Source organism: Gossypium arboreum, chromosome 1 (assembly GCF_025698485.1).
Source record: "Gossypium arboreum isolate Shixiya-1 chromosome 1, ASM2569848v2, whole genome shotgun sequence".
Lineage (NCBI taxonomy): Eukaryota > Viridiplantae > Streptophyta > Magnoliopsida > Malvales > Malvaceae > Gossypium > Gossypium arboreum.
This window is the reverse complement of record NC_069070.1, coordinates 103,320,254-103,383,573: the sequence shown is the minus strand read 5'-3', so window position 1 is coordinate 103,383,573 and position 63,320 is coordinate 103,320,254. Positions and strand designations below refer to the sequence as shown.

Sequence of the window (63,320 nt, the reverse complement as noted above, 5' to 3'; positions counted from 1 at the left end):
ATATCCTCAAACAATGTAACACCCATATGAGCAGTGTGCTTATGAAAGACCTTGGGTGGTAAATTTTTAAGAGCGGATCCGTTATCATGGAGTTTGTCCCAATGTGCTTTATGGATATTTGACCATTTTACACTCTTTCTTTTACAACTAGGAAATTTATGTCAATATTCTTTGACTTAGATGAACTCCTAGATGGACTCCTGTTGTTATTGGAATATAGCACTGCTGACTTATTGTAACAAAATAATTTGAGTGGTCTTTCTACATTCTCCAAAATGCGCAGCCCTGTGGCAAAGTTTCGTAACCATATTCTATAGTTTGATGCCTCATAGCATGCTACAAACTCTGCTACTATAGTGGACGAAGCTACAAGTGTCTGTTTGACACTTTTCCAAGATATAGCTCCTCCAGCTAACAGGTAAATATAGCCTGATGTACATTTCCTGCTATCTTGGCATTCAGCAAAATCAGAATCAGAATATCCTATGACCTCCAAATGATCTGGTCTCTTATAAGTAAGCATGTAATATTTTGTTCTCTAAAGATATCTCATAACCCTTTTGGTTCCTATCCAATGGTCTATACCAGAGTTGCTTAAATATCTGCCTAACATCCTAACAATGTACGTAATGTCCAGACGTGTACAAACTTGAGCATACATTAAACTCCCAACAGCTGATGCATAGGGAATCTTTTGCATTTCCTGAATTTCAAGGTTACTTTTAGAGCATTGAGTAAGACTAAATTTGTCTCCTTTAGCGTCAGGGGTGTCACCTGGTCTACAACTCTGCATGCCAAACCTTTTGAGTACTTTATTGGTATAGCTTTTTTATGATAATCAAAGAATACCTCGAGATCAATCTCAAAGTATCTGAATTCCTAAAACAAAAAAGGCATCCCCAAGATCTTTCATCTCAAAATACTTAGATAAAAATCTCTTGGTTTCGTGTAATAAGCCTATATCATTAGCTGCAAGCAAAATGTCATCAACATATACAATCAGAAATATGTACTTACTCCCATTGAATTTGTGATACACACAATTATCAACAATATTCATCTCAAAACTGAACGAAACAATTATTTGATGAAACTTATGACACCATTGATTGAAAGCTTGTTTGAGTCCATAGATGAATTTTGTCAATTAGCAAACCATATTCTTTGAGCCTTCCGACTCAAAATTTTCTAGTTGCACCATATAAATTATTTCTTTAATATCGCCATTAAGAAACACAGTCTTAACATCCATCTGATGTAACTCAAGATTAAAAAGAGCAACAAGCGTCATGAATATCCTGAAGGAGTCTTTCGATGAAATTGGAGAGAAAGTCTTTGTAAAATCAATACATTCTTTTTAAGTATATCCTTGAGCTACAAGACACGTCTTATATCTCTCTACATTACCATTTTTATCGCTCTTGGTTTTAAATATCCATTTACAATAAATTGGTTTTGCACCTTCAGGTAATGGGACAAGTTCCCAAACTTTATTGTCTTGCATAGATTTATACTCATCTTTCATGGCATCAATCCACTTTTGAGAATTAGAACTTTTTATGGCTTGATGAAAGTTGATTGGATCATCTTCTATCATTCCATTATCATCCTCATGTTCTTGGAGAAATACAATATAATTATCTAGAATAGCATTTCTCCTTTCTCTTATGGACCTCCTTGATGGCACTTATTCTTGAGGTTGTTGAGTTTGTTCTTCTGGAATAATTACCTCATTTTGAATTGGGAGTTGTTCAACATTGTCTTGTAGAGGTTCTGGATTCACTTCTTGATTAATGATAGGTATAAAAACCTAAACATCATCAAAAGTGATAGTAGGAATTGAGTTAGAATCCAATTCCTCCTCAAAAGCAATGTCTCTAACCTTATTTCTCCCCCTAAACTCAACATCCTCAAAAAATGTTGCAGTTTTCTTATTATGGGATCATAAAATTTATAGCCTCTAGATCGCTCAGAATAACCAATAAAGTAGATGCTTACTGTTTTGGAGTCCAATTTCTTTTCATGTGGCCTATAAGGCCTTACCTTAGCTGGACATCCCCAAATGTGAAAGTGCTTTAGACTAGGCTTTTGACTTGTCCAAAGCTCATAATGTGTTTTTGTAACTATTTTATTGGGTACTCTATTCAGAATGTAAGCTGCTGTCTTTAATGCTTCTCACTAGAAGGACTCAGGTAAGGTAGAATGAGCAATCATGCTCCTTACCATATTCTTAAGAATTTTGTTTCGTTTTTCAACTACACAATTCATACTAGGTGATCCTGGCATAGTGTATTGTGGGACAATATTGCATTCCTCTAGGAATTTTGCAAATGGTCCTGGATATTGTTCACCTGAGCCATCATATCTACTGTAGTACTCACCATCACAATTGGATTTGACTTTTTTAATCCTTTTATTGTGTTGATTCTCAACTTCAGCTTTATAAGCTTTGAACATGTCCAAAGACTGAGATTTCTCATAAATGAGATATAGGTACCCATAACACGAGTAATCATCTATGAATGTTATGAAATATTGTTGACCATTCCAAGATGCCGTAGGGGCTGGCCTACAAATATCTGATCAACTCTAACTTTTAAGATATGACCTAAGTGCCTATGCCATAATGATGCTGAATTTTCCTTATTTAATTTGCGTTTAATACCACGTGGTTCCACATGCAAGGTTTCGTTATAGGATGCAACTATTTCTAACAAATAAATGTTGTTATAAGTATTTAAATAACCAGTTCCAATAACATTTGAATTTAAAGACAAATTAAATTGATTGTTTCTGAATGAACAATAATATCCAAATTTGTCCAAAGAAGAAACAGAAACTAAATTTCGTCTAAATGACGGTACAATAAAAGTGTCTTTTAAATCCAAATAAAAACCAGTTTCTAATAACAACCTGAAATGCCCAATCACTTCCACTTCTACCGATTTTCCATCGCTCACAAACATGTGTCTTTCACCATCACTTGGCTTTCAGTAACTCAGGCAACCCTGCATAGAAACACTTATATAAGTGTTTCTAGGTACTGAAACTAAATTAATCTCAGAACAGACCAAATTAAGAATTATACCTTTCTTTGCATGCCAAGCATGATATTTGGTACAATATTTCTTTACGTGTCCAAACTTGTTACAAAAGAAACAACTCTCTGTAGCTTGTTATTGTTTCTTTTGAGCTGGACCCTTAGCAGTTTCATTCTAATATTTTCTTTTCTTGCCATTGTCTTTAGGGGCATTGGCCAAATAAGCACTTTCACACTTATCACGCTTCAACCTTTCTTCCTGTAATACCCTTACCCGTATTCATTGCCGAAATAGGGTACGAGGCATTACCGGAGTTTACGAATTAATTTTTTTTATATTCAATATAGCCCTTTTATAAATATCTAACCTTCCCTGTAATATTAAATCGAGACCAATCCACATCAACCAAATCAATTCAACATATTTTCATGATAGATTCATGCATTTATATAAGATAACGTCATCACATATCTATAACCAAGTTTGTTAACCATACTAATGGCTAACTTTACATTCATTTCACGTTAATATTTACTTTGTTAGCTTATACATGCCATTGATTTCCAAAATAAAGTTTCTTTATATACCGAAATCACGAGGTTGACGATGTGATGTGTCTCCACCAAATCCGACCTCCGAGCTCTTAACACTACAAAGCAGGGAAAAAGGAAGCGGGTAAGCACTTTGTGCTTAGTAAGCTCATGTAACAAGAATTATACTTACCTAATATTTTCAATACAATATAATAAACATTCATTTATCCATTCAATGCATTATTACCCTAACATGCACAAACTCAACATTCAAGTTAGTACAATAATTTCCATGTATCAATAATATATATATACCATGATTGATGTACTCATCAATACCATGATTTTCATTCCTTATTATTTTCATATTTATCCCGTTGAATTTATCGAATTTCGATGGATTTTCGAGGTACACTTTTAGTGTACAATTCGGGTCCGTCAATTCATATTCATGTGCGCACATTTCCATTTCGAGAGCACACTCCAATGAACCTCAACCTTGCGGCGGGATTACCGGTCGAGCTAAATCCTCGCAATATAAACTTATAGAGTATTGTCGGGATTACGGTCGAGCTAAATCCTCACAACGACAATTACTCTAATGAGCTTGGATCCGAATTACAGTCCGAGCTAAATTGAGACCCTAATTCGGATTACCGTCCGGCTATATCCATTTTACACATATTCTTGGAGGGCTATATCGAGATAGGATCACCCGTCAAGCTAGATCCTTTTTACCGTCGATTCCTTTTCAGAGATCCATCAAATTTTCCTTTCATTCAAACGGGATTTCTTCCCATTTTATCAAATATAACAATGTTTCATTAATTTTCATACAATGAACATTCAAATCATATTCACATCAATAACATACAATCTCAAGCAATTTATGAATATAATTCAAGTTACACGAACTTACCTTGATACTTGTTTGTAAACAGTAAAAATCTATTAATCCCGAACTTTTTCCTTTCCTCGATCTAGCTTCGTATTTGAATCTTTTGGATCTAAATAAATAAATTTAATTATCAATTTAATACATTTCATGTTCATATGCAACATTCTCTATAATTCAACTATTATTTATAGTTCATTCAAAGCTGTCTACTTGAGTCATAGTCACTATATTATTTATAACTTGAGCTACGGAACTCCAAATTAAGATCCGTTAATTTTCCCTGAAAATATACTCATATATATTTTTACCATAAAATTTTCAGAATTTTTGGTTTAGCCAATCAGTACAGTTTATTCTTCAAAGTCACCCTGTTCTGTTGTCTAACAGTTCTGACCCTTCTTCACTGAAAATAAATTATCTCTTTATACAGAATTCAAATGATGTTCTTGTTTGTTTCTATTAAAATAGACTCATTCAGAATTATAGACATATAAATTTAAGTCCCTAATTATTTTTATTCAATTTTTATAATTTTTCAAAGTCAGAACAGGGAACCCGAATTCATTCTGACCTTGTCTCACAAAATTCATTATATCTCAAAATTTATAAATCCATTGCTTACAATATTTCTTCTATGAGAAACTAGACTCAATAAGATTTAATTCCATATTTTTTTCATCTTCTAATTCGATTCCTACAATTTTTGGTGATTTTTCAAAGTTAGTCTACTGCTGCTGTCCAAACTGTTTTAGTGCAAGCTGTTTATTACCATTTTTCCCCTAAGCTTTTAATAAATGATAATTTCGTCCCTACTCAATTAGCCTCTCAATTGAGATGATTTTTCTCAATTAACATTTTATTCTATCACCTTAAACTAGTTTACAACCTTTAGGAATCAGAATTTCAGCAATAGACTTTAATTCTAAATATTTTCACAATTAGGTCCCAAAAATCAATTTCCATTGAAATTGCCTAATAAAATCATCTCATAAACAAATTAAAGCTTTAATTTCATTCTATTTCATCATAAACTTACAGCACTCAACCATGGTGACTTTAAATTTCATCCATGAAATCAAAAACTAATGAATTTAATAGTAGGATCTAGTTGTAAAAGTCTTAGAAACACAAAAATTACAAGAAAAAGGCAAGGATTAACTCACTTGGTGCAAAAATTATGAAATACCAGCTTAGAGAACCCTCCTATGGCGTTTTTAGCTGCTGGAATTGAAGAGAAATGAAGAAAAATCTAGATATTTCCTATTTAGTCCTAGTTTTATTTAGTTAATTTTGCAATATTCCAATTTTACCCTTAATTTATCAATTTTTCTGCTGATTTCGTACCCTTGCCGTCCAGCCCAAATAACTTTTGGGTCTAATTGCCTTTTAAATCCTTTCTCATTAGACTAATAAGCTATTTAATCACTCTAGCAACTTTTACACCTATTGCAATTCAGTCCTTTTCATTTAATTGACTACCCAAACATTAAAAATTCCTAACGAAATTTTAATACCACATTAATAACATTTCATAAATATTTATAAAATTATTTTTGACTTGGTTTTACGAGATAGAGGTCCCGATACCTTATTTTACCCAATTTTTTCAATAATTTCTTTTTCTAACTAATCATTAAATTGATAAAATTTTCCTATCAATATTTTCATACGATTTTCCTATCATATAAATTTTCAAGCAAAAATATTGAAATAAATTTCTCTTTAAATCGGATTTGTGGTTACGAAACCACTGTTCCGATAACATTGAATTTACGCCATTACACTTCCTCTTGCACATAATGAGAAATAAGCTCATTTAGGGTCTATTTCTCCTTTTGATAGTTATAACTAATTTTAAATTGATTAAACTTTGCGGGAAGAGATACCAAAACCATAAGAATATGCAATTCCTCAGAAAGCTCGATCTTAAGTGCCTTAAGTCTTGAAGCAATATGGAACATCTCCATAATGTACTCACTTACGTTTCCTTGACCTTTATACTTCATAGACATCAAAGAAGTCAGAAGTGATGTCATCTCAACCTTAACATTTTTAGTAAAATATTTTTCAATTTCATCAAGGAGACCCTTGGCCTGAGTAAACTCTTCAGATTCAGTGCCCCTAAAGGCTTCTACAATGCTGTGTTTCATGATCATTAGACTCATGCGATTTAAACGATCCCACTTCTCAAAATCCCTTTTAACATCAGGGGTACTTTCCGTAGTGAGAGGTGCAGGTTGTTCTTCCTTTAGTGCAAGGTCTATGTCTATACAACCCAGCACTATAAGTAAGTGTCTTTTCCATTCCTTAAAATTATTCCCATTAAGCATGGGTATAGAATTTATATTAGCAGATATTGTGGTAGCAGAAGATGAATTAGCTGAATATAGAACAAAAAGAAGCTTAAATTAATATTCATAAGTTAATAATAAATTCAAGATAATGGCTAATCCCATATCAAGATACCAAACACAACATTAATATCAAGTCTTTGGACAGTAATATTAACCGTAAGCAGTACTCTTGTTGTAGCAATCAAACATTGACAATAGATTATGTCAAACAATGAATTAATCTTTGGACTAACTTATTGCTCACATAAAATACCTTATAATTGTCACACATTTATCACCACAGATGTTGTTGAAATTCTGCCAAATATTAACTTACCTTTGGGTCAATTAATAAACGCATGAATCACAAAAACATATAATCATCTTAATATTTCAAACAAACTAATTTACACAAAAGAGGTCACTTTGACGGCATTTTGTTTCAACTAATTTATTTAAAATATTAGATATCCTTAATTAAAAGCCAAAATCTGAATTTATTTGTTTCAAAATATTTACCTTGATTTCATCTTTCAAGCAAATTAAAAGATAATTATATATATTTATATAAATTTCCAAAACAACATGCATTTATTATATATGTATATAATCAAAATATATATATGAATTAAGTTATGCCTATTTACTATTAACTTTTTTAATCCATTGAAAAAATAAAAGAAAAGGAAAACCTTAAATTTTTTTTATAAATTCAAAAAAAGTACTTTCATATAAGCCTTCAAAGATCAATATATATCTGAAATATAAAACCCATAAAATTTTATGAATCAATCGTTTAAATAAGAAACTTTAATCAATTTCCAATGATTTAACATGACGAGACTCAAATGCCACTTGTTAGATTTGTAAAATAAATTTGAAATAAAACTTAATAAACCAGGATCTATCATGTCAAATCAGCAAGAATACATTAAGAACAAATCAAGAATAAAACTAGATGCGGAAGCGTACCTGAATCCATTAATTTCTTGAAGTTTTACAGGATCTTAGGGATTTGATCTTCCAAATTAGCACACAAGAAATTCAGAGAATATCTGCTCTCTCTTTCCTAATGATGGGATATTAGAAAAGATATATTGTGTATAATTTGAGGACCATAACCCTAATATTTATAACCTTGGCACATTAGTTCTAATCAAATTCTAATTAGCTCATCATTAATCAGAATTTGATTAGAATTCAAGTACTAGAGTATCTACACATATTTGACCCATACTTTATTTAATAATTAAAGCCCAATAAAATTTTAACCAAATGAGATCACTTTTAATTTGGGCTAACCTATTATGATAGTAAATAATAACATGTAATTACCCTTATTATATATGTGATGTCCATATTTTCCAACAGGTGCAACTATCAATGGTGCGGTCGTCAATGCAAGTTCTTGCATAGGTGCTGATGATGGACTCGCCTCGCCAGTCTTTAGATGTATAGGGTCCCGTTGTGGCCTCCTCATTGTGGTTGTCGATCCCTTGCCTCTTCCCGTACAAGTATGGCTTGCCATGAATCCTAAACCATGGCATGTATTCCAGAACGCAGGCTAACTCTGGAACAACAATAGCTTCGTGAGTAGGTAAGAAATCATACCTATTATTCCATATGTTGATATATTAGGTGTGGAACACTGGCCAATTCTCATCCGTCCGATCCCGCAAATCGATATGATGCAGATTATCAAGGTCTTGAGGTGCCACGGGAATCAATTGTCAGAACCCAAACTGCTGCAACACTCTATCTGACTTGTGCATCTCGACAGTAGCGTACACTACCAATGACACCTTCACATGCTAGATGTTCGGATTAACAAATAATTCCTCAATGATACATTCTCAAATTGTCGGATCCTCATATGGTGTCCATTCAAACTATATTAAAATAATCAAAACTTTAGTTATACATATATATTACAAAACCTCTAATCGACTACGTTAATTAATATGATATAATTCAAATTTAAATAAATTCATACCTTTGTTTTCGATCATTGGTCTAATAGAAGCCGTATATCTCGTAGCTCATACGGTAATCCCGCGTAACTCGGTCCATGGTTCCATCTATTGAAATAATTTTTTAGCATAATAATATTTAAATTAATTTTATTATGGACACAACATTATCTAATGAATTTTACCTTATTATGACTGGAAATGTATACGAGTAGTTCACTCGAGGACGTAAAAATGGCAACCGATATTGCGCTCATGATTGCAATAGTAGAATGCAACCACTAATTTTAATTTTCTGTGGTTGCGTCGCTTGACGCATCTCCAATGTAATGTCGCCAACATGGCAAACCCCCAATTCAGTTTCCTTACTTCTCTAAAGTTGACGAGTTTAAGCAGCCACCTTAGATGGACAAGATTTCGTGACTTGTCTAGCATTAGGATACCTCCAATGATCTGAAGGATGTATGCTCAAGCGTGTCGTTCTCTTTCAACTTTAATCGAATCCTCATCTTGCCCCCCGAAATTTCTTCTAAACCAATTGGTTTTGATTCGGCCTCCATATATCGTCTTCGGGACCAAACCCAAAAGTTTACTGCATGCGCCTCTTCAATTAGCTGCCTGAACAGACCCAATGACTACCAACCTATTCGCTAGTAACCACAACCGTAATTGCATGTCCTTTTGAGTGATAGTACACTCCCCACATGGAAGATAGAATTTGCATGTATCGGGTCTTCACCTTTCCACTAACGCTTTACAAGTGCCGAGTCCAACTTACACCCCCGACCTACAACAATCACGTGCGAAAAATCTGCTTCTCTCAAGTACGGTTCGATCAATGGTGATGAAGGAGCGGGTAGATTATGAATATAGCACTCCAAAATTCTATCTTCCTCCTATTTATGAAACAAAATTAAATTTAAATACAACATTGAAATATAATAAAATATATTCTTACCATTTGCAATTGATTGACGTAAATGTGCTTGTCATCAAAACGGATTAGAAACTCGACCATTTCTAATTTCGAAAAACACGAATTAATTTTTAATAAAAAAATAACTTGCGAAAACGCTTTAATTAGTCATGGGGAGGTTACTGTTGAGGAAAACACTTTCAGTTGGAAGCGTTTTTTTGAGTGAGTTAGCAAAAACGCATCCAGCTGGAAGTGTTTTATTGACAACACACTAAAAACACTTCCAGCAAGAAGCATTTTTCTGCATTCCACTTGAAACCGCTTCAAGCTAGAAGCGTTTTCGTTAAAGCGACTTATTCGTGTAAACTTCCCAAAAATCAATCTAATAAGATAATTTTTTAAAAAAATCGACATTTATGAGTATTTTAATCTACTTAAGATAATGTAAAACAACACTAAATATTTTTTAGAGAATTAAATTTTACTTTTTAAACTTAAAATTTTTTAATTAAAAAAAATAAAAGTTAGCCCCGCAAAGCGGGGTTCTATTCCTAGTTATGAAAGTAAAATAAGGATAAAAATAATCCAAGAGAAAGAATTAAATCAGTTCTTACTTTTGGGTGGGCAAAAGAGCCGATGCGATTTCAGATTTGAGAAAAACAAAAAAAGAACCTTTGTTGGGAAGCGGATTAAGGAAGGAAAAAAAGGGAAGGCATTGAATTCACTAGATCTATGATTGGGGAAAGAAAAAAAGAAGATGACGCTGATGACGATGCTTGGGGCAGTGCAGTTGGGAGCGGCGGCGGCCTGCGTGGTGGTGGTGTTGATCCCAATGGTAATGGCTGGTTGGCATTTAAGCCGAAACAGGATATTGCTTTACTGCGGTGTACTTTTCATTACTCTGGCTGTCTGCCTTCATTTGACTCCCTATTTCCCTTCCGTTTCTGATTTCGTTACCTCCGTTTCTTCCGTTGTTGTTTTTGATCACCGTAGTACGTGCATCAATTTGGTTAACGACATTGCATGGAAGGTCAAACCCAATGTCTCTCTCCAGCATTTCAACCCCACTCACAATGTCTCATCGTCTCTCAATTTGTATGAGAAACGTTGGGATTGGTCCAAATCCCTCAAGCATGACGCCTGCGACTTTCAAAAGTTGTCCAAATCAGATGCTTCCGACTTGTTAAATGGTTCCTGGGTGGTGGTCACAGGTGATTCCCAAGCTCGATTCTTCACCCTCTCTTTGTTAAATTTGATTTTGGGTCCCCAAACCAAACGCATGGGCTCGGTTAGAGCTGATTTGTTTAAGAGGCATAGTGATTACAGCATTTTAGTTCATGAAATTGGTATGAAATTGGATTTTGTTTGGGCGCCTTATGTTGTGAATTTGACCAATTCAATGGTGGGTTTAAAGACCAAAAAGAGTTACCCTGATGTAATGGTCATGGGGGCTGGTCTTTGGCATATGCTTCATGTCAACAATGCATCAAATTATGATTTCGCCTTGCGGATGTTGAAAAGTTCCGTGGTTTCTTTGTTGCCACTCACTGCTTCCGCCTCCATTAAGTCACCCCATTTGTTTTGGCTGGGGATGCCCATGCTGATCAATGGGATGTTGAATACGCAGGAGAAAAGGGAGAAGATGAGTGATAGAATATGGCATGCCTATGATAGAGCTCTTGGTGACAGTAGGCTTTTACGCCAAACTGGTGGCCCTCTGGTATTGCTGGACATCCAGTCCTTGACTTGGAATTGCGGACCGCGATGTACATCTGATGGTATGCATTACGATTTAGTCATTTATGAGGCTGCCGTTCAGGTCATGCTAAATGCATTGCTTATTGAATCTCATCAAAGCCTTTGAAGTCGCCCCAATGATTTTACAGCAAGCTTAGCAAGCGTTTGACCCTTGAGAGACACACACACGGGGACTCGATGTCGATTCCCTTTGTCTTTGGATTAACAGACAAGTAAACATTTGTGTTTGTTTGCTGTTTTATTTTCGTATGATTGAAAGCCGAGTATTCACTCACTTGTATACTATAGTCATAGTCTGATGACACTGTATGATTCACATCCAATTTTGTTCTTGGTAATATATAGCAGCAGCATTGATCTTGCTGATTCCCCCTAGTGTGATTCAATTTCATAGCTTTTCCGAATTGCATTTTGTAGTTTTCATGACAACTTCATATAAGAAATGTTCATAGATATAGATGATATTTTCTGGTTGTGTTTCTTCTGATGCTACTTGAATAGCCTTTCTTAAGTAAACCAAGAGAATCCTACGTTAACACCCACAGAGTTCTCTGAAATTAGTACTTCTACTCTTTTAAGCAGTTTTTTCATTTTAATATAACATGATAGTGAGGTTTGCATCAATTTGACAAACAACCCAACATCTTCGAAGCCTTTTTGTCAAGACCTGTAAGTCTACAAGCTGTATATAATGAAGTTATAGAGGTTATCATGTCATCACTAGGTGCTTAAAGACACCTCAATTTAACTGATGTTGCTTGATAATGCCAAAATTCTAAAACAGGAAACAACAATCTTTCATTCAGTTGTTCAAGCCCTTCATGCCAATTGATAATTCAATTTGTCTTGTATCAGAAGTGCAGGTCCGAACATTTGTAGGCATCGCTTCTATTGCATAGCTAAGTTGTTTGTGGTTTTGGAATTTCCACTTTATCATTATTATTATTATTATTATTATTATTATTATTAGACATATCGATAGACTGCTAAGATTATTAGTTGGGTTTTAAATATGATGGGTGAGTATTGGTTACGGTTAGTGTAAGATTTTTAAATTCCATCTACGGTGTTCCCTTTTTTAAGGATTCAACTCTTTAATATAAAATAAATTTAACCAAAGAAAAGCTACAAAATCTAATACATTTAGATCATCAGCTTTCCAAAAATAAGTGATTTTCAAATGATTAAATTTGAAATCTAAAAACTGCACCCAAAACATCAAATACAAAACCAAACAAAAGAAAAGAAAATCAAAGCACAATGTCATAAGAAAGAATCATCAAAATCAAGAGCTGGGGAACCGAAGTTCTAAACGAAAAGCACCCCCAAGCCAAAATATAAACGGATCTAGAATCGCCAAAAGGCTAAAATCTCAGCCTCCCAAATCTTGAATCCTTCCACTATGGACTTTACCTCATCCAAATGATGCAGCACCACATCATAGTTTTGGCAAACTCAAAAGTCATCAGTTTGAAAAAATAGAATACACATCCCTGTATTTGTAACGTATGACACCATTTGAACAACTCCCCCGCTGTCACCTTCATTTTTCTAACCCTCCTTAACACCACCTCTTAAAAGCACCATCACCATTAAAACTTCAAAAACAACCCATATTTGTAATTTCGATTTCTTCCAATAGAAAATCTAAATTTCCATTTTCTAAAATCAGGAATCTCTAATGAGATCAAACAAAACCCATCTGATATTTATTGACAATAAAAAAAATTCAATTCGCACTAAGACACCCAAAAAACTCAAATAAAATAAAAAAGCATTTCGAACCAACATAATCAACGTTAAGAACTATAACTATATTTCGTGGAAAAACACACTTGGTCGTTTTGCCTGAACTCTAATATTGACTCCTTTTGCACAACTTCAATGAGCTTCAATTCTCGTAGAAGAATCTTAACTACATTTCTAATACTCAACAATTTCGTTAGGATATTCACCTAACTACTTTTCCCTCGAAATCTTTTCATTTTAATATATACCGGACACAGCTAATCAAACACTTGCCACTATACCTTCCACTATCGTATACCGAATTACAAAACAGTGTTTCAATGGTTCAACTCAATCTCAACTAGCTCATCAATTATAGTATTCAAACCAGAAGCTTAAAGTCCAAGATTCTTACGAATACTCCACGCTTCTTTCCCCTCCTTACAAGTCATCTTTATCTTGTTATCGAGATATGAGTCTGCACATTTGCCGTCAGCTCCAAATCAACAACACTTTTTTTTTTCCTAGTATAGGCAAGTCCATCAATTCCCCCTTGCTGATGAAATTATTGATTTCGTCCATTTCCTTTCTTTCGCTTTAGCACTCATCTTTTCATCCTCATTTTTTCCGCATTTAGATCCCCCACACCATTTATCATGTTGGATCATCAAGAACAAAAACTAGATGTGTTTATCATGTTGGATCATCAAGAACAAAAACTAGATATGGAAGTGTACCTAAATCTATTGATTTCTTGAAAACTTCAAATGAGGTAACTCTCTCTTTTCTGAAGATTGATCAGAAAAGTTATGTGTGTGCAATTTATATCATAACTCTAATGTATAACTTTTGCACATTAACATTAATTTTAATTAGTCTATCATCATTTAAAAATTAGTTACTAGTATCTACATATATTTGGCTCATATTTTATTTAATAATTGAAGTCAATGAGCCTTAACTAAATTAAATCACTTTTAATTTGGGCTAAAGTTTTATTATAATAACTAATACCATATAATTAATCTTATTATATATATGTGATGTCCATATTATCGAACAATCTTCTACTTGGACCACATGTATATACTAATTATCTTATAATTACATTTTATTATATAATCTTATGAGCTCAAAACCTTATAATCATATTCAAAAGGTAGTCAAAACAATTTTGTCCATTAATTATGTTAATAAAGAACCAAAGCAACTTTCGTTACATATATGGTAACTAAATTCATGCCTGATCATGTATATTAACACAATCAAATGATATAGATCAAGTATGGATGTATAGCATGAAAATTATATGCAGTGTAATCTAAACATGTCTATTTCCAAATGGTCTTTCTTAGCTTTAGTGAGATCAAACTTTACCAAATCAAAGTGTGAAAAAATAAAATAAACTTTATTTCTGCAAAAAATAACCTTAAAATATGATTAAACTGAAATAACCAAAATGTGTTTATAACAGAAAAACATTTAAAATCACAAACTCCAACTAAAATTAAATATCCTCAAATGGCATTACACCTATATGAGTAGTGTGCTCATGAAAAACCTTGGGTGGTAGTTCCTTAGCAAGCGGATCCACAATCATAAAGTCTGTACCAATATGCTCGTTAGACACCTGACCACTTTGACAACTAGGAACTTAATGTCTATATGCTTCAACTTTGATGTGCTCTTTTTGTCACAAAAACAACTTAAGTGGTTTTTTTATTCTATCCATAATTTGCAGTTTAGTGACAAAATTTCACATCTATATTCTATGGTTATATGCCTCATAACATGTTATGAATTCAACTTCCATTGGAAGGAGGTGTGAGTGTTTGCTTAACACGCTTCCAAGAGACAACTCCTTCGACAAGCAGATAGACATGATGTAAATTTCATGCTATCTTGACATCCTATAAAATCGGAGGTTGTATACCTGTCAATCTTTAGCTTATTTGATCTCCGATATGTGAGCAAGTGATATTTGGTTTTCTAAAGATACCACATAACTCATTTGGTTTCTTTCCAATGATCCATACCTGAATTGCTCAAATATCGACCCAACATAGGGAATCTTTTTTATTTCCTTAGTCTCAAAATCATTTTTGGGGGAATTGATAAAGCCTGAACTTGTCTCATTTAACAATAGAGGTATCACCTGGTTTACAATCCTGCATACCAAATCTTTTTAATATATTTTCAATATAAACCTTTTGTGACAATCCAAGAATACCTTGAGAATGATCTCGATGTATCTGAATTCCTAATACAAAATTTGCATCACCAAGATCTTTCATCTCAAAATTCTTTGCTAGAAATCTCTTGGTTTCATGTAACATGCTTATTTCGTTACTGGTAAGCAGTATGTTGTTGACATATAAAACTATAAAAAATATACTTACTCCCATTGATCATATACAATCATCAACTAAATTTATCTTGAAACCGAATGAGATAATCACTTAGTGAAATTTGTAATGCCATTGACGAGAGGTCTGCTTAAGCCCATAGATGAATTTCTTTAATTTGCAAACCATTTGACTTTGCACCACTAAACACGAAGTTTTCTAGTTGCCCCATATAAATCGTCTCATCAATGTCGCTATTGAAAAACTGTAATGAACCGAAAGTTACGGTATCGGAAATTGAGTCTTGAGTACTGTTTCCGTAAAATTAATTCATGAATATTTATTAGAAATATTTATGAATTATAGTTGAATGGTTATTTAGTGTTTAATTAAGTGAAGTAGCTTAAATTTAGTTTAAAGGACTAAATTGCATACGGTATAAAAGTTTAATTATAGATTAAAGATTAGTAAAGGGACTAATCTAGCAATTAGACCCTAAGTGCCATGTGTGTGAATGTATGATATAACATGTGTAATAGTTGGTAAAGATATTAAATGTGTTAAAGTAGTTTTTCTTATAGATTAAGTTATTTTATTAGAATAATATTATATTATTAATATTATTATATTGAATATAGATTTATGAGTAAGTTAAAAGAAAGAAAGAAAGAAAGAAAGATAGAAAGAGTTACAGAGAGCAAACGTGAGAAAGAAAGAAAGAAAGAAAGAAAGAAAGAAATAGAAAAGGGAAATTTGAGGATTAAAGCCCTAAAGCTTGATTGGTAAGATGTTTTAGCTTATTTTCTTATAATTTTTATGTTTATGGATGCCTAATTCAAAGTTCTACATGTACGAGGTTAAAATGAAGAAAAATAGAAAATTTTTAGATATTGATTTAGTTGAATAAATTGAGGTTTTATGGGTTAAATTGATAGAAATTGAAGTTAGAAGTGAAAATTGAGTGATTTATTAAAAGAATTCTAAGTTAGGTTTAAATAGGGATTAAGTTGAATAGAGCTCAAAATTTATGTTTTATAATGAATTTTATGAGTTAGAAATTGTTAATGAGTTGATTAAAGAGAATATGAAGCTTAAGTTAAAGAAAAAGATTAGTAATGGAAAAAGGACGAAATTGGAATTTTTGTAAAAGTTTGATAGAAAGTGAAAATGTGTTTTATGAATTAGTATATTGATGATTTTTAATTGTATGATTGTTAGTAGCAAACGTAGCACCGGATCGTCATCAAAGAAGGAAAAGAGAAAGTGAACGAAGATATCGATTAAATTCGATAAATAGTGGTTTGTATTTCTATAAACCGAGCTTAATCGTTATTGCTATATTTGATATTGATATTGTATGAAAATGTGAATGAGGTAAGTATTTTTACCATATTGAAATGAATGTGATTTTGAATACCCTATTAACGATTAATCGGGCTAGTGGGATATAGTTGACATGTCATAGGAATTGGAAGTATTGGGATATTCGACATTGAGTCGATGAGACACTATGTGTCGACTACTGTTAAAGTTCCGGATTTGTTCCGATGAAGCACTATGTGCTTATCCCGGAGTGTGGGTTGGATCCGTGTATCCGTTAGTGTCCGAGTTATGTTAATAAGGGTAAATAAAGTAAAGATTATTAAAATCTTGATTGATATTGAATAATAGCAATAATGTGTTCAATTACCATGTTTTAAAGTTGATTAAGCTATTGTTTATAGAAAAACCACTAAGAGTATTCTCAGCGTACGGTTTGTTTCGTGCAGCTAGGTAAATCTGAAAGTATAAGGACTCAACATACAAGCCGATCCCGAACTCAAATTGGTGAAGTTTCTATCTTTTGGAAAATGGCATTGTACCTAGGATGTCTTTTGGTCATTTTGAAAGTATCTAAGTTGTTAAGTGATATTTTGGTATGTTTTGTAAATGTTACCAAAACCTTAAGTATGGTATGTTTTGATATGTTAGTGAAGAGTAATAAGAGGAAGTATTGGTAAATATTGTAGAGAGAAGAAATGAAGATGTTATAAACTTAGTTATCAACATTTTATACTAAAACAGATTTAGATAATAATGATAGTCCAACTTTGAAAATATACCAAAAATAGTATAAAGTGAATTAGATGATTACTAAAATATGTAATTTAAGCTTAATGAATATATTTTTATATGGAAGAAATAAAATAGGTAAAAGAGTTATATTTTATGAGATATTTACGTTTTGGTGAAACAGGGTTAGAGCAATTTCTGGATTCCCTATTTTGACTTTAGAAATTCACCATAAATTGTGTATTAAGAATTAGGACTCAAACTTTATATGTATGGATTCCTTATTGAGTCTATTTTTAATTGAAACAAATGGAATAGTCATTGAATTTCTGTACAGGAAGAAATTTAATTCGTAGTGCACAAGGGTCAGAGTAGCCGAACCCTAAAACAGGGTAGACTTTTTCTAATAAACTATACTAATTGGCCTGACCAAAAATTCTAGAAAAAAATTAGTAAGTAGATATATGAGTCTAGTTTCAGGTGAAATTTACGGAATTGGATTTCGAGTTTTGTAACTCGAGATATGATTTTTTTAGCGACCGTGACGCAGATGGATAGTTTACTACGAAAACTGTTTAAGTGCTAAGATAAGTTTTGTAATGTCTCCTGCTTGACTCCGGCAACGGTCTCAGGTAGGGGGATGTTTCAATATTGATTGGTATCAGATCTAATTAGGTTTATTCTGTTCTAGGACTAAATCGAATGTCAACGTGAATCTAGAGGTACATGCCATTACTGAGTCAAATTTGAGTTGGGATTGGATGCTGATATGTTTGTTGAATATTTTTGTTTTATAGCATTAAGAATGTCTGATAAAAGCATTGAGGATACTGATCAAGAGATGTATAGTGAAGATGATGAACCGTATAATGTGAATGAATCGGAGTCTGCAACTCCAAGTGTGAATCCAATAGGAAATCAACCGAATGTTGGAAGTGATAATACTAAAGTCTTTAGAATAATCGCCGATGCCCTTCAAAAGCGGTAGGAACTATGCTTTTCGTCCTCTATCCCTACTACCCAAGAGCTCCAATTAAAGAATTGAGAAAATATGGAGCTACAAAATTTTTGGGTGCAAAGGAATTGATTCGACTCTTCTGAAAATTGGTTAAAGACTACAAAGAGAGTTACGAAGCAACTTGAATGTACACCACAAGAAAGCTTAGTGTGTGTTGTCTCATTCTTGTAAGAGGAAGCTTTAGTATGGTGGGAATCGGTGATTCGAAATGTACTTGAGGAACAGATAAGTTGGGACTTCTTTCAAAAAGAGTTTCAAAATAAGTATTTGGGAGAAATGTACATAGAGGACAAAAGACAAGAGTTCTTAACACTAAAACAAGGTGAGATGCTTATAGTGGATTATGAACGAGAATTTCTAAGATTGAGCAGATATGCCACTGAGTTTGTACCGACTGAAGCCGACCGATGTAAAAGATTTTTAAGAGGATTACGTGATGAATTTAGACTACAGTTGATGCCTCTTAGAATCACTGAGTTTGCAGATTTAATGGAAAGAGCTAAGATGATTGAACAAATTCTCGAAAGGGATAAAAAGTCTGAAGTTGCTCGTTTGACTGAAAAACGTCCCGAAATGGTTAGTTCAAGTCCGCAGCCTAAGCGGTCAAAGGAATCACGAGGTAATTGGAGATTTAGTTCTCGATCGGAAAGAAGTGATCGAGGTCGGAAAAGACAGACTAATGTGTCTCTGGCGATGTCCAAGTCCGATTCGAATCTGAAATTCCAATGTGTGAGCATTGTGGAAACTGGCATAAAGAGGAATGTAGAAAGTTGACTGGAGGTTGTTTCCGTTGTGGAGCTACCGATCACTTTATTAAAGATTGGCCAAAGATATCTAGAACAACACCGACAGTAGTGCAAAGATCTGAATTTGTTTCCAAAGGTCGGGATCGGCCAAGTAGTTCGTTGCTAGAGGTGGTACTAGAAGAACTCTCGAGAGTGCTACACAACAATGTGAAGCTAGAGCTCCATTTCGGCGTATGTTGTAAGACTCGAGAAGAGAAAGATGCTCACAATGTGGTAACAGGTATATTCTTATTGAATTCACACCGTTTATGCTTTAATAGACCTCAGGTCATCACATTCATATGTTAATCTGAAAGTAGTTGAGACAAAAAATTAGAGTCCGAATTGTCTAAAGTTATGATAGAAGTGTCTAGTCCATTGAGACAAACTACTTTAGTGAACCATATATGTCAAAGATGTTCGTTAATGATTCAAGATAGAATATTCCCTGTTGATCTGTTGATTATGCCATTTGGCGACTTTGATGTTATTTTGGGAATGGACCGTTATCGAACATGGAGTGATTTTAGATATTATAAGAAGAAGTTTATTTTTCGAATGAAAGTGAAGATACGATTGAAGTAAATGGTATTCGGACTAGTGGATCAATTCGTATTGTTTGACCATTAAAGCTAGCAAGCTTCTTCATCGAGGTTGTAATGCTTTCTTAGCATATGTGATTAATTCGGATTCAGTTGAAAGTCGATGTAGTAAAATTGATTTGTATGTGAAATTTTGATGTATTCCCGAGGAATTACCGGATTACCCCCGATCGAAAGGTAGAATTTGTGATTGAAGTCTACCAGTCTGATCCGTGATCGATACCTCCGTCACTGTATGGCACCTCTTGAGCTAAAGGAATTAAAAGTACAGTTGCAAGACTTATTGGACAGAGGTTTTATACGACCTAGTACATCACTATGGGGAGCTCCAATGTTATTTGTTAAGAAGAAAGATGGGTCGATGCGGTTGTGTATTGATTATCGACAACTCAACAAATTGACTATCAAGAACAAGTATCCACTTCCCCGAATAGATGATTTGTTTGATCAACTGAAAGGAGCTTTCGTATTTTCAAAGATTGATCTGAGGTCGGGATACTATCAGTTGAAAGTAAAAGAGTGCGACATATTGAAGACGGTATTCCGTACGAGGTATGGGCATTATGAATTCTTAGTAATGCCATTTGGACTGACAAATGCCCCTGCTGCTTTTATGGATCTTATGAATCGAATTTTTCAGCCATACTTGGATCAGTTTGTAATAGTTTTTATCGACGATATTTTGGTGTATTCCAAGTCAGAAAAAGACCATGAGCAACATATCCGAATTATTTTGCAAATACTACGAGAAAAGCAATTGTATGGAAAATTGAGCAAGTGTGAATTCTGGTTATCAGAAGTTGTGTTTCTTGGTCATGTCGTATCAGCGAATGGAATTAGAGTGGATCCAAAGAAGATTGAAGCAGTTATTCTGTGGAAAGTTCCTAAGAATGTATCAGAGGTACGAAGTTTTCTCGGATTGGCTAGTTACTATCGAAGATTCGTCAACGGATTTTCAAAGATAGCCTTACCGATGACCAAGCTACTATAGAAGAATATTCCATTTGTTTGGAATTAGCAATGTTAGAAAAGTTTTGAAGCATTAAAATGAATGTTAATAGAGGCACCGGTGTTGACTTTACCAGAATCAGAAAGAGATTTTGTAGTGTACAGTGATGCTTCATTGAGTGGATGGATGTGTCTTGATGCGAGCGGAAAAGTCATTGCTTATGCTTCACTAAGCTGAAACCGCATAAACGCAACTATCCAACTCATGATTTAGAATTAGAAGTGTAATTTTGCCTTGAAGATTTGGAGGCACTATCTTTATGGTGAAAAGTGCTATGTTTATCTGGATCATAAAAGTTTGAAGTATCTGCTTTAAAAAAAGAATTGAATCGAGACAAAGGCGTTGGATAGAGCTTCGAAAGACTATGATTTTGTCATAGACTATCATCCAGGGAATGCTAATGTAGTAGCCGACGCACTGAGTAGAAAAACTGCGATTGAATTACGAGCAATGTTTGCACAACTTAGTATCACTGAAGATGGAAGTCTTTTGACTGAATTAAGAATAAAGCCAGTAATGTTTGATCGAATCAGATCAGCATAGTTAGAAGATGATAAGTTGTTAAGGAAAAGAGAGATGATTCAGAATGGTACAACATAAAATTTTAGAATTGATGGAAATGGTTGTCTAAGATTTGAATCGACTTTGCATTAGGATAATTACGAGTTGAAAAGTTAATTCTTGAGAAGCTCATAATAGTCCATTTGCATTTTATCACGGAGGTATAAAATGTATTGTGATTTCGTGAATTATATTGGTGGTAGGGAATGAAAAGGATATAACGAATATGTGGCAAAGTGTTTGACTTGTCAACGAGTGAAGGCGAGAACATCAAGTTCCATCAAGATTACTTCAACCTATCAATATTCACGAATGGAAATAGGACCGAATAACGATGGACTTTGTGGCGGGATTCTTGGCGTCTACAAGTAAAAATAATGCTATTTGGGTAATAGTTGATCGACTTACGAAGTCACTCATTTCTTAGTTGTGAGAACCGATTGGTCGTTAAAGAAACTTCTTTGAGGTTTATGTTAGAAACCATTAGATTACATGGTATTCCAAAATCAATAATTTCGAGAGAGATCCAAGGTTTACGTCAAGGTTTTGGAAGCAATTACATGAATCTTTCGGTTTTCGACTTCACTTTAGTACGACTTTTCATCCACGTGATGGTCAATCTGAGCGGGTAATACAAATTTTAGAAGATATGCTTGAGCTGTATGATTGATTTTGAGTCTAACTGGAATATTATTTGTCATTAGCCAATTTGTATATAATAATAGTTTTCAATCAAGTATCTGAGATGGCACCGTATGAGGCTTTGTATGGGCGAAGATGCCGATCACCCGTATGTTGGATGAATCGAATGAGAAGAAGATGATTGGACCTGAATTGGTTCAAGAAACGGAAAGTATAATTAAGAAAATTCGGGAAAGATTGAAAACTGCTTTTGATAGACAGAAATCGTATGCAGATTTGAAACGACGGGATATTGAATACTCAGTCGGGGATAAAGTATTTTTAAAGGTTTCACCTTGGAAGAAAATTCTAAGATTTGGTCAAAAAGGAAAATTAGGTCCTCGTTTTATTGGGCCTTACGAAGTTATTGAGAGAATTGGACCTGTAGCGTATCGATTGGCCTTACCTCCTGAACTACAGAAAATGCATGATGTCTTCCATGTTTCTATGCTAAGAAGATATCGATCGGATCCTTCACATGTTATTACGACCGAGAATGTAGAGATTCAACCTGACTTATCGTATGAAGAAGAACCAGTTGAGATTCTAGCACGAGAGGTAAAAGAATTACGTAATAAACGTATTCCTTTAGTAAAAGAGCTATGGCGAAGTCACAGTGTTGAAGAAGCTACATGGGAACCAGAAGAAACGATGAGATCTCAATACCCCCATCTCTTTTCAGGTAAATTTCGAGGACGAAATTTATTAAAGGGGAGAGAATTGTAATGAATCGAAAGTTACGGTATCGAAAATTGAGTCTTGAGTATTGTTTCTGTGAAATTAATTCATGAATATTTATTAGAAATATTTATGAATTATAGTTGAATGGTTATTTAGTGTTTAATTAAGTGAAGTAGCTTGAATTTAGTTTAAATGACTAAATTGCATACGGTATAAAAGTTTAATTATAGATTAAAGATTAGTAAAGGGACTAATCTAGCAATTAGACCCTAAGTGCCATGTGTGTGAATGTATGATATAACATGTGTAATAGTTGGTAAAGATATTAAATGTGTTAAAGTAGTTTTTCTTATAGATTAAGTTATTTTATTAGAATAATATTATATTATTAATATTATTATATTGAATATAGATTTATGAGTAAGTTAAAAGAAAGAAAGAAAGAAAGAAAGATAGAAAGAGTTACGAGAGAGCAAGCGTGAGAAAGAAAGAAAGAAAGAAAGAAAGAAAGAAAGAAATAGAAAAGGGAAATTTGAGGATTAAAGCCCTAAAGCTTGATTGGTAAGATGTTTTAGCTTATTTTCTTATAATTTTATGTTTATGGATGCCTAATTCAAAGTTCTACATGTACGAGGTTAAAATGAAGAAAAATAGAAAATTTTAGATATTGATTTAGTTGAATAAATTGAGGTTTTATGGGTTAAATTGATAGAAATTGAAGTTAGAAGTGAAAATTGAGTGATTTATTAAAAGAATTCTAAGTTAGGTTTAAATAGGGATTAAGTTGAATAGAGCTCAAAATTTATGTTTTATAATGAATTTTATGAGTTAGAAATTGTTAATGAGTTGATTAAAAGAGAATATGAAGCTTAAGTTAAAGAAAAAGATTAGTAATGGAAAAAGGACGAAATTAGAATTTTTGTAAAAGTTTGATAAAAAGTGAAAATGTGTTTTATGAATTAGTATATTGATGATTTTAATTGTATGATTGTTAGTAGCAAACGTAGCACCGGATCGTCATCAAAGAAGGAAAAGAGAAAGTGAACGAAGATATCGATTAAATTCGATAAATAGTGGTTTGTATTTCTATAAACCGAGCTTAATCGTTATTGCTATATTTGATATTGATATTGTATGAAAATGTGAATGAGGTAAGTATTTTTACCATATTGAAATGAATGTGATTTTGCATACCCTATTAACAGTGTCGGGCTAGTCGGATATAGTTGACATGTCATAGGAATTGGAAGTATTGGGATATTCCGACATTGAGTCGATGAGACATTATATGTCGACTACTGTTAAAGTTCCGGATTTGTTCCGATGAAGTGCTTTGTGTGCTATAATGTTAAAGTTCCGGATTTGTTCCGATGAAGCACTATGTGCTTATCCCGGAGTGTGGGTTGGATCCGTGTATCCGTTAGTGTCTGAGTTATGTTAATAAGGGTAAATAAAGTAAAGATTATTAAAGTACTGATTGATATTGAATAATAGCAATAATGTGTTTGAATTACCATGTTTTAAAGTTGATTAAGCTATTGTTTATAGAAATACCACTGAGAGTATTCTCAGCGTACGGTTTGTTTCCGTGCGCAGGCTAGGTACGAAAGTATAAGGACTCGGTATACAAGCCGATCCCCGAACTCAAATTGGTGAAGTTTCTATCTTTTTGGAAAATGGCATTGTACCTAGGATGTCTTTTGGTCATTTTGAAAGTATCTAAGTTGTTAAGTGATATTTTGGTATGTTTTGTAAATGTTACCAAAACCTTATGTATAGTATGTTTTGATATGTTAGTGAAGAGTAATAAGAGGAAGTGTTGGTAAATATTGCAGAGAGAAGAAATGAAGATGTTATAAACTTAGTTATCAACATTTTATACTAAAACAGATTTGGACAGTAACAGTAGTCCAACTTTGAAAATATACCAAAAATAGTATAAAGTGAATTAGATGATTACTAAAATATGTAATTGAAGCTTAATGAATCTATTTTTATATGGAAGAAACAAAATAGGTAAAAGAGTTGTATTTTATGAGATATTTACGTTTTGGTGAAATAGGGTTAGAGCAATTTCTGGATTCCCTATTTCGAATTTAGAAATTCACCATAAATTGTGTATTAAGAATTAGGACTCAAACTTTATATGTATGGATTTCTTATTGAGTCTATTTTTAATTGAAACAAATTTCATAGTCATTGGATTTCTGTACAGGAAGAAATTTGATTCGTAGTGCACAAGGGTCAGAGTAGCCGAACCCTAAAACAGGGGAGACTTTTTCTAATAAACTATACTAATTGGCTTGACCAAAAATTCTAGAAAAAAATTAGTAAGTAGATATATGAGTCTAGTTTCAGGGAAAATTTACGGAATTAGATTTATAGTTTTGTAACTCGAGATATGATTTTTTTAGCGACCGTGATGCAGATGGATAGTTTACTACGAAAACTGTTTAAGTGCTAAGATAAGTTTTGTAATGTCTCCTGCTTGACTCCGGCAACGGTCTCGGGTAGGGGGACGTTACAAAAACATAATCTTAACATCCATTTGATGTAGCTCAAAGTCAAAATGTGCCACTAAAGCTATCATAATACTAAAAGAGTCTTTTGATGCAATCGAAGAGAAAGTTTTTTTATACTCTATGTCTTTTTTTTTGTGTAAAGCCTTTAGCAACAAGACGTGCCTTGTGCCTCTCCACATTGCCTTTTGAATCCTTCTTGATTTTAAATATCTATTTGCAACCAACGAGTTTCGTTTATTCTGGCAATGGAACAAGGTCCCACACATCATTGCTTTTCATATACTTTTATCTATTCATTAATGGCATCTATCCACTTTTGAGAATTAGAACTTTCTATGGCTTGATGGAAGTTGACTGGATCATCTTCCATCACTCCAAGGTCAACTTCATGTTCTTAGAGAAATACAATATAATCATTTGGTATTGCACTTCTTCTTTCTCTAGTAGATCTTCTTAATGACATTGGTTTTTGAGGTTGTAGAATTTGTTCTTCTGGAACAATTTCTTGTACTTTATTGGGAGGTTAAATAATATTGTCTTAATCCGGAGTTGTCGCTTGAACAATATTAGGTATAATAGGCTATTCTTGATCATCGACATTACATGATAGATGAAAAGTAACATGGCTATGGGTCATTTGTCTTATAGATAAATGATTTAATTACTATTTGTTAGTAATTGACTTTTTATGAAAAAAGATATAATGGTTACCATGAGATAAAATAATATCATATTGGGAGAACAGATTTATCCCCAAAAGATTAAGGATATCCTATAAGGGTAACACACTTATGACAAAGTCATTGGATTATCACTTATTGAGTAACTTTTGCAATGGTATATGATAAGGGGGAGTTCAATCATGATACTTTAGTGAGATGACTCAATGGTTAAATAATGTTGTAATTAATATGTGAAAAGACAAAACTTAACTACAAATTATTTGAGCTCTAATTATATATGTCCAACCGGTTCCTCTGCTAACTCAGAGTAACCTGAAACAAATTGCATGTAAAACAAATAATACGGAATGAATGAAAATGATGAAGTAAGAGAAATATATAGTAGGTATCATTATTTGTAAGGAGTGCATTTTCTACTTGAGTACAAAAGATGACTTATAAATTAATTTGATTTCTTTAAATTAATATTTAATTAATTGTAATTAAATAATTGAAGTTTGAAGTGAGAATTAAAATAATTAGTCATTGATGATTTGTTTAATGAGACAATTAAATATATTTCCTCATAAATTCTAATATAATAAAATCGTCATGACTTTAACGAAATTAGAATTGGGTTGAGAACTTAATTAGAAAATTAATTAAGTTAAATTAATTAATTAAATTAATTGATTAAAAAATAATGTTTTGGGAAATAGAAAATAGTTATTGATTATAAGTGTTGGATAAAAGTCTAAATAACACATATAATAGTACCTAATATATGAAAGATCCAAAGATTAATGTAAGGGGTGACAAACCCTAGTATTTTTTAAGGCATGCCGGTGCTCCCTTGTTCTACTTCAAGTAGAATTTATATTTTCTATTAAAGTAATATTATTTAGTTAAACCTTATTCAAACATAACTCTTGTACCATTTTTCTATAAATAGGAATTATGAGCTAACCTATTTACATAACTTTGAGAGCACCATTACTATGTCGAAAATAATGACAATTTATTTGTGTAGAATAATTTTTTTTCAAGAAAAAACTCATAGTTTTTATTTATTTATGAAGAGAATTACCTTTCTTACTGAAAGTTAATAAAATATTTCATTTTATGCACTTGGTTCGTTTTGTTTGAGCCCATACTCAAAGCAATTCGAGTTCGAGAATAACAAAAAAGGTTTGTTCAGTAGGAAGCTGAGGTTGACTTAAACTACCTCATACAAAGCACATATATAATTTCTACAAAGAGCTTATTGTTATAAATATCACAAGGCTCAGTGTAGAAATCAATACTTAACAATTTGTTTGGGTAGATAAAATTTAATTTCTATAAAATTCCATAGCATAATTTTTTGGTTGAATTTATTCTTGCATCTTTCCTTTCATGTGTTCACAACTTCTAACTTTTTGCTTTCCTTGAAAGGATCGCTATTCCTTGATCCTCTCCTACCATTGAAGTGCATTACTTTTTACTTTTAACTTCACAAATAAAACTCTTCTAGTTTCAATTATGGGCTCCCACTCAAAATAATATTTTACCATGACTTCCCAATCCAAATAGTCCTCAATATGTATCTTCTCATGGAAATTAATTGTTTAGACCTTTACTCCTCTACCACTCACTTCTAAGTCATGCAACAACTACTCTTCCAATCCATCACTTGCTACAAAATTTCTAGGTCTAACATTATGAAAAGGGTTCTTAGTCTTTCTTTCATTAGATTCATCTGGCTACTTTTTGGGGTTTAAAGGATCGCGGGGACTTTATGAACTTTTCATTTGGATTTTTTTCGCATGTCCTTATCATTGCAAAACTTATACATATTGCGACAATTCTTCAATCATACGTTTCATCTGAGACAATTCTATTTGTAAACTTTGATTTCCTCTTTTTTAACTAAAGCATATCTAATTATGGATTTAATGTGATTTCTAATATATATCATAGGATCTTCTAATTAAGCTTTGATTCCAAAACTAAATAAAATTGATGGAACATAATTTTAAATATATTTAATTTTTACATGGTAATAATTTTTACCTTTATTTAAAATAATGTGTGATAACTGTAATTGATAATAGTTATTCACCTAAATTTTTACCTTTTCTGCGTCTTTCTAAGTAAAAAAAGTGTCACCATAAGCCTGTTTTGTTGTAGTTAACATATTTAGAACTAAAATTTGTATTTAAAAGTAATATACAATAAATGATGAAAAGTATGGTTTGAAATTAATTAATAATACATGAAATATGTACAATATTAAAATAAAAATTAGATTAAATTGTAAGTAAAACCAAAATTTTAAATACAAACCATACTTAAATATATGCAATTCAATCTAATTTTTAATCATAAATCTATGTTCTAAATACATAGTTTCCACATGCGTACACTTGTCATAAAGTTTCTAGTAAAATTTTAGTTGAGTGGTAAATTTAAGATTTTACTAATACTATTGGCGTGGGTGCAAATCCATCCACATGCATATTTTATTATTATTATTTTAAAATAAAAATATTAAAATACCTTTGAAGAACACGACTTATTTTAATCACGAAAATAAGTTTTCGTAATTTTTTTAACTGAGTTGGGGTTGGTTGACTCGTGACACCTGCAACACAATCATAGGCTTAAATGATAGTATAGTATACACTTAATGAAGGTAGTAAAATGTACATAATAAAAATAAAATAAAACTTTGATTAGATGGTAAATTTAAAGTTTTACCAATGCTATTAGCATGTGTTCAAATATGAAGATATGCATATATATTAAATATAAAGGCTAAAATACCTTTGAATAATATTTATTTTAATTACGGGATGACATTTTCATAATTTTTCTAACCGAGTTAGTTCTCGGTTGACTTATGACACTAATTTAGTTAGGGCTTAAATAATAGTATAGATATAATTTTTAGAAAATTAAATCAAAATAAATGGATATAATTTCATTAAACCTCTCAATTAAAATTTTTATTTAATTAATTATTTAAAATAACTGAACTTTAAGATTTAAAATTATCCATTATATATGTTCCATTTGTACATAAACTTTATGTAAAATTTTAAGCAGAAAGTTTTCAATAGAATTTATTATTCCATATCATGATATAAGATTTAGTATGAAATTAAAAAGAAAAAAAAGAATCTGTTGCAGGGGTCAAAAATCTAGGTATGTCATATGATTGATATTCATGATTTCTCTTCACAATTCTAATCACAACCCTAAACCGTGAATTGAATTTCAACTATCAATTAGTTGTATTCAACTACGTGGTATAATTTTTTAATTAATAGTATGACTCAGAATTATAGATTATAGAGTTATAGATAAGTATGTTAGTTTCTAGTTGTACATGTCGTCCCATTTTCAATTGGTTACAAATAATGGCTATAAAATCTCCTTTGTAGAATTAAAGGGTTTACCAAATATAAAAGATGGTTTTGGACTTGTAATCGACGGGTTTATTAACAAATGAAGAATACCAACCAGATTATTCCTCTGAAAAGTTTTGTGAAATTCCCTGAAAAGGTGAGGGAGATTCCTCCTGTGCTGCACTGCAACTTCACATCCAGCTAAAAAGAATACACCAACGATTAGTCTTTTTCTTCCATACTAACCTTCCCTTATCCACCACCCCACCTGAATTCCCTCCCTGGCCTTCACATTCACACCCCCATTTACTATTATATCCCTCATTACATTTACATGTCATATGAAACTAGATATCATATAAGGGAAGCTTCCCAAGGTTAACTACATCCAGCCAGCCAGCCAGCCAGCCCCAACAATACAAAAACACAACAGAACACCACCACCCAACAAATCCCCTGCCTTGCCTACTCTATCTATCTTCCATGATTCTCTCCCCCTATTCTAAGTTGTATCAACAATAATCAACTTATGATTTGCATTAATTATTTTATTATTAATAATAACCAATACCAAGTGGCTAGGAAAGTCACCCCTCGTGGTGTAGTTACCAAAAAGTAATGCCCTTCACAAGAGGTTGTATGGCAGAACCCAACCTCCCCATGTTCTCTTCTTCCTCCCGTCCCCACTTTCTCCCCTTTTATATAACCCCACCTTTCCCTTCTCTATTCACTCCCTCCCTCCCTTCCCTTCCATCATTACTCTTCTTGTTGCATTGCACCCCTACACTACATTAATTCCGTTTCTCACATCTCACAAAAGAGAACAAAAAGAAATATGTGTACCTCTAAGGCTAAGGTGACCACAGGCACCACTCATGTTGAAATAACACCACCTGCTGTCGCCCGGATCAATGGGCGTCCTGTCCTTCAGCCTACTTGTAATCGTGTTCCTAGCCTTGATCGTCGTAATTCCTTGAAAAAAATACCACCCATCTCTCCTCCACCACCTGCATCACTACCATTTACGCCATCAGCCACCAGTACTACAACTGTTGCCAATGGTAGCAGGGCTAAGGCCTCACTCACACCGCCTTTATCCCCAAGCTCAAAGTTCACCACCACCAAGCGATGGAGTGATCCCAATGCGTTGAACTCAAGTTCTGAAAAGGTTGCCATTCCCAGAAACACCACAAAAACCTTGGATAGGAAGAAATCCAAAAGTTTCAAAGAGGGTATGGGGAATAATGGATTATCTTCTTATATTGAGCCATCATTGAGTTATTCTTCTTCTCTGCTGGTTGAGGCTCCAGGAAGTATTGCTGCAGTCAGGAGGGAACAGGTAGCTCTTCAACAAGCACAAAGAAAGATGAAAATTGCACACTATGGAAGATCAAAATCGGCCAAATTTGAATCTAAGGTTGTTCCTCTCGACAATACCAAGCCTGCCGAGGAAAAGAAGAGGTGCAGTTTCATTACGCCCAACTCAGGTACTTCTTATAGTAATTTTTACTTGCAAACTCAGTAAATTTCATAGAAATTAAATGATTTTACATCTAAAATCATATACAATTCAATCTTAGATCCTATCTATGTGGCTTACCATGACGAAGAATGGGGAGTTCCAATCCATGACGATAGGTAAAAATAAAATCTCTTTGTCCATCTCTTACTATATCTTTAAACATATCAAAGCCACTAAAATGTTTTTTTTTTCAATAATCTTAAACTTGATACTACAGCATGCTCTTCGAGTTGTTGGTTCTAAGTGGTGCTCAAGTAGGCTCGGATTGGACTTCAATCTTGAAGAAACGTCAAGATTTCAGGTGATCACTAATTTCAGTCTTCCCTAATCAATAACAAAGTATTATTATTGTTGTAGTTCCAAGACTAACAAAATTTTATGTTCACAGGGATGCATTTTCAGGGTTTGATGCAGAAACTGTAGCCAACTTCACTGAAAAACAGATGACCACAATTAGCTCTGAATATGGGATTGACATAAGCAGAGTTCGAGGTGTTGTGGACAACGCCAACCGTATTCTTGAGGTAATTAATTACTCTTTTCATCAATCTTTCATTTTCAATCAGTTTACGTTATTACTTTCAAAAAGCATATGCTTAGTGCAAAGTTCAAACTCCAAAAATAACTTTCTTGTTTTGGATTTGTGTGTGTGTACATATGTGAGATTGGTTGCTAGTTTATTATTAGTTTTACTTGTCCTCCTACGTTGTGGAAAGTTGGTGATAGGAATAAGTTTGCAAGTTAGCTGTTCTCAAAGTCCTCTTGAAGCTTGAACGATCGATTCATGTACTGACCCCACATTACCCATACAAATATAAAAGGAAAATGTGAAAATTACTCTTTTTCTTTCCCAAAGTAACGTAATAAGGGAGCCATGGCCCATGATTACATAGACAGTTTGATGATCACTGATCAGTACACCTCACATGCATTTTATTTATCCAATACTTAAAAAAAATAAAATTGGTGTTATGTTATATGAGTGCAGGTTAAGAGGGAGTTTGGATCATTTGACAAATATATATGGGGATTTGTGAATCACAAGCCGATGTCGACGCAATACAAATTCGATCACAAGATCCCAGTTAAGACATCAAAGTCTGAGAGCATAAGCAAGGACATGGTGAGAAGGGGGTTTAGGTTTGTTGGACCAACGGTGGTCCATTCCTTCATGCAAGCCGCCGGTCTAACCAACGACCACCTCATCACATGCCACAGGCACCTCCCTTGCGCCTTGTTAGCCATCCAAAGGCCACCGGTCCACTCACTCCCTGATTTGTAGATGATTATGAATTGACATTTAGACATATCCAGGCAACAATAATGCATTGCATGGGACGACATCAAAGCAGTAGCCCAGATGCATATACGTAACTAAAACCCAATTTCTAACTAATTAAAACCCTTTTTTTTCCCCCTCTTTTCCTCGTCTTTTGTGTGATTATCATGAATGATGATAATAATTAAACATATATGTATGTATGTATGTAGTAGAAAAGGTTTTTGTGACTTGTGACTCAAGAAACGGTGTGAAGGTTTGGATTTGCTTAGCTATAAAAGAAAAGAAAAGAAAAGAAAAGAAAAAGAAAAAAGATGATTAGAGATAAGAAAAGATGGATTGGAATTAGATAGGTTGTGGGGTGGGAGTGGGGGGCAAAGTGCATGTGCAAGTGCATGTGCAAGTTCAAGTTCAATGCTTAAATGCAAATGCAAATGGGTAGGGTGTGGGTGGGGGTGGGGTGCAGAAGCATGTGTGGGATGTCAGTTGCTTTTGAATACATGTGATATTGGCATAATTATATATATTTTTGCTTTCTAAACAGCACAGCCTGTGGTCGACTACTGCTTCCACTGCATCAGATCCTATACCTTGTATTGGACCACCTGCTTTCCCTTTTTCATATTCATTTTCATTTTGGGGGTTTGAGTTGTAATTAAGTTTCTCTTTTATTTTTATTGTGCTTTTTCCTAATCTATTGCGTGGAATTTGGCTTTGGGGGGAATATTAATACCCCGACTGGGTCTTGGTCTTGGATATGGTGTGGATTTTTCCAGTTTTGAGTGATGTTTGTTTGATAATTTTTCATGTGATTTTGCTGTATTTGCTTAGTAAATACACTTCATATAATTATTAAATTGTTAAGTTGAAAAGACAAGTAGGTCCCCATGCCATGTGCCCACTGTCCTTTTCATACCTTCTCTCTCTCAATTATATATAGTGGAATGTTACGATATTGTTCAAGTCAATGATTAGTCCATGTCATATATGACTTCTTTTTTCATCTTTTAAACAAATAGAATAAAATATAAACAAACACGATTTACAGTTATAGACCCATAATATTATAGAAAATTATCAATCAACATTTTATACTCTATTAATAACGTGGGTATTTGGTTGAGTGGATGGATTGATGGAAAAAGCAAAGAAGTGATAAAAGAAAATAAATTTTAAGCGAGAGGAAAAAAAGAAGAAGAAGGAAGGATTATTTTTTTTTATATTTTAATGCATAAAAATTAATCATTAAGCAATTTTAAAATATACACTACTATATTATGATACACCAAGATGAAAAATTAAATTTATAACTGTCTCTCGAGTCGGTAGACTTTTGAATGTTCAAGCTTGGTTATTTGTGGCATGTACATAGGAGAGTTAAATGCTTGAAATGTAAAGTATGTGCTTGTGTTTTTGGCATTGCTGAGCTTGAATATATATGTACATGTGCATATGGTAACTTAAGTAAATGATGAATGATATTTGCAAATGTGAATGGCAAGCTTAAGTAATGACAATTTTATATGTTTTGGTTTAGGTTGATTTTGCTTATAAACATGTATCTCTATATGTTAACTTGATGAAATGATGTTTGGACTATGGTAAAGTTAGGAATATGACATGCATATGGTTTACTTATATTATGAATTGAATCATGGATAATGTATGGATTATAATGGCTTGTGTCTAATGCTTGTGATGGTGCCTATGAAGGCATATTGGTTAAAATTAGGAAATTGACATGTTTAGGTATGCTTTTGGTGCATTTTGCATAAGTCTAATGAACGGTTAAATGCTTGTTTATGGCATAAGTAGTTTAATCAATTGTGTGACTTGATTTAAAAGGCATATTTTGTCACACACGAGCTAACACACGACCATGTGTCACACACGAGCAAGTAACACGACCGTGTGCTTTGTATGATCTTGGTGGTTTTGGTTAAAGACGATCACAGTCTTTCACACGGCCTGGCGACACGACCGTGTGAATGATTGTAAGATTTTACATTTAGGTCCATACATCCTCAGCCTATCACACGGCCTGGCCACATGACCGTGTAACCTTGTTTTACACATTTGCCCAATATTTTCTGAAATGTTTTAAATTAGTTACTATTTGTTTCGAAATTAATTTTAGAGCTTTCGTAAGCTCAAATTAAGTTCAAAATTGTATGCAAGACATGATTTGTTTGATGAATTGATGACTTAAGATTGTTTTGAATAAAATACTTGAATTAAATTGTACGTTCTGGTTCTTTTATTTACTAGCATCCCGTAACTCGATTTCGGTAATGAAAATATAGACGAGTGAGGGTTGTTACATTTAGTGGTATCAGAGCTATGATTTAGTTGATTTTAAGACTAAATGTAATATGTATTGAGTTTAGAGAATACATGCCACAATAACATGTATCTCATATACCTGGAAGTAAGGATTGTGACGCATTTTTCCAGATAATGAATGAATGGTTTGCTCAATTTGTGCAAGCTAACCTAATGGCTCCACAACCTCTGCCCCCTAATATGCCTCCCCCAACACCCTTTCATCCTCAAAGCTCAAATTAGGTAACTATTAAGCAACCGTCTATAAATAAGATTCATAAATGTAGAGCAGAAGAATTCCAAGGGTTGTATAATGATGAGCCTGCGAAAATCAAGTATTGTTTAGAAAATACTCAACAGGTTCTTGATGAGCTAGCTTGTTCCCCTGATGACAGTTTGAAATGTGTCGTATCTTTGCTAAAAGAAAAAGCATATCAGTGGTGGATTACTCGGACATTAGTAGTTTCGAAAGACTGAGTAACATGGGATTTCTTTTAGACTGAATTGAAAAAGAAAATATATTAAGATGTCTTTGGAAATGAAGAAAGGAGAATTTATGGACTTGAAACAGGGAAATATGTCTGTTTTGGAATACAAATGTGAATTCGTCAGTCTGAGTAAGTATGCTTGAGATCATATATATTCAGAGGCAAAGATGTGTACTCGTTTTGAGTAGGGTTTAAATGAAAATATTCAAGCGATGGTGGGTGCATTGAAATAAAAAAATTTGTGGTATTGTTTGAGCTTGCCCAGAAAATGGAAGAAATTTGGATCAAGAAGAAACGTGCTAAAACTAAAAGTGAAAGCACAAGCAAGAGAAATGTAACCAGAACTTTTTTAGCTCCTCCATAAAAAATGACAAAAGATTTTAAAAGTCAATCTATTTTTATTGCCAGAAGCCCGAGAAAAAGTATACCCAGACATAATTACTCAAAGAATCAAGCTACATCAATAGCGAGTGCTGATAGTGTTCGAAAAATAGACACACCAGTTTGCGAGTATTGTGGCAAGAATCACTTCGGTTTATGTAGACTAAAAAAAGGATCATGTTTCTGATGTGGTTCATTTGAGCATTTTTTGAGAGATTGTCTAAATAAAGCCCAGTCAGGTTCAGAACAGATTGCCAGACTAGTGATTGTTTCTCAGAGGGATAAGAAATCAAGACCTGGAAACATATCTGGAGTTAGCCGTAGTGAGGCAAGTGATGCAACCATTAGGTCTAAAAGTTGAATGCCAACTAAAGCCTATATGATTCATGTTAGAGAAGAAACATCGACACTGAATGTTACCGTTGGTACATTTTCTCTTTTTGATGTTACTGTTTATGCATTGATTGACCCTGGGGAAACACATTCTTATATATACACTACTTTAGTAACAAAAAAGAATTTACTAGTAGAGTTGACTGAATTTGATTTTAGGGTGTCAAATCTGATAGGTCAAAGTGTGATTATTAATAAAGTTTGGAAGAATTGTCCATTGAAAATTTGGGGTTACAAATTTCCTGCTGACCTGATGTTATTGTCGTTCAATGAATTTGATATTATCCTGGGTATGGATTGACTAACATTTCATGATGCAATTTTCAGTTGCAAATGTTGTAGGCCAATTTTAACCCATTTACATCAAAACCCAATTTAGCCTTACCTGACCAACCAAAATTAAACCCAAAACCCAAAATCTTAACTACCTAAAGCCCAATTTACATCAAAATCCCAATGGCCCAAACCCTAAGCCCAAATCAAAATAAAAAAACCCTAGCCCACAACCTAAACTTTTCTCAACTAAATCCTAGCCTTTGCCACCACCAACTCCACTAACCACACTTGCTCCACCACCAACTCCACTAGCCACACTTGCTCCACTACCTACTCCACTAGCCACACTTGCTCCACCACCACTTGTACCTATAAATGAAGACATAAACAATAAAAAAAATATTTTGTAAATGGCTATATAAGCCTTCTCATATTTTGTATTTAGAGAAGGAGAGAAAAAAAGTTTTTGGAGAGAAAGTTATTGTAAAGGATTTTTGGAGAGGTTTTTTTGGAGAGTAATCAAGGAGAAGAGTTATTGTAAAGGCTAGTTTTTTGGAGAGACTGGTTCTTTTTTTTTTTTGGAGATTAATCGAAGATCAAAGCAAAAGAGGTTCCTTTGTCTATTCTCGTTTTAAGTTCTTTGTTTGTTTATTGTTTTCCTTTTAATTTTATTTTGCTTTTTATACGAAAGTAAAAATAAAAGAAAGAAGCTTACCCATTTTAGAATTACCGAAAAGGGTTTTTTGAGGTTCGGTTTGCCGTGTCTGATGGCGCAAGCAATGGCCGACAATGCAATGTCCCATGACCGGACTTGACCGGCCTTGTGGCCGGAAATCACCCACCTTCTCCCTCTCTCTTTTTTTTTTCTTTCCTTTTAAGTGCAAAAATGATTTTTTTTGAAGAAAATGGGCCTTTTATAGCCCTCCAAAATGACGTCATCTTGGGGTTGGCCATTAAACCCCAAAACAACGTCGTTTTGACTTAGACTAGATCGACTCGGCCCGACCCTCCTAGGATCTGCGTGTTTTTTTAACGGAAGGGCTAATTGCGCTTTTAGCCCTTCCACTTTTTTTATTTACTTTGCAATTAAGTTATTTTTTATTTTTAATTTGGTCCCGAAGTTTGTCGTAATTTTTAATTTAGTCCCCGCTGATGTACTGCGTTTTGATGGGAAGGAATAATTACTGTTTCGGTCCCCCTATCAGATCACATCTTATTTCAACATCGATATTAGTTTTTTCTTTTTCTTTTTATTCATTTTTTTATTTCAATAAATAAGGCAACGCGCCGATTTAACATTAAGTCGTAGATTTCATCGCTATGTTGGGTGAATATCAATCGGCTTGTGTAAAAAAATGGAACGTCCTTTTCAAAAGAAATCGAAATTATAAAAATTCTCATGTTTTGATCGGATCATAATTAAATGTCACATTGAACTCGTATTTTTGAAAATTAAGACAACACATGTTTAACGAGATACCAATTTTGGGCGTCGCGAGGGTGCTAATACCTTCCTCGTGCGTAACCGACTCCCGAACCCTATTTTTTCTCTGGCTTTAAATGTAGACCTAAACTCGGCTTTCTTTTTGTTTAAAAAATAAATTTTCTTTTGAAAAAGAGGATTTATTAGGTGTCCGATCACACCTAGGAAAAAGGATCGGTGGCGACTCCCCTTTTTAATAAAATCGAAAGTCGATTTTTAAATTTTCAATAAATCGCCTCAATTAGTGACCAAAAGAAGAAATTTTTACGTCGCTACAGCAAATATATACGAATTGTTTTAAAGTGCCAAAGTAAATAATTGATTAGTGTTGAAACTGATAGATCTGATTGTGTTACTAGCATTGTATCGATTTTTACTACTCAGAAGTTGATCAAAAAAGGTGTTGAAGCTTATTTAACATATATCTTAGATACACAAACATCCGAATCGAAGATAGATCAAGTTCCAACAGTGCGAGAATTAATTGATGTTTTTTTAGAAGAATTACCTAGTTTGCAACCTAAAAGAGAGGTTGAGTTTATGCTTGATTTAGTACCAAAGACTCTCTGATACCTATCACATTGTAAAGAATGACGCCTACAGAACTAAAAGAGCTGAAAGCACAGTTGCAATAATTAATAGACCGTGGATTCATTCGATCGAGTGTATCACCGTGGGGTGCTCTAGTACATTTTGTGAAAAAAATAGAAATTTGAGATTATGTATCAATTACAAGAAACTGAATAAAGTGACTATATAGAATAAATATCTGTTGGCTCGAATTGATGACCTATTTGATCAATTGAAAATGCCTATCATGTTTTCAAAATTGATCTGCTATCTGGACATTATCAGTTGCGAGTCAAAGAATCAGATATATCAAAAACAACATTCAGAACTCGGTATGGACATTATAAATTCCTTGTTGTGTTGTTTAGTTTGACTAATACTCCTATTGCATTTATGAATCTAATGAATAGAGTGTTTTAGTCCCATCTAGACAGGTCTGTGGTTGTGTTCATTGATGATATTTTAATTTACTCAAAAAATGAGGCCAAGCATTATCAACATTTGAGAGTTGTGTTACACGAGAAACAACTTTATGCTAAATTCAGTAAATGTGAATTTTGGCTACCCGAAGTTAGATTTTTGGGGCATGTGATCTTTAAAGACGTTATTCGGGTTGATCCAAACAAAATTTTTGTGATTATAAATTGGAAACCTCTACGTAATGTTACAAAGATATGTAGTTTTCTAGGTTTGGCAGGTTATTATCGACATTTCATAAAAGGTTTTTCGATAATTACTTTATCATTGACAAAGCTACTACAGACTAAAAAGTGCCAAAAGAGTTTTGATCAGTTTAAAGAGATGTTGGTTGAAGCTCCAATGTTGACTCAGGCTAAATCCGGAAAAGAATTTGTAGTTTACAGTGATACTTTATTAAACAGATTAGGTTATGTACTTATGTAGGATGGCAAAGTGATAACTTATGCCTCTCATCAGTTGAAATCGCACGAAAGAAATTATCTGACACATGATCTTGAGTTAATTGTAGTCATTTTTACTTTAAGGATTTGGCGATAGTACCTGTATGGTAAAAAATGTCATATTTACTCTAATCACAAAAGCTTAAAATACTTAATGACCCAGAAAGATTTAAATCTGAGACAATATAGATAGCTCGAGTTGTTAAAAAACTACGACTTGATCATCGACTATCATCCAGGTATAGCAAATGTTATTGCAAATGCTTTGAGCTGGAAATCTTTATTTTCCATAAAAGCATTGAATACTCGATTGACTTTGGAAGGCGATGGTTTTATTTTGGCTGAATTGAGAGTTAGATCGACTTTTCTTTAGAAAATTTGTGAATTGCAAAAAAATAAAAAGATTATGATTTGCAATTGAAGTTAGAATTGATTGAAAATGGTCAGATTACTAAGTTCAATATCGATGATAATAGTAGTTTGCATTTCAGAGGTCATTTGTGTGTGCGGATTGATACAACATTGAATCGAGATATTTTGTGTGAAGCTCACAACAATGTTTATTCGATTCATTTTAGTAATACAAAAATGTATAATGATTTGAAGCAGATGTACTAGTGGCCATGTATGAGACATGAAATATCTGAGTTTGTGACTAAATGTTTAGTTTGTCAATAGGTGAAAACCGAGCATTAGGTTCGGTCAGGTTTATTATAGTATGTACTGATTTCAGAATGGAAATGAGAGCGAGTTATAATGGATTTTGTATTAGGATTACCGTTAGAAGGGAAATAGGAGCGAGTTACAATGGATTTTATATTAGGATTGCCGTTAACTCCGAAAAAGAAAGATGCTATATGGGTCGTTGTTGATAGATTGATGAAATCTGTGCATTTTATTTCAGTTAGAACAAATTATTCACTTGAGAGATTAGCTAAGTTGCATATCTCTAAGATTGTACGATCACATGGTGTGCCGTTATCTATTATTTCTAATCAAGACCTGAGATTTACCTCCAGATTTTGGAGTAAACTACATGAAGCTTTGGGTACGAAATTGAATTTTAGTACTGCATTTCATCCCAAACAGATGAATAGTCTAAGCGAGTAATATAGATTCTTGAATATATGTTATTAATCTGTCGTCAAATTTAGTAGTCAATTTAAGTCAATTCCGTACTTAAGGAGTTTGTTTTTTTTAAGAAATTTAGGATTTTAATTTATGTTTTCAGTAATTCGACCTTAGAATAGAAAGTTAATAAAAGTAAGTGTTTTTAACACATTTTATAGGTGTTGTGACCTAATAGGCTGACACGGGCCTTAGGTTGTGCTAATTGGTTTAACTGAGGGTGTAGGATAAAAATATAAAGGCTTAATTGGCATAAAAGCAAAGGTCGAGTGATGCACAAGCTTCCCAAGACGTTAATGCACCAAATGAATGACACAAGGCAAGATGTTCGTGTTTTGTCGTGCCACGCAAGAGGTGGGGCACGACACATGTTGACATGCTACCTAAGGTTATAGGGGTTATTTTTGTCCACGCAATCAATCTTATTTGAAGGCCTAAGACATGTCGAAGACCTAATTTGGATGACAAAAACCTCTATAAATAAGACATTTGGGGTTGAATGCAACTAAATCATCCTAAATGCCTTAAAAAACCCTCGTAGTTTAAAAGTAGTTTTAATTTATTTTCTTTTCGACTTTTCAACACTTCATTATTTTCCTCTTGAAATTAACTTTGATTCAAGAGTTTATTTATATTATTCAAGTATTCCAGTTTATGTTCTTTTGCATTTGTTTTATTTCTTTATTTCAATCAAGAGATTTACTACTCTGTTTCTCATTCGGTATTCATTCCACGATTATTTAATTCTCTTTTCTCCTCGGAATCGGTCGTGTTCTTTACATGGTTTACTGAATTGAGAGAAAGAGATCATGATTGGCTAAATCCTTTAGCAGAGATTAACGAGTGGATAAGGATGTGATTAATGGAGGATTTAGGGTTTTTCGAAAGGGATTAGATGGCACAAATTATGCATTTTTACTCGACCTTGACAACCTTAACAAGTTATCATAGGCTAGATGAGGTAGAGAGATAAGTTGAACCAAGTAAATCACAATTTATCTCGGTTGAGAAAGTGAGGTCGAGAGATAAGTGAGTATCAACCAATCGAGTAGTTAATTAGAGGCTAGGAGGTGATGATATATATATGTTTTGGTTTAGGTTGATTTTTCTTATAAACATATATCTCTATATGTTAACTTAATGAGATGATGTTTGGACTATGGTAAAGTTAGGAATATGACAAGCATATGGTGTACTTATATTATGATTTGAATCATGGAAAATATATAAATTATAATGGCTTATGTCTAATGCTTGTGATGGTGCTGAAGGTATGTTTTTGGATTATTTTGTATAGGTCTAATGAATGGTTAAAGGCTTGTTTATGGTACAAGTAGTTTAATTGATTGTGTGACTTGATTTAAAATGCATATTTTGTCACACACGGGCTAACACATGGCCTCCTGTGTCACACATAGACAAGTGGCATGGTCATGTGCTCTGTATGATCTTTGGTGGTTTTGGTTAAACATAATTACAATCTCTCACATGGCTTAGCAATATGACCGTATGAATGTTTTTAAGATTCTAAATTTAGGTCTAAATGGCCTCAGTCTGTCACACGGCCGTGTGACCCTAATTTACACTTTTGCTTAATCTTTTTTGAATTGTTTTAAATTAATCTCTATATGTTTCGAAATTGATTTTAGAGTTTCATAAGCTCGAATTAAGTTCAAATTTTTATGCAAGACATGATTTTTTTCATGAATTTATGATTTAATATTTTTTTGAATAAAATACTTGAATTAAATTGCATGTTCCAATTCTTTTATTTACTGTAGCGTCCTGTAACTCGATTCTGACAACGGAGACGGGTGAGGGGTGTTACAATTGCTTACAGTTAATATTACTCCAATGACTTGATATTAATGTTGTGTTTGGAATCTTGAGATGAGATTAGCCAGTATTTTGAATAAACTGTTTGCTTATGAATATTCATGTGAGCTTGTTTTTATTTATGTTGTTTTATATTAAGCTAATTTATCTTCTACTGCAACAATATCTATTAATATAAATTCTATACCCATACTTAATGGAACTAATTTCAAGTAATTAAAAAGGAACTTATAGTTCTTGTCTGCATGGATATAGACCTTGTACTAAGGGAAGAACACCTGCACCTCTAACTGCGGCAAGTGCCCCTGATGCTAAAAAAGATTTTGAGAGGTGGGATCATTCAAGCCACATGAGTTTAATAATCATGAGCATAACATTCCAGAAGCCTTTAGGGGCACAAAATTTGAAGATATTACTCAAGCCAAGGGTTTCCTTGACAAAATTGAAAAATGTTTTGCCAAAAATGATATACTTACACAATAAAATCCCAAAATAAGGCTAGAATTTTGAGTCTGGTGAGCTCGCGTTCACTAGAAGACTTGGTGAAGTCGTGTAACACCCCTAACCCATCTTCGTTGCTAGATTAGGGTTACAGAGCATTACCGAACAATCAAAAAACATTTAACATCATAACATTAAATAAATTAATCTAACCAATCAATCATATACATTTTGTCCCTAAATCAAGCCTTTGAAGCCTTAAAAATAGCTTAGAAGCAGTTCGGGACTAATTTGAATCAAAACAGTAGATTTAAGAAAAAGTTGCAAAATTTTGAAAACAGGGGTCACACATCCTTGTGGCCAGGTCGTGTGACATAGAAATCGAATAAGGGAGACATGGCTGTGTCCTAGCCCGTGTCGTCACCCGTGTAATTCACTGAGCAGGGTCACACAGCTGTGTCATAAGTCCTGTGTCAGGTCGTGTAACTCTCTTACTTGCCACACACGGCCGTGTCCCAGGTCGTGTGCTAAGTCATGTAACTCATTGACTTAAAATACTAGAATTTTACAAATGGCAAATGGTTGTGTAGCCAAGTCGTCTGTGCCACACAGTCATGTGATAGCCCGTGTTCTAGGCCGTGTGATCCCAAAATTTACCCTAAATTCATGCCATTTCAAGGCCAAACCATATCTAACCAACCATTCCCTTTAAGCACACATTCAGAGGGTTTAAACACCATTCAAGCACACCTAAACATACCATTTCAAATATCTTAATTCATCTAACCAATATGCCATTCAAAGGCACCATAATTGTATCAAAGCATCATGGATCAAACCAATGCAACATAGCTACTTTTCAAGCATATAACCTAGTTCAATTATCTACCAAATCATATCATAAATGATAATTTCAAAGCAATCACAAACACATCAAAAGACCTTGCATTTCAATTACCTAAAAGTGGTCAAAATGACCTAACCTAACAAAGCATTGCAAGCCCATTAAACCAAACATAAACTTCAAAGGCATAAACATACTGAATCAACCATTTACACATTCATGAACTACAAAAGGTCCTATACATGTCATTTATAACCTTGGCCAAAATACAAAAAAACTACTGAAATGGTTGCTAAATAGTGTGATAGGTCTCCGACGAGCTTCCAACTGATCGAGCTTCCGATAATCTATAAAACAAAGGAAAGTAACTACGTAAGCAACGAGTGCTTAGTAAGCTCGTATAAATTCAAACATAACTTACCATTTCTTTAGCACAAACTATTAAATATGCATAATGTCATTACTAATACCATAAGCTTAGTATAAGCCTATACAAGCATTATCAAACTCACAAGTTAATAAGTTCATCTATGATACATATGAGTTCAATTATAACATAAGTAGATTTCATAAGATATATAATTTATTCAACAACCTTTTCATAAAATCATAAACCATTCCATTTCCTTTACTTACCCGTTGAACCATCTAGAATTGCACCAGATACTTAGGAATGCTCACACACATAGTGTGCCTTTCCATATAACCGTAACATTTCATTTTCAATAATGCTCACATGTGATGTGAAATAGATCTGCTCCCACGAGTTATGGGTCAGAATGTAAGCTACACGATGCTGCTCACACGAGCTATGAAGAATCCACAACAAATGCAAGACCTCAGCCATCGGTAGGACATTGAAGACCAACACCCAAAACATGAAATCCCTAATGACATGTCATTTATATCCTAAGAATTCTTAGGGTTCAAATGAGATTCGTTGCCCGTCAATTATTCATACATCGATATATATATATATATATATATATATATATATATATATATATACAATTTCAAGTTCGTTTATGTTATCATAATATAGTAAATAATTAGTTTACTAATCATTAATACTATTATAATTCATACGAACTTACCTCGATAACTTTGGTCGTGGAAGTAGAGTTAAACACTAATCCGAAGATTTAACTTTCCTCGATTTAAGTCCTATTGTTGTTTATCTTGATCTAAATAGTTAATTTCATTCAATTAAGTACTTCTAGTATTCAATTTAATCCATAATTCATATTTATGTAAAATTATGAAATTACCCCTAACATTTAACTTTTCACAATTTAGTCCTTAGGCTTATAATTTGAAATTTAACCAATTTAATCCTCCATACAAGCTAGCCAAATTTCATAGGGACTCATACCAACCCACTTAATTTTACCATGAAATTTCACTATTTTCACAAATAAATCCCTAAATACAATTTCATCAAAAATTACTTAATAAAACATGTTTATTTTACAACCAAGATTAATAATCTATCAAATAACTTCAAAACCTATTAAAAAACAACCATGGCAAGTCTCTCAACCTTTAAAAATTTTGCAAATTGACCCTCGGGCTAGCTAGATTAAGCTAAAACGATCACAAAAACATAAAATCATTAAAAACGGGATCGAAATTACATACCATGCAAGCACCTATGCTAGCCGAACCTTAAAGCCATAAAATGGTGTTTATTTCCTTCAAAATTTCGGTGGAGAAGACAACAATGAAGATGATATTATGTTTTAGTTTATTTTGTTTTAATTTAATTATTAAATTACCATTTTAACTTTGGTTATTAACTTTACAAAACAACAAATTCATGTCCATATTTGTCCACTAACTCTTTGAATGGTATAATTACTATCTTAGTCCATTACTTTAAGATTTCATAACCATTTGACCCCTTTAACTAATAGAATTCAAATTTTACATATTTTACGATTTAGTCATCTTTACCTAATTAATCATTTCAACTTTTAATACAACTTTAAAATAATCTCGTAAAATATAAATAAATATTAAAATAATAACTTACTCGTCGGAATTATGGTCCCAAAACCACTATTTTCGACACTACTGAAAATGGGTTATTATAGGTCGAGTTTGCCAGAAAGCTTGGCGAGCTAGTATATGCCAGTAGGTCTAGCGAGATGGTATACGCTAGCAAGCCTGGAGAGACGATGTATGCCAGTAAGCCTGGCAAGATGGTGTACGCTAGTAGGTCTGGCGAGCTAGTGTTCGATAGTTTGACTGGTGAGCTGGTGTCTGTCAGTAGATTCAATAAATTATGATCGCCAGTGGGCTTGGCGAACTGGGGTCGCCTTTAATGCCCCAAACCTAACCTGATTCACCAAGTCTGAATTTTGGGTGTTACTATACAAAATTAATCATTTAACAAAAACAATTTACAATTTTCTTATTTCTTTAAACATATACTTTGGCATTTCAATTAAAAACTTATTGTATGAAAACAAAGGAAATACCTTAAAATAATCTTATTACAACAAACTCAATTCAAATCCTTAAAATATGGAATTTTATTTATTCTAGACTCGAAGGATGTATTCCTTGGCTACATCATAACTCCACTGCATGCATAATAGCCTACCCTACCACCACATTGGCTTACTTTTGGCGTCGTCCCTCCAAGCGAAGTTTCTTCACAGATACCTGAAAAGCAATAATAATTCTTATAAGCACAAGAATACTTAGTGAGCTAATTAATAATACCTTGATTCAGTACCCAACATATCCATATGGATAAATCACTTCTTAGACCATTCTGAAAAATTTCATGTCATTTTATATTAGAATCCTATAACTCAAGATAATATTAACTTAAATTTAGAATAGTTTTGGAACAATATACAAAACCCCTCACTTTCCTTTTTCACATATCATCATATCAGATACCCTTCTTAACATACATATACATATCTCTTTTTCACGGAAACCCTTAAGATTTATTCACTCTTAACCCAAAACATACTTATGTCTCGTCTTAGCCTCAACTTAATATAAAGCTAAGAGAATTTCATCGTATCTTACAATAGAGACAAACATTTAGATCCATATCTTACAAGACATTCCTCGCAGTTCATGCCACAAAGGCCTAATAGAACATGTCATACAAGCAATCATAAAGAGGCTCGTATTTACTGTCTTGGCAGACTTCATAGAACACATTGGAGGCAAACAAATGATTTACCATAAACACCATAAGTCCTTATTATAGAATGCACCACAAAGGCGATCTATATAGAGTACGACACAAAGTTATATATACAGAGTATACCACAAAGGTGATTCATGCAGAGTATGCCACAAAGACGGACAAGATGCCACATAGGCATCCTAAAATTGTTGTGCTTGTGATATGGATTTACCAAAATTCAAATTCAGTAAGGTTTTCCCATTATCACTCTAGGACACACAGAGAACCCCATTAGATAAAATGTCATTCAATGTTCTTTTTCAAAGTATGCCATGGTCATGGACTTTTCCTTTTAGGATTCCATATCAGAGTTTTTGTTTACAGTCCCGACAGACTTCCTTATTTACCACTGCGGTGACTTCCTTATTTACAACCTCTACGAACCAGACACATCCCAGACCCAAGATTTCATAATTTCATAACGCTCTTCATACATCCCTAAGAACTTAATTTCAAGCAAACTACCTTATCTCTTAATCTGATCATATTCTTATTCCTATACTTTATATTCATACTATACTATCCATGATTTCAAGTTTCCAGTTTGATCACTTTCATATAAATATACTTCAGTATGAACAATATACATGCAAGAGTCAGAGTAGAGACTCATATCATTCTCACTAGTGGAAGCTCAAAACTCCAAATTTGGATATTCATATTGAACCAGCAACAACCACTACTTTTAGAACATAAGAACATCATTAAGACTCATTTATATACTATTTACCATCAATTTGAACAATGAAAACTCCTATACAAAGCCTTATACTTACATCTTATTGTTCATACATCTCTTATAGACTTACTGTTTCAAAATTTAACATGCAAAATAGTAATACTTACCATTAAATAGAATAACCACTAATCATAACATAACTATAGCTTCTAGATTATCGATAAAGTGATGTATTCAGACTTAAGGAAGGTATTAGTAAATACCACTTAAGGAAGAGGAAGAAGAAGGAAGAGCCCTTTCAAAACTCATCTCTCACATATAAATATGACTCAACTTACCTAGTGAAATTTCACAAGTGTCATGCATTTAAGAACTTGCCTTCTTAATAGCCTACAATTTTTGAGATAAATATTAATAAATGTCTTGTAATCGTAATTATCCAGCTTGGCAATCATAAATGTCTTACAATCACAATATTCTATACAAACCAGACATACTATACTTTTGGTGAATACTTCTTCTATATTTACCCTTAATTTCTTAACACAAACTTCTCCTTAATACATGGCAAAATATCATAAAATCAAATTATTTCTTACTCTTGTAACGGTTACTATACGTCTACACGTATACACTAAAGTAATTTTTTATGTGGATAACACTACACCAGATAGACTATTTACAGCTATATGTCAAAACTTTGAATCTGCCAGATCTAGGGTGTTACATCGCCAGTGGGCCTGGAAAACTGTGATAGTTATTTTAGGCTAAAAGTCAAAAGTAGAAGTAGTCAAAGGGTAATTTTACCAAAATTAAGAAGTCAACTTACTTTTCTCTTCACAACACCATTCGTACACATAACTATTTCCTACTTCTACTGCGACTAGGGTATCCCAAGCACACTAAAACACTAAATGCCTATAAATTAGGTCATCTCCATTAGAAATTTCATATTCTGTTAAACAACAAAACTTTCTCAGATTCTTCATCGATTATTCTGTCATCAAGTTCTAAAAATGCAGAACTTATCTCTTAGGATCTAAGGTAATACTTTGTTTCTATATTGTGTTTAGAAGAATTCACAACAAAAGGAACTAGGTTCACCAAAAGACCAGAATATGTGAACCTAGGATCGCTTATGTTTATGTACGAGTTTTTATGTGCTTTTTTTGTAAGTGACTTGTTTATATTTATGAAATTGTGAACTTAACAGAACCATGTACAAGCAAAGACAAGGGGAAAATAAAGCTTGTCTATAGGTTTTCAGTAAACTAAAGATTGTTTAAGGATCGCCACTCGTATGTGCGAACCGTAATATTAATCAACAACTTAGATTTTATCCTAAGTTACAAGAGTAAATCCTTTCTAAACTTTGTTTTGTGATTGCATATATATATTTTAAACTGTTAGATATAATTGCATGCCATAGAATTGTGAGTACTCACCTTCATATTTTGTGATTTGGCCAAGAGGCCTTGGGACAGGTTGGAGAGATAAGGGAATGTCAAGCTAATATCCATTTACTGGGACATGCTGGTGTGTTGGAGAATATTAGCTTTATGCTACACTTCTGGGACATATTAGACTCATTGAGTCATTCTGAGGAGTTATAAGGAGATCCGCTTATCCAACAGGAAAATAAGTTTATGTTTTCTGAAGTAATGTGTTTTACTATTTTTAAGCTATCTGATAGTAGGTATTTGTGAACCAGACTTTTCGTAAATATGACGAACCGTGTTCATATATTTGTAATTGTTCCAAAGCTTTTGCTTAACTTATGCTTTGTGTGTGCTTTGTGGTTATTATTTCCTATATAAAACTCATATGCTCCTTTCTATTCACTGCAGATATCTAGATCGCATAGTGAGCAACAGCGAGGCAAGTGATCCAGGCGAAGTATACATGCTGTAAAGGTAGTATAAGTAAACTCTGTATTAAAAGCAATGTGGAAATTCTTCTTCGGTTTAGAGACATAATTCTATTGACTTCACCGAATGTTTAGGACTTAGTTATTTCTATGCTTTCTTATGTTTTTCTTTATGTCTATAATTGCGAATCAATAATGTTTTATAATCACATCTAAATTTTAAATATAGTCCAAATTTGTTTGATGTTCTCTTACATTTAAAATTCCACTCTTATGTATTAATTTATAACATAGTGGTCGCCATAAGCAATAACATGAAGTATTCAAATTGATAAACTATGCAGAGTTCACCAAAATTACTACGAAGTAATAAGGTTGCGAATTGTACTAAGTGCGAACCCTATATTTGGAAAATTGGTATATAAAAACCCTTAATAACTTTTGAAACATGAGAGACTTTGCAAATTGGGGGTAGTTCATGAGACCTACTAAATTTAAAGAAACTTACCCCATGAAAGTCTTAGACTGTGCAAGCTAGCAAGGGTGCAAACCCTTATGTCAGATAGATGAACTGTTGTATATTGCAAGGTATATTGCTTTGAAAAACCTAAGGCTCACATTACCTTCTTCAATTGTTTAAGTCTTTTACAAAAGAGTAGTTAAGTTATGCATGCAAAGTAGGTTTGGCATATTTATGTCGTTGCATATCATGAGGCAAGCGAAGTGAGTTTTTGAGCTTGTGCTTCCTTAAAACTATACCTATTTTATTGCTTTAATTCAAAGTGTATTGGAGGTTAGGTTGGGTGTTAATAGAGAGTCACTTAGGTGGCTAATGTGGTGTACCATACCTTAGGTTTGATGACCAGACCAGGTATGAGGTGTTACATGAGTTGTGATAATTGAATTTACTCACACAAGCTATGATATTTGGGTTGCTGATTCAAGCTGTAGGTTAAGTTTACTTTTGCAACTTTATACGATGCTGCACACTCGAGTTGTTGAGAATCTGCAACACATGTTGAATCTCAACCATTGATAAAGAAATTCCTGGCCAACACCCAATTTCTTTTTAAACCCTAATGGCATGTCATTCTTATCTTAATCGTTTACTAAGTTCACACGGGCACCATTGCCATTTTTATATCATTTTAAACCTTGAAACCTTATACTCACTTTTCACATATCAAATAACAATCCATATACATTTTTAACCCTGTAATTCCCTCATATTCATATCACCCATCTACATATACATTTCAATTCAATTTTCAATACATCATATCTATTTATGGTAATCATATTATTCATTCTTTACGATTTAATCGTTTAGATGTCAATTTCACTAAAATTACATAACAATTTAAACTAATAAGTAAACAATATAATACAAACATATCATGAATTAAATAAGTAAGTCTCTCTTATTTAGCAAAAAAAAACCAATAAAGTGTCATGGACTAATCTACAATTTTACCTTTTGTTAGATTATTCTCCTGTTGATTCAATTTTCAATCTATAATAATTTATTTCAATTAGTCAATTCCAAACCTCTTATAACAGCCTATTATAAGCATATATCAATTCAATTTTATTTTACAAAAGTTCCTTGAAGTTTTACATTTTATTTAATTTAGTCCCTAAAATCGAAATAGCTATACCTTTCAAATTTAAGCTTTGTTTTCAATCCAATTTCAATTCCATCCTTATATAACCCTTTAATATCTATAATTAGAAAAATTTCATGCCAAGTTTGGAATATTTACACTTTAGTCTCTATGTTCAAAATTAATAATTTTACTTTACAAATTATTCCTTTTCATATCTAAGCATCAAGTCTAACCAAATAGCACCAATTTCATAAAATATTCATCAATGGAAACATTTAAAAATTTTAATAGATTTACAATCTAATCCTCAGTTAACTAAATTAAGCTCTCGGGATTCAATTCACCTATATAGTAACTTCATAAATATTTTTATAATATTTACAAGCTTGGTTTATGGAAATGAGGTTCTAATACCTCATTTTCCAACACCACTGACTTTAGGGTCACTACACTTGTACATTAACTAACTATCCAATTAATGAATTCGTCAGACTAAAATTCAATATAATTAAGGGTGAGTATTCGATCGATTCAAGTCAAAAGATTTTGAGTTATTCGAGTTGACAAATCCTATTTTAGCAATCTAACTCAACTTGAATTTTTTTCGAATCGAGTTAAAAAAATTCGAGTCAAGTCGAGTCGAATTAATGAATCTTATTATTTATACTCAATGTTCCGTTTACATGGATCGATTATTTTACTAGTAGATGAAGTACAAGCTTTTAGATTAATTCTGAATAAAGGAAAAAAGGAGAGTGGGGCAATTCGGGAAGGAAAGTAAGACTAATAGGTAAAATTTATCAAAATAACATAGTTTTGCAACTTGATTTTTTTTTACTTTTAATTTTAGAAAAGGTAAACATTTTTCAAAATGACGTAGTTTTTCCTTTTCTTATTTGGATTTTTCGGATAACTCTAATTAGGGTTGAGCGTTTGATCAAATCGAGTGAAACTGTTTGAGTTAAATTAGAAAATTTAATAATGTTAAATTAAAATTTTGTACAATATAACTATTTACCTGTTAGAACACGTAAATTTGAAACAATATATATTTGAAATTTTTTAAAGCAAAATAAAAATAAGATATTTTAGTATGATAAACTTGAATCATTAATCACTTATTTAGATTCCATAATTATTATTTTATTAAATTTTTATATATTTTTAAAAATATTTTTTAAATATTTTGAATTATAAAATTATTTTCAAAATTTGAAAATTAATTTGATTTTTTGTAATTTTGTTAAAAGAGACCAATTTGCTCATTTTTAAAATTGATAAGGACCAAAACGATATTTATACTAATCTATTATTCGAATTATTTGAATTGTAAAATTTCAACTCGACTCGAACTCGAAATATGAAATTTCTTATTCGGGTTGACTCGAATAATTCGAATAACTTGATTTGATTAACTTGAAATTTGAGTCTTTTTTCGATTTTTTTGAATCGTATCAAATTTTTCTCACGCTTAAATATAATACTATAATTAAATCATAAACATTAGTTAATAATATTTATGAACTCAATAATCAGAAAACGGCGTTCTGGAACCACTGTTTCCGAGAAAGGAAAAGCAAGAGTTGTCGACGAGTGATGCGGGACTACAGTTTGTATATTTATGATTTAGGGCCGTATTAATTGATTGCATCTTCATGTTAGCTACATTTATAAATATCAAGGTGAGTCCCTAGCGATAATATGTAAATCAATTGAAATCGAGCCCTGGGGGGAAAAACAAAAGCAAATGAGTCAATAGACTCCAGAAATGAGTTGAATAGTATGTTAGCAAAGTAAATTGTGTGTCATTGTACATGAATGGCATAATGGTATGTTGTAAAGAATCATAATGAATGCTTGACTCATTGTTAATATTGAATTGGTATGTAATGATTAGTTGGCTATTGAAAAGTAAGTTGAATTTGGCCTTACATGTAATATGGATAGGTTGTTTTGGTATTTGATATATGCATACTAAAGTATTTCTATTGATGATGGAAAAGTTGATAGCTAAGATATGAATTGGTTAGATTTTATATGCATACATACATGTATTAGCTTGAAACATATTACTAATGTTTATGTTGCATATGCCTTAAATTATAAATGTACCATTGAGCCCAATTGCTTAGCATACAGTTTGTTTTCTCTATGCGCAGATGTAGATGATCCTCGAGAAATCGAGAAGTAGATTCAACATCCAAGAAATGATTCACCAACTCATCAAAGTTTCTAAAGTGCCTTTTCGATTGTAAATGGCATGTACCTAGAATTAAATCAGATTTGTATCGTAAATGGTCGAATTTAGAACTTGGTTGCTTAAGGTAATTTTGAAGTATTATTTTGGCATATTTTGGCTTGAATGCAATTGGAATGTTGTTGTTTTGTTGTGTATGAAATGTTAAATGTTATTACAGATCTTTTTAACTTATTTCAAATTGATTCTTTTGGAAACAGTGATTCACGTCACGACGTCATACTCCCAACATCGCGACGAGGAGCAACCAAGGAGTCATGTTGCGACAACATATACTTGAGGTCACAATAAGCCCACGTCAGAGAGTTATGTCGCAACAAGAAACCCCCAAAGTTGTGATGTCAGTCCAAAACTTTGAAATCTTTACCATTTGGTCTTATTTTGACCTCGGGTTAGCAAAAGAGCTTTTGTGAGCTCGTATAAGACCTGGAAATGATTGTGTATTGTTTAATACACATGATTTACTTGTTTTTGAATATATAATGGTGTTTAATTGAATAATATTAATTGAATAATATTAATTGTTTTTGAACTTGGTGATCGTGTCGAGTAATGGGGTGATACAGGCTATATGGTCTATTGATACTTATAAGATGAATTTGAGTTTTAATGTCCTTAATAATGTTTTTAAGTGATTAGGAACTCAATGGTTAGATTCAATGATGCTTGAGGATGTTTTATAATATTTCTAGGTCAATTTTCAACTCAAAAGGCCTTAGTATTGATACCTAGCCTCTATGGTATAACAACAAGTCAAATAGAATGCCACCATCTACAGTAATAAAGACATGTTGTTGGGATTTAGTGCCCTTAGTTTAGTGATTACGTCTATGTATCTATAATTTTACTTTAATTACACATTTATAATATTTTTTATATAAGCATTGTAATTAGTGGGTCTCACTAAATTGAGTTGTTGTTAGCATTAGAGTAACCGCCAGGGAAATTATAAAATAAATAGTTACATTCAAATCAAATTAGGTAACTTTTCAAATAAACTTTTTGTCTAATTTAAGTTTAAAAAGGTTAGTTTTGAACAACTAGTACTTTTCAATATTACATGTATTGCATGTGATTTTATGTTTTATTTTAATGCATTAAATAATATAATTTTTAGAAACTCAAAAAATATTTGGAAAATAACCAATAGTAAATTAGTAAATAATTAGATAAAATATGAATTTTAAGAAAATAAATTATAAATTAAATTGAAAAAGTAAAAAAATATTTGGAAAACAACCAATAGTAAATTAATAAAAGTTAGATAAAATATGAATTTTAAGAAAGTAGATTATAATATTAAATTGAAAAAAAGGTAAAGTAATATCCACCAATTATAGTATTAGTTCACGATAAATATGAAAAATATTTATATTAAATTATTAAATACATTTAATGATAGGGTGAATATTTGATATACTTTTTAATTCTACAAGCAAACTTAACAAATTAACACGTGTCTTTTTAAAATATTTATTTTTAATATTTTACCATACTCACACTTGTCAACTCCATGACCTTATTTGTGGAATTTAAAAACTCCACGGTAGTGTACCAAATAATTTCTCTTAATAATGATGATTAAAAATAATTGTTAAAGTTTGACTTCTTTTTCAAAATAAGCCCACACATTTTCACTTCCATCAAACAAATAGTAGATAGATAAAAATAAAAAAAAAACAGTTTTAAGAGTGTTTATTTCACATAGTATAAACAACTTATAAAAATTTTAAATAATAATATGATAATATTATATTACTTCATAATCTTCAATATCTCCAATGCCATTGTAAATAATATACAAATTTAGAAGTATATGAAAAGGTAAATTATAATATTAAATTAAAAACAATGGTAAAACAACATGTACCAATTATGTTGCAAAATATTCAAGAATAATTGACCAGAAAATGCTTATTTTCAAAAAAAAAAACGAAAATGGGCCGCCTTTTTTTAAAATAACGGGAATGGTCCAATTTTATTAAAATACGCTGAGTTGACGTCATTTTCAGAGAAAAGTCAAAAAATGGTATCCAGCTAAACGTTTTTTTCCTTTGACTAGTAAAACGCGTCTAGGTCAGCACATTTTATTAAAGTGCTTCTAAGTCATCACTCTTTTGCCCATGTTCCAACAACTAAATTTCCAAAAAAAAATTACAAAAATAATTTTTTTTTTTTGAAAATTTATAAGAATATGCCTTTATATAAACCCAAAGTGGTAGCACTACTTTTTAAAAAAAAATTGGTGCCACAAATAAATATGGAAATAAAATTTACAAAATAGGCCTTTATATAGACCCAAAGTCTCATTTTCTTTAATTTTTTAAGCAACATAGGATGTGAAATATGTACATATATAGACTCATGAATAGGTTTGAAGCTTGTTCCTAAACAATATGAGATTTCTTCCTCTTTTAGCTAACAACATATGATTAAAGGTTACACTATAGTTTAAAATTTTTACAAAATTTTACATTTGTTACATTATAAATAAAATTTTTAACTCTAAAAGTAAAAAATTATAAAATATAAAATGATGTGGGATTTGTCTCTTCTTGTTTGAAGATGACCAAATATGTTTGAAATAAAGGTATTTGGAGGATGTGTGGAAGATTATATAGTATTTGCCATTAATACAGTCTTGTTTGGTTGCATTTGTTTTTTAAAGCAATTTCATTTTATATACTTTAATACCAAAATTATTACATATTCACTAAAATGTTTATATAAATTTATTTATTGAGCACTAAAATTTGATGCAATCAATATAATGTGTAGGTATGAAACTATTAATGAATTGATCCATATACATTTGTTTTCTTTTCAAACCAATGAAAGTTATATTGGAACAAAAATCATTTACATATAAAGAATTTTATACATATGTAATATAAAAATTGATTATGAAGTTGCCTATTTTATGTATTTAAGGTAATTTTTTATCACTTAATTATAAAATGTTATAAAATAGTCATTTAATTATTATTTTTAAATCATCTGTTTATGAAATGTTAAAAATTGTCATTCAACTATTCAAATTTTTCTTCTTTTTTTTTTTACGTACCTCAAAATTCAAGATAATTGGATGACCAAAAATATTTACTAATAGTTGAGTGATCATTTTGTAAGTTTTATAATTCGATAGCCAAAAATCATAGTTCAAAGTGACTACTAATGTAATTTAATCTAGATATAAAAATATGAAAAATAATTATGATATTTTATGTATATTATATATTTCTATAAAAAACCTTATTTAACATAATTGCATACTATTTTTAAATAGATTATCTATCTAGTCAAAATACATCTGAAATAAAGTTATCAGCATTCATTAGGTGATGAAAATTAAATTAAAATTAGGATTAAAAATTTATGAGTATAGTAAAATATTTAAAAATAAATATTTAATAAAAAGAGATATCAAATTTTAAAATTACAAAAAAAAAAGAGTATAGTATCTGAGTATCAAATACTCACCATTTATTTATTAATCAAATATTACTAACATAAAATAAAATAAATAATAAAAAATTAAAAGTATAACTTTTAAATTGAAATAATGAAAAATTATTTGTATAACTTCTAAATTGAAATAATAAAAATTATTTTAAAAATAGAATTTCATGGATATTAGCTTCAAATATTTAAAATTGAATAGAAGATTATTACATGTACAAGTTTCATATGTGCAATTTGTTCTTCTTTTCTTTTTCCTTTTTTTTATGATAGTTTTGTATATGCTAAAAATTATAAAATGCTACAAGATTAAATATCTCAAAAGGTAATTTTATAATATGAGAAAAAGTTAACAAAATAAAAAATAGAATTTTTGTAAAAAATTTATAAAAAATAGTGTAGCTTTTAATCTTATGTCATTAGTTAAAAAGAGGAAGGAATCTCATATTATCTAAGAACAAGTTGCAAACCTACTCATGAGTCTATGTATACACATATCTCAAATTCCACATTGCGTAAGTGTAACGCCTTAAAACTTTAATTTTTGATTTCGTGTATGTGTGACACACAAGTGTGTATTTGTTTTAGTGGTTAAATATTCTGGGTGTGTGTGTGAGGTCCCAAGTTCAAGCCTTATTTGGGCAAATTTTGGTATTTTTATAAATAAAGCATTAACCTTGTGCAAATGGCTTAAGTTTAATTATTGGTAAGTTTATATTAGAATAGGCTTGCTGGTATAGTGGTTAAGTGGAGTGTTGGAGGTATTGTGTTCAATTTTTTGTGATGGCATAGAGATAGTATTTTTGCTCCAATTTTGGCTAAGAATTGTGTCGGGACAAAATTCTGAGTAATTACATTTTAGTGGGTTAATAAGGAGTAATTTTAGGAGATAATTGGGGAGAGGTTATCAGAAAATAATCTGATTATCTTTTTCTTGCAAAAAAAAATTAGAGTTTCGATTTTCTCTCCAATTTCCTAAACTTTTTCTGATTTTTTCTTCTTCTTCTTCTTCTTCTTCTTCTTCTTCTTTTTCCTTCTCTCCTCTACTGATTTTTCCCTAGTTGTTGTCGAAATTTCCATTATTTTTTGCCAATTTTGTTTCTTTCTTCTTCTTTTTTTTTCCAATTGATTAAGTTGTTCATCGTTGGTTGTGCATGTTCAATAAGTAACAGTTTTGTCTATTGTTAATCATTCTTGCTTAATCTCAAAAAGGCGGATTCCTTTTTGGTGTTGGAGTTAATCAATGGGCTGGTGGTTTTGAATCGACGCTGTGATTGTGCGAAATCGTGTTACTCAAGCGAGGTAAAGGTTTTGTTAGGTTTTTAGTCAGGTTCCTTTCGAAATTGGTTTATTAAAAATGAATTAAGTGATTAATCTGGAGATATGTTGGTCTATTTTTAGGTTCTGGAGGCTTAGGAGTGCTTACACATCATAAACGATACCAGGTGTGTACCCAAAAAGCAGAAAAATAGATTCAACGAAAAGCCAAAATTGCTTGCTGTCGAGAAATAAGAGACATAAGAGAAAATAATGCAAAAAAAATTGTAGACAAAGGAAATAAGGGTGTTATAAACTTGGAAATCAACATTTTGTACTAAAATAGTTTTGGACAATAGCAGTAGTCTAACTTTGAAAAATCATCAAAAATAGTGGGAATCGAGTTACAGGTTTAATAAAATATGAAATTCAATTTTATTAAGTCTAGTTTTTAATGGAAGAAACAATGTAAGCAATGGAATTGTAAATTATGAGTTATAATAAATTTTGTGAGACAAGGTCAGAATGATTTCGGGTTCCCCTATTCTAATTTTGAAAAATCATCAAAAATTGTAAAAAAAATTAATTAGGGGCTTAAATTTATATTTTTAAATCCTTAATGAGTCTATTTTCTCTAACAAACGGAAACATGATCCAAATTCCGTACTAAGAGATAAATAATTTTTAGTAAGGAAAGGTTGAAGTTGTCAAACAGTAGAATAGGGATAAATTTGAAGATTTTACTGTACTTATTTGATAAACTATAAATTCTAAAAATTTTATGGTAGAAAGGTATTTGCGTCTAGTTTCAAAAACATCAAGTGGATCTTAATTTGAAATTTTGTAGCTCAATATATAAATAATTTAGTGACAATGACTCAAGTAGACAACTTTGACTGAACATATAAGTAAATAGTGAAAACATGTATGAATATTTAGCTAGCATGGGTTACAATAAAAATGGATCACACGGCCAAGACCAATTTGGGCAGAGTGGGCCACAGGGGCGTATGGACCCACACAGGCAGATCACATGGGCGTGTGAGACCATTTTTATTAAAATGTTTCTAAGGTTGCACGGGTCGCCCAAGTCGATTGTGAATCTACTATAAGGTCGGTAAGCACTACTTAGACCCCTAAATGTGTGAAATTGACTGAATGATATCTGTACTGAGCATGTTAATATCTAAACTGAATATATGTACTGAAATTGCATAATAGCATATCATCCATTGTATGTTGCATTGCATTGGATTAGAGGTTGTTATTCGAAGGAAGTGTACTGAAAGGCTTTAAGCCTAATTTACTGGCAGTTCAGCTGTAAACTACTGTTTTATGCCGCATTCGGTACTACTTAGAGTGTAAGGATAGGTGGGTTGATTATATTCCCAAATGGAGTGTAGGGTTGGACGGAGATGGTTTGTAGAGGCTGGATGGGTAGGATTTTGCTATTGCATAACTATTACTGCTACTGATACTGTGATGGGCTAATTCCCTACTGTATTTTTGACACTGTACTAAGATAGGCTAAGGCCCAAACTGTCACTGATATTGAAAAGGGCTTAGGCCCAAGACTGTTTAACTGTGCACTGTGAATACTAATTGTTTATTTGTTTCTATGGGATTACACACTGAGTTTATGTAAACTCACCCTTTTTGTTTAATGTGCATAGGTAATCCCCAGACTTAGACGGATCGGTGCGACAGAGGACTCAATGGTGACCACAGTAATTTTTGGACTTCATGGTTTTCAATTTAAGATTTATAATTTGATTATTTGGGTTGTAATTTAAGGACTCTCTGGGTCTTTGGTTTTAAATTTGGGTTTTTATTTATTTATTTATTTTACTTTATAGATTTATACTTGCTGGTCGTAGGAAATCTGGTTTTTAAAAAGTTAAAGTATTTTCTAAACGCATGATCACTTAGACTGTTTTATTAAAGTTTCCGTAACGAGGGATGTTTCAAAACAGATATTTTAAATGAATAAAGACGACTTCCTAAGTTCTAACAAAGGTTTACTAAAGATAATAACATAAAATGTTTTCATTGTAACAACGAGATTTTAAAAACACTATCGTGTGACATTTCCAGATACGGCCATAACGTCTAGGCTGGATTTGGGGTGTTGCAGTAAGAAAATAAGGAAAATGAGACTTTGGATCTATATAAAGGTCTGTTTTGTAAGTTTTTTTTTCACATTATTTTAAAAAAAAATTGGTGCCACTTTGAGTCTATATAAAGGCTCATTCTTGTAAGTTTTCAAAAAATTAGCCTATTTTCATAATTATTTTAAAAAATGGCATTTTTTGGAAATTTAGTTGTTGGAACACGGGCAAAAGATTGTTCACCTAGAAGTGTTTTAACAAAACACGCTGATCTGGATGCGTCTTACAAGTCAAAGGGAAAAAAGTGTTGAGTTGGATGTGCTTTTTTGACTTTCTCCTGAAAACGAGGCCAACTCAGTGCGTTTTAATAAAATCGGATCATTCCCGTTATTTTCGAAAAAAACGGTCCATTTTTGTTTTTTTTTTGTTTTTTTTTGGAAATAGGCCTTTTCTAGTCAATTGGTCAAATTAATAAAATGTTTAATAATAAAATTAAAAATAATAGTTGAAAAATTACTTTCTTTTCAAAACAAACCTACAAAACAATTTTCACATGTATTTAACATATAATAGATGGATAAAAAAACAACTTTGAGTACATGTTTTGCACATTATAAACAACTTACAAAAATTAAAATTAATAATAACGTAATATTATATTACATCATGATATTTAATCTTGTGTTATTTTTGTTTGAATAATTATTGTTTTAATGCTCTATTATTTTTATATAATTATAACTTATTAATACTAACAATATCCATTTTTATAGGTAATTTTTCTTAAATTTTATCGATTGAATATGTCTAATTGCTAGATATTATTTATAAATTAAACTTAAATTTTAAATGATAATAACTCTAATATTAATTAAGTAATAATTAAGAGGTTTAAAGTTTTATAGTAATAACTTTTTTACGTCGAAACTTTTTAAGGGAATAACTTACATTAGGGTGATTCTAAAACTAATTTTTTAGGCACCAATAAAATTTTGCCACATCATCAAATTTTAAAGACATGAAATTATTATTTTATAGATAGTTCCCACCACATTATTCATTATCCATTTCCAATTATTTAATGATATTTCAACAATTTTTTCTATGTCATTGACACATAATTTTGGTATTTTTTATCCTAAACCCCAAACTTTAAACCCTAAATCTAGAATCTCGAACCCTGAACCCAAAACTTAAAACCTCAAACTCTAAACTCAAACACTAAACTTGTAACCCTTGAATCATGAACTCGAATCCTGAGCCCCAGACTCTTAACCTGTAACTCCAAACCCCCGAACCTTAAACTCAAACTCCAAACATTGAGTCCTAAACCAAAAACCCAAACCCTGAGCCTTAGGATTCGGGGTTTAAAATTTAAGTTCAGGGTTCAGGATTTTAAGTTCAGGGTTCAGGGTAAAACAATTACCAAAATTATGTGTAAATAACATAGAAAAAAATACACAAAAATTACTAATTTTTTTAAAATTGGTTACACAAAAATAAAAAATATTAACTTATGAAAAAAACAAAATGATTAAAATTCATAAAAGAAAAAAAGATATTTGTTTATAATTTAAAAAATTAATTATTTTAAATAATTTAATTAAAGTTATATTAACTTGTGGAGAAGATATTAAAAAAACTAAATTACATAATATTTTATATAAATTATTTCTACTAATTTTAACTAAATTACATATTAATCTACCTAAATATTTTTTCCTAAAATGTTAAAAATGTTTAAAGGTTTCTTTAAATTCACAAATTGAAGTAAGGAATGTCATTGCCACAACTTCAACCTTGGAATGCCAACACATAACTTTTAATCACTTAATCTTTGAATTGTTGGAATTTGTCCAAACAATTTAATAAACAACAGAAACTACTCATACTAGTAACATACGTTGGCAATCACCCAACATTCACTCTTAGCAAACTAGATGGTTTCTCGAAGTAAAACTCAAATTTCAAAGATAGAACTGCAACTAGTTAATAAGATTTTAAAGAATGTCTTTGGCACTAGAGGTGTGCATGGCCGGGCTACCAAGCCTGCCCGAAGATCCACCTGAAATGTGGGAGGGTTTGGATAAAAATATAGGCCTGAAAAAAATGGGCTTGGGCAAAAAAATAAGGCTTGTTTAAAAAATAGGCCGGGCCACGGGTAATGCATTTTTGGCCCGGGCCCTGCCCGAATTCACTAAATGACAAAAAAAATCTTTTTTAAAATTTTATTTTCTTATTATTTTCTCCCTATTTTGCTACTATTTTACTATTATATTGCTACTATTTTGTTGTTATTGTTTGGGTATTGTATAAAACTTATTTTATTGTTTATTTTTTTTATTATTTTAAAGACATTTGCTAATTTTATTATTATTTTAGAGGCATTTGCTTTCTAAGTTGAATCTATTTTAGTGTTATTTAAGTATACATATTTTTAAAATTTATTTTCAATTTGTTGAGAAATATTTATTTTGATGTTTTTGTTTTTTTATGGTTTATATATATTTTAAAATTATATAAAAATAATATAAAAATTAATATGGGCGGGCGAATTAGGGCTCGGGTTTTAACATTTTATTTGGTTCGGGCTTGGGCAAAATTTTAGGCCTATTTTTTGGGCCGAGCGGGGCCCGGGCCTAGCAAACGGGCCAAAAATTTTAGTTGGGCCCGGCTCGAACCCGGCCCGGCCCATGCACACCTCTATTTGGCACCGTTTAGGATGAAAATGCAAAATCATATGCATCTGAAATTATGTAGGGCCTCAAAACTTAAGAGTTTAATTGTAAAATTTTGCAGTAATTAATTTTTGTATCTGTGGTTTTGTGTTCTATGATTAAGTTAAGGTCTGAAGTTCGAGTTGCATCATTAAAAGTTTTTGGTTAGTTGAAATCAACCCATAAGTACGCGTTACTCGCTTAAGTTCGATTCGGTGTAAAATTATGACAAAAATGAGCCTGTTGGTTCACTAGTTAAACATTTGTCTGTATTCTGTTTGGTTCCAAGTTGGAGTCCTGTAGTATGTGTAGGGGAATATATTTTTTGCTAAATGCTATGAAACTGAGTGGAAGCTATTGATTAATTAACGTTAGTTTTTCTTCTTCTTTATTTTCTTTCTTTTTTTTCTTTTTTTTTGGTTCTTTTTCTTTTCTTCTTTGTTTGTCGTAAGGATTACGAAATTAGTTGAAGTTACGTTATTATCTTTCTTAGTTGGAAGGTTGTTAAGTAAGTTTTACTGTCAATTCGTTTATTTTCAAGTTTTTCCTTTTATTCTTCATAGCGTACTCTGCATTGGTTGTTCGAGTGTATTGTGTGAATCTCTGATAGTCAATTGGTTTCTCTATTAGGTGAGGGTATTGAAAGTAGCAAACCTCATCATGTCAATTCGAGTAATCATCGTTGATCTTTCGCTTCGAAACTCTTCTACGTTGATACTACTCGAAATCATCTCAAGTGCGTATCGAAAACCTCAGTTTTTGCAAGTTTTGGTCCACGAAAATGGTGGCTA

The 63,320-nt window shown here is 32.1% G+C and overlaps 2 protein-coding genes across 2 annotated transcripts; both read left to right on the top strand.

Annotated features, from left to right (window-relative positions):
* Positions 1-10,236: 10,236 nt before the first annotated feature.
* Positions 10,237-11,835, top strand: LOC108481040 (protein ALTERED XYLOGLUCAN 9-like). The gene has a single exon (XM_017784210.2). It carries the CDS (start codon positions 10,449-10,451, stop codon positions 11,553-11,555), a length of 1,107 nt encoding a protein of 368 aa, XP_017639699.1. The 5' UTR covers positions 10,237-10,448; the 3' UTR covers positions 11,556-11,835.
* An 18,239-nt stretch (positions 11,836-30,074) lies between these two features.
* LOC108483776 (uncharacterized) lies at positions 30,075-33,162 on the top strand. Its single transcript, XM_017787348.2, has 5 exons — positions 30,075-30,971; positions 31,065-31,122; positions 31,224-31,307; positions 31,395-31,530; positions 31,995-33,162. Exons 1-5 carry the CDS (start codon positions 30,320-30,322, stop codon positions 32,286-32,288), a joined length of 1,224 nt encoding a protein of 407 aa, XP_017642837.1. The 5' UTR covers positions 30,075-30,319; the 3' UTR covers positions 32,289-33,162.
* Positions 33,163-63,320: the final 30,158 nt, after the last annotated feature.

What these genes read in the sequence shown, in the direction of transcription:
- LOC108483776 (XM_017787348.2), top strand. Translation starts at nt 30,320, where the DNA reads ATGTGTACCTCTAAGGCTAAGGTGACCACAGGCACCACTCATGTTGAA. An exon ending in GTTCCAATCCATGACGATAG is followed by an intron (nt 31,123 to 31,223) that starts GTAAAAATAAAA and finishes TTGATACTACAG; the next exon opens with CATGCTCTTCGAGTTGTTGG. An exon ending in ACGCCAACCGTATTCTTGAG is followed by an intron (nt 31,531 to 31,994) that starts GTAATTAATTAC and finishes ATATGAGTGCAG; the next exon opens with GTTAAGAGGGAGTTTGGATC.
- LOC108481040 (XM_017784210.2), top strand. Translation starts at nt 10,449, where the DNA reads ATGACGCTGATGACGATGCTTGGGGCAGTGCAGTTGGGAGCGGCGGCG.